General features: G+C 33.6%; 3 protein-coding genes and 1 pseudogene across 3 annotated transcripts; 3 read left to right on the top strand and 1 right to left on the bottom strand.

The window, feature by feature from the left end:
- The first annotated feature begins 2706 nt into the window (after window positions 1-2706).
- Window positions 2707-5993, top strand: LOC134705754 (uncharacterized). The gene is made up of 3 exons (XM_063564471.1): window positions 2707-2807; window positions 3239-4463; window positions 4617-5993. The coding sequence occupies exons 1-3, from the start codon at window positions 2707-2709 to the stop codon at window positions 5991-5993; spliced, it is 2703 nt and encodes a 900-aa protein (XP_063420541.1).
- A 6497-nt stretch (window positions 5994-12490) lies between these two features.
- LOC134705753 (uncharacterized) lies at window positions 12491-13209 on the top strand (annotated as a pseudogene).
- A 10781-nt stretch (window positions 13210-23990) lies between these two features.
- LOC134707128 (uncharacterized) lies at window positions 23991-43057 on the bottom strand. The gene is made up of 7 exons (XM_063566661.1): window positions 42874-43057; window positions 29729-29971; window positions 28412-28771; window positions 27678-27833; window positions 27043-27123; window positions 25098-25170; window positions 23991-24625 (listed from the first exon to the last, which is right to left on the bottom strand). Exons 1-7 carry the CDS (start codon window positions 42932-42934, stop codon window positions 24028-24030), a joined length of 1572 nt encoding a protein of 523 aa, XP_063422731.1. The 5' UTR covers window positions 42935-43057; the 3' UTR covers window positions 23991-24027.
- Window positions 43058-49177: 6120 nt separating this feature from the next.
- LOC134705751 (uncharacterized) lies at window positions 49178-50370 on the top strand. The gene has a single exon (XM_063564470.1). It carries the CDS (start codon window positions 49531-49533, stop codon window positions 50368-50370), a length of 840 nt encoding a protein of 279 aa, XP_063420540.1. The 5' UTR covers window positions 49178-49530.
- The last annotated feature ends 10578 nt before the right edge of the window (window positions 50371-60948 follow it).

Genomic DNA, 60948 nt, shown 5'->3' with positions numbered 1-60948 from the left:
AAAAAGGTTCCCATTCCCTCAGGCAATTCTAATCTTAAATATCGCTTCATCAATTCAAAATATTTATACATTTCCCTTGCTTTCAAATATGTAGTTTTGACTGATCGTGATAGAGGTAAATCCATAAAAGCGTTTCTGACGCTTATAATTAATCAAGTAATATATTCTTTATGAAATTTGGGTATCAAGTAAAGTGAAGGAAAACCAGGTCCTTCAGCTAAGACAATAAAGGTTAAAATCAAAAGCGCGTTTCGAATTAGTAAATATTTTTATTAAGGGGCCAGCTAAAGCCCGCCTTCAAATTGTTAGAACCGATCACTAAATTCCAGTTTTGCTATGTGATTATGGACTTTCCAATTATATTTTCGTCTGCGTTCAGTATTTTTGTGATTTGACTTTTTTTGTATACAGATCTACTTATTTGTTAGTCCGAGATTACTCTGACGTCCGACGGCTGTTTAGCCAGACAAGCTGGGGCCGTGGGACGTCAGAGCTCGTTCCATATCAAAAAGTGGGTATTTGCCCACCCAAAATAGATGCGCTGCTTCCTCGCTTCTGGAGCCGACTAAGGGCCTTGGAATTATATAAATCGAGCACCAATCTCTTCAGTGTTCATTTATCTCTTCATTTATGTAAGTTTTACCTACCTGCCAAATCTTTATTTTTCTATATTTTAACATTTTTCACAAAGACCCATGATTTCTCCATGTTGACTTTCATTTTCAAAGATTATCACGTGACCGCGAGAAAACAGTGCAAATGACCATATTGTAACACCTCGTTTATTTACGCTGCAAGTTACCTAAATGTCCGAGAGCTGCCGATTGTAATCGTGGTCGGAACTAAATGATAGTTACCGATCTCCTGTAAAGGAGGTGAAAAACGTGGTTGTTTCTAAATGTTAAACATCGATCTCCTATAAAGGAGGTAACAAAATATAAATATTTGCATATTTGAGTCTCGAGTCCACGAAATCTCTCGTAACTTGACGTCCATTTGAAAGTGGAAGTCAAAAATGCAGAAATCATGGGTCTCTGTTAAAAATGTTAAAATATAGAAAAATAAAGGTTTGGCAGGTAGGTAAAACTTACATAAATGAAGAGATAAATGAAAACTGAAGAGATTGATGCCCGATTTATATAATTCCAAGGCCCTCAGTCGACTCCAGAAGCGAGGAAGCAGCGCATCTATTTTGGGTGGGCAAATACCCACTTTTTGATATGGAACGAGCTCTGACGTTCCACGGCCCAGCTTGTCTGGCTAAACAGCCGTCGGACGTCAGAGTAATCTCGGACTACTTATTTGTAAGTGTAGTTGGTTTAGTTCCAAGTTAGTTGTTAACCAATTAATATAATGAGATTTACAAACAAAAAACTGTTGTTTAGATTTTGTCCTAGGGGAACAATAACATTTTTATCTACGACCTCACACAATACCGTATGACAAAGTACAAAACTGGAAACACAACTGAAACTAACTTAAAAGAGCGGCTAAAGATACAAAAGGGGACATTCAAAGCAATAATGTGAAAACACCCACAATGACCTTGAAAAAAACAAAAATCCACTAAAACGGAACATTAAAAAACTAAAAACTGTCCAATAAAAAACCGTGGTTGATTCATTGCTCTTTAAGAGTAAGCAGATCCCCTGATCTGAGGTTTCATTCGAGAATTCTGCTCGACAATGCTGTTAACCGTATAAATTAAGTTCATTAAGGAAGTGAGGTCGTTGAGCCGAAAACAGTCCAAGTTCACCAATGGGTCTTCAACATATCGAAAATGTCCCCCATCTGTACACACGAAAAAACGATAAGGAAGAGTCTGGTATCAGAATATGTATATCAGAAGAAACTAAGCTAAATAACAATGATACGTATATTAACAAAGGACGTATTGTTTGACTTTTTATCGACATTAGTATCGTTGACACTAGGTTGATGCTGGGCAATTTAAATGTATGAGCTATTGGTCATTTCAGCTTTATCTGAGTCAACATAATACATTCATTGTAAATATATTGCAAGAGAAAACAAAAACTTATGTAATCTGCAAACAAGAACCGGAATATACAAAGGGTAAAATGAAAAGTCGTAATAAACTACCCAAATCATGTCAAAACAAGAAAAAAAGACAAACTACAGTCTACGAATGAGGGACTAAAGATACACAAGGACCGAAAGTCAAACTCATAGATCCAAAATAAACTGACGTCGCCATGGCTAAAAAAAAAGACAAATAATATTACACAAGACACAAAATAGAAAAAACATTGAAAGTGATATTTTTGAATAACCCGATAGAAAATATAATCTTCCCAATACTATAGGTTCAATGGTTATTATTCAAACAAGATCTGGCGAGTGCAACAAAGATGTCATGTGGTCTAGTGTGTTGGTGATGGCAGTGCATCACAGGGTAATGTTATGCGTCTAGTGTATGGGACTGTCCTTTGGATGTCTTATGCCGCTGGCTAGCAATATTTTTTGCGAAAAGAGAGCCGAGTGAGTAAGTCTTTCCTGCCAGTACATAGCCTCTACATTATCAAGACTTCAGCAGTAGCCTCCCCGCGGTAGCACACGGTAACTGATTGCAATAAATCAGGCGAATCTGTTGGGGATCTCGGAGCAGCAAGGGCCCCAGAAATGCAGTGTGTAGGCCCACTGGTATGTGGACACGCCCTAGCACTCATTAACCTTGCCCCAAATATGGGTAAAATAGTCGGCCAGGAGAGGGTCGCAGCCTGGTTAAGGCAACTTTCCTTAGAGAAGAAAACTCTAACATCAAAATCAACGGGTAGATCAGACTCGTAAGCCAAGGAAGGCATCTATCTTTTGGAAGGAAAACCATAAACAAATAACCCTGGTCCACCAGGTTGGAGGTTGAGCTAGGGGGTAATCTCCCCTACTCATAAAACAGCATCTGATTACGAAAACAAGGATTAGAAAAAAATTAACTCGTCTCGTAACATCAGAATACCAGCAGAATTCTGCACATATGAATGGGACTAGTGAAAGCCAACAGGAAGCTAGTCACATGAAAAGTATCCTGAATGCGAGAACCAAACTTAAATTGGGTTTTTGGAATGTCCGTACCATATATGAGGCAGGAAAACAAGCCCAAGTGTTAAGAGAAATGAAGGAAAACAAGCTGCACATATTAGGTATAAGTGAATGTAGATGGACAGGGTTTGGCAAAAAACTTGACAAATACAGGAGACACGATCATATATTCTGGTAGAAACGATGACAAACACCAGGGGGGAGTTGCCATCATCCTCAACAAATCATCTTCTAAATCACTCATTGAGTATAATCCAGTCAGTGAAAGAATAATAACAGCAAGACTAAATACAAAACCTATAAAGACATCAATCATCCAAGTCTATTCTCCAACAAATGAAGCTGATAAAGAAATTAAGATAGAATTTTATGAAATGCTTCAAGCTGAGATAGAGAAAATCCCCAAAAAAGACCTAACAATCATCATGGGAGATTTTAATGCTAAAGTAGGGCAAGACAACAGTGGTTTTGAGAGAATAATGGGAAAACATGGCTGTGGGATCATGAACGAAAATGGAGAACATCTAGTAGACTTCTGTGGACTGAACAATCTTGTAATAGGTGGAACATTGTTCCGACACAAGGATGTCCATAAGCTGACCTGGGTATCACCTGGAGGCAGAGATAAAAACCAAATCGACCACATAGCAATTAATTGGAAATGGAGGAGATCCTTACAGGATGTGAGAGTAAGGCGAGGCGCTGATGTTGGAAGTGACCATCATCTTGTCACAGCAAACATCAAACTCAAACTAATGAGAGCATCAGAACCTTGCAGGGTACAGAGATTCGACACAGGGAAACTCAGACACATGAAAACCAACCATGACTTCAAATTAGAACTGAAGAATCGCTTTCAACTCTTAGAACAACTAAAAAGTAACAACACTGAAGAAAGTGAAACAGTAGATGAACAATGGCAAGAAGTGGAAAATCTGTTTAAAAAGACCAGTGAAAAAATATTGGGTTTCAAACGCCAAAAGCACAAAGAATGGATCAAACAAGAGACATGGTCGCTGATTGACAACAGGAAAGAGCTAAAGAAAAAGATCTGCAACACTCACTCTGATAGACTAAAAGACAGACTAAGGGACCAATACTCTAACTGTAACAAGGACGTTAAGAAAGCCACCAGAAAAGATAAGAAAGATTTCACCGAGGGATTGGCTCTAGAGGCTGAAAAAGCTGCGTCTGAGCAAAGAATGGGCGACCTTTACCAAATTACGAAGAAACTTTGTGGTCAAAAAAGAAACACCAACATGCCAGTAAAAGACAAACAGGGTAATCTAATAACATCTGAAAGAGAACAAGAGAATAGATGGAATGAGCACTTCAAAGAAGTATTAAATAGGCCAGAACCAGAAACAACAGCAAACATACCCATAGCAGAGCACGACCTTGAAGTAAATATAGAAATTCCATAAAGATCGGAAATTATCAAAGCAGTAAAGAGTCTTAAAAACAATAAAGCTCCAGGAAACGATAAACTATCAGCAGAACTATTTAAATCAGATCCAACCTTAACAGCAAACATTCTTCATACATCATTCAAAAAGATTTGGCAAAATATCAAGATACCGAAAAACTGGTCAGAAGGTAACATCATAAGACTGGCTAAGAAAGGTGATCTCACAAACTGCAACAACTGGAGAGGAATCACCTTATTACCAATTCCAAGCAAAACTTTCACCAAAATCTTAATAGACAGAATTAAAACAGCAATTGATAACAAACTCAGAAAAGAACAGGCAGGCTTTAGAAAAGGAAGGAGTTGTTGTGACCACATATTTGTGCTACGAAACATCATTGAACAGTGCACAGAATGGCAGAGACAATTAATAATCAACTTTATAGACTTTGAAAAAGCCTTTGACAGCATACACAGAGAAAGCTTATGGAAGATTTTACGATGCTATGGAATACCAGCAAAAATAGTACAACTTATCAAAATGTTCTATACAGAATTCAGATGCACTGTGGGAACTTCATCAGACATCAGCTTTCTAGTAAAATCTGGAGTTAGACAAGGCTGTGTTATGTCTTCCCTTCTATTCATTATAGTTGTCGATTGGGTAATGAATTCCACCATCAGTAACAGCAACAACACAGGCATTAGGTGGACTCTTTTTAACTACCTAGAAGATCTGGACTATGCAGATGATCTGGCCTTATTGTCGCATCTAGAAACACACATGCAAGACAAAACCACTAAGTTACAAAAGAATGCAAGTTTGATTGGATTAAACATCAACATCAAGAAATCAGAAGTCATGCCTCTTAATACCACAGAGCCTCCTTTAATAGATTTAAATGGAACACCCCTAGACTGCACTTCATCTTTCACCTACTTGGGCAGCATAGTAACATCTGAAGGAGGAGCAGACAAAGACATCAGAGCCAGAATAGGAAAAGCAAGAACTGCATTTTTAAAACTAAGACACATCTGGAAGACAGGCAACATCAGTAAGAACACCAAAATAAGATTATACAACAGTTGTGTACTAGCAGTGCTACTATATGGGGCGGAATGCTGGAGAATGACAGAAAAAGACATCAACAAGCTCTCCAGTGTTCACAACGGTTGCCTTAGAAAGATCTTAAGGATATTCTGGCCGCGTAAGATCTCCAACAAAGACCTCCATGAAACAACAGGATCCAACAACATGGAGACTTTATTGAAGCAGAAAAGATGGAGATGGATTGGCCATGTTCTAAGAAGACCAGCAGAGGACTTGACAAGAGTAGCCTTAAGATGGACACATGAGGGGAAAAGGAAGAAAGGACGCCCCAAAACAACTTGGAGAAGAACAGTTGAAGCTGAAATGAAAGAACATGGAATCAGCTGGGGTGTAATAGAAAAGAAAACACAGAACAGAGATGAGTGGAAAGAACTAGTCCTTGTCCTATGTGCCCCCGGGCATAATAAGGACTAGGTAGGTAGGTAGGTCTATGTCACAAATACTAAATATATTTTTGTACAACTTTAACTGTTTAAAAGGACTATCTCAATAGATAAAAACCATTCTACTTGATAAGAATGAGTGGAGATTAGGCGAAGTCTCAAAAAGTCAACAATGTCGGCCGAATCGTTTGTTAATAACTATATTATTAAAAACTCCATCAGGCAAAGGTGACCTAAAAATTATTAGCCTTTTATTTAGATCCCTATTGATCATAAAGCTCTCCATATGTTTTTTTCTTCAAAATATTTAGGTTTGAGTGTTCCTGGTAATGATATATGCAGAATAGCGCTTGGAACACATACACTTAATGTTGAGAGGTCGATCCTTTTCTTATTTTAAAAGTACTTTCAAATATATTCAAGATGGATTGAAAAGCTTTAGAAAACATAACACTGTAACGACATTTCACATTTTGAACGTGGCCTAGACATTTGACAAGATCCTTGGTCCTCAATGTCATTGAAAACAATCAAAAATTCTGTCCTTTTGAGTTAACTGTTATAAAACTTAATGGCGCCTCAAATATTTACCGTATTATTGTATGCTCCTTCGGGAAAAGAAATGGAAATGGGGAATGTGTCAAAGCAACAACAACCCGACAATAGAGCAAACACCAGCCGAAGGTCACCGATAGGTCTTCAGTGTAGCGAGAAACTCTCGCACATGAAGGCATCCTTCAGCTGGCCCTTAAACAAATGTGTATACTAGTTCAGTGATAATGGACGTCATACTAAACTCCGAATTATACACAAAATTGTTTTTAATGAGAAGTCCGAGTCCGATGTCAGAATATTGAACAAAAGAAAATAAACAAAATGACAAGAATGCATAAATAACAACAGACTACTAGCAATTACTGACATGCCAGCTTCAGACCTCAATTAATATCAAAGCCAAAATATGCAACCTTAATGACCTCTCCCTTTCCCCAATTTCGTATTTTATACATTTTGCTGCCTGTTCTGTTCTAGGATGAATCCTTTTCAGTGGTAATCATTTGGTGTGTCTTCTAGCATGTTGTAGTCTTTTAATTGAAGTCTGCTGAATAACATGTGCAGTTATGACTTTGAATAAATTTTGCGATTTAGCGAAGTGAATCGATTAAGAATCTGATTTTTTTTCGTTAGCATCATTATAATAGTCTGCAGCCATTCTTTCATTTTGCCATTTGGGGTCTATGTTTTTTGTCATGACGATATTCACCTTTCCACTTTTGTATCTCCAGATGTTTAAACCGTCAATATGGTTATGTGTATCTGGTTAGGGATATGAAGTCATTCTGAAATGTCTGATTATATAACTTGTAAAACAGTAAATTGTGTACCTTTTTCTATTGTGTTTTCCAGATAGGCTTGCATATGTTTAGTTATACAATGTTGATACAGGACAACTGATTCCAGAAAATAAGTAACAATGACACTGAATATATATTTACTAAATTTCAACATAAAAGAGAGGCAAAAGATACCAACAGGACAGTCAAATTCATGGATCGAAAATAAACTCACAGCGCCGTGGCCAAAAAAGGAAAAGACAAACAGACAACGAATAGTACACAGGACTACAAATAGAAAACTAAAGACTAGGCAACACGAAACACACCATAAACTGGTGGTGATCTCAAGGTGCTCCGGAAGTGAAGCAGAAAACCGCTAACACTTAGGGATATATTCTACAAATATGTTGCAGAAATAAAAGGGAAACATGTTTAATGCCCTATTGTATATAAAAAAAAGAACACAAGTTTACAAATATCGAACACAGTGGGTCCTACTTTTAAAACAATGACACCACTAATATTTTAACTATTATCGTTAAAAAGGTAAACACGAACTCGGTGAATATCAAACCTACTTCACAATTTGTTTATTTACAAAGACTCGTCCTTTTCATTTTTCTTATATCTTATTGTAATAGGCAACATAATACATGCATTATTTTTAGAAAATGATATCAATTTAAATTCGATTATTTATAGTTTAAAAAACGAAACAAATATATCTTGTAGTGTCCTCATTATTGTTTAAAGTTTATTTAATACAATTTTTCTTTTTTACTTTGAACAAGAACTTTGAGCAAGATTGTGTTTTGTTCATGAAGTTGATGTATATATTGTCACAGAAAATCAGTAGCTGAAATACACTTTTTTACTAGCACAACTTTACTAGATTTAATTCTACACTAGAGGAATTCATAGCATGGCATGGTATTCACACATGTCTATAGTTAAAAACTAGAACCGTTTACCTCAGGATTTCGTTGGGTGTTGTGCTGTTATCTTATTGACACATACATCACATTTTTGCATTAAACGCTTGATTAACATGTAAAATACATATATTCTGAAAAATGTCTTTTAAATTGTCTATTTTCGATTCAATAAAACTTCGATAGACAACTTTGTTTTTTAATTTAAAAAACCGACTACTGGAAAATAATCAGTATGCCTATGACATATTGATAGAAATGTCACAGTTTACATTAAAAGATAATCAAGATATACACTAAGAATTATGACAAGAGTCATGTGTAGTACAGTGAAAAACATTGCCAATCGAGTTAAGATTGGAAAACAATAATTAAAGCATATTTAATTTAGCAATGTATTATACAGAAAAGTGAATTACACATCGGTAAAGATTATACACAATAAGAACTACCATTTGCACGTTATACAGGCTATCTGTAACGTTTTATTTTCACAATAACAATCATAAAATATTGTAAAAAGAATGATAACTCGAATTATTTTTACTCTTGTATTGTGACTAACGTCAGTCTTCAGTAACAAAACATATATTATGATGAGTTTTGAAGCGACGAGATGTTCTGTGTTTTTAGCAAAACAAAATGAATGTTTGCAATTATAACAATTGCACATATAATTTCCTGGATTTAAAATAAAATAATATGCATACTTTTGTAAACCCATTAAATATTATTGAAGAGAAGTGAAAGGTGGAAAACAGTAGACTGATGTCTACAATTGAAGACAATATACTTTTTTATTCAATATTATTTTACAGATATTTTTACAACTTGATGCCTTTTGTAAAAGATATCAAATTTTTGTCATTAACACGATAATATACCATTAGTGTTATAAAACCATTTTTTTCAAAAGAGGGACGAAAGATACCAAAGGGACAGTCAAACTCGTAAATCTAAAACAAACTGACAACGCCATGGCTAAAAATGAAAAAGACAAACAGAAAAACAATAGTACACATGACACAACATAGAAAACTAAAGAATAAACAACACGAACCCCACCAAAAACTAGGGGTGATCTCAGGTGCTCCGGAAGGGTAAGCAGATCCTGCTCCACATGCGGCACCCGTCGTGTTGCTTATGTGATTACAAATCCGGTAAATAGTCTAATTCGGTAGGTCAAATTCATGATAGGGAAGGGGATTGTAGTTACGACGTAAGGAACATATCCGATATCATTTGTGAAACGGTTATTCCATAACGGTCAACCAACTCGTGATGGCGTCCGTTAAATTTACGAAGGGATGATTTCAACTTCACCATTTGGAACTCTTGGTTTAATAGCTTCCTTGTGAGCAGTAACCCTCTATCAAGAAAATCATGATAGGAAATGCAAGCACGGGAATATCGTATCAATTGGGAGATATATACCCCGTATGCAGGTGCTTCTGGAATGTTGCTACTTAGAAATGAAAAGTTCACAATTGGAAAGCTGAAATCATCTCTTTTGTCGTAAAGTTTTGTCTTCAACCGACCCTCTTTGTCAATTTCTAGATGTAAGTCAAGATATGAAGCCGACTTGACTGTATCTGTAGTATCCTTTATCTCCAATTCGATGGGATAGATGCGATCCACATAGTCACCAAATTTTGAATTGTTCTGTGAAAGAACGTCATCTATATAGCGGAAAGTAGAGTTAAAGGATATTGCTAACTTCTTATCTTTCTTCCTAAGAAGTTCCTGCATGAAGTCAGCCTCATAATAATAAAGAAACAAGTCAGCAAGTAGAGGGGCACATTTTGTTCCCATTGGGATGCCGACAGTCTGTTGAAAAACACGTCCTCCGAACGTAACAAATATGTTGTCAATCAAGAAATCAAGCATCTTGATAATATCGGTTTCAGAGAATTTTTTGTTTGAATCAGAATGATTCTTTACAAAGTATGATTTATCCCTCCCTAAGACAAGATACTTGTATCTACGTTGGCCATTCTTTTTTATGAAGCAAAGTAATACCAACTCTTTTAATTTGTCTTTTAGTTTGGAATGTGGAATACTTGTGTAAAGAGTAGAGAAGTCAAATGTTTTAATACTGTTACAAGATGAAAGAGAGTTAGATTGTATGTACTCTAAAAGATCTTTGGAATTTTTAAGTATCCACATCTGATTCACGCCACCTCTACAATAGGCAGTTTCAAAATAACTTTAAAGCCCGTCTTTGATTGCTGATAAAATGGATGTTAATAATTTAGAAAGGGGTTTCGTGGAGCACTTGGAAGACCCAGCAATAAACCGTTGTTTGTAAGGACACTTATGTAGTTTAGGTATCCAATACAGTGATGGAAGATCCAGTTCTTCATCTTTGGTTGAAATACCAAAGGAACAAAGAACAGACCTATGATCATTATCCAGGATTTCCTCTTTGGTAAGTGTTGTGAGGGTATATGTTGGGTTTCCAAGTGAATTGTCTATACCTAATTCGTTTATCAAGCAATTAATGTAATGACTTTTACAGATAAAAACGATGTTATTTGGGGCTTTGTCTGCGGGGACAACAACATATTCATCATGGAGGTCAGATAGGTGTTTAGCAACATTTGGATCTTTGAAGATTGACGTAGCATGGGCATTGATGGACCCATTCAGTTTCTTAATTCTGATTTGTATTAACGACATCACTGCCTTTATCCATTCGGATAGAGTGTCTACGTCTTCCTTCTCGCGCTTAGCCCATTGCCTGGCATAATCCTCGACTGAATCCATCAAAATTTTAAAGTTGTGTTTCCAATTGATGGATTTAGGCTCACGATATTTCGGATATTTCGATTACACGTTTCGTAGAGAAGTGTTATTAACAATGTTAAGGTCACCGGTAATAACGTGGCCAGCAGAATATATGTGAATTGGGAACTAGCACAAGTGCAATCAGGAGGTTTAGACTTGAAGTCGTCAATATCGAGATCCTGCAAAACGCGTTTGTAATTGAAAAGTTTAGTTGCAATAGGTTTGGTATAGGTATAAGAAATTATTGGTACAGACTGGTCTTTAAAATAAGGAGGTATTTTCGATTGAACTAATTTATGATGAAGGATATTGCCTAGGTTGACGCCATCGAGACCTTTGTTGGCCAAGGAAAGATTTAGAAAAGATCTTTTCTCTTTTTCATCTTTTCCAATGCGAACTGGCTTGAAAAGTCTGTGACTAGCAATATCCGAAATTATAGCTTGTAGTTTGTATTGGTTTGAATGAGGGTTTGTAACAGTGGATTCCAAACATAAATTGAACAGAGAATGAAGTTTTGAAAGGGGTAATGAATAAAGTTTCGTGCGAATGTGATGAATAACGGTTTTTGTATGCATGGCAGCAAGTCATTAATAGAGACATCATGCAGAGAGGGTGATGTATAATGACGATGGCCATGACTACGTCTTCGTCGAGGAGTCGAGTTGAAAATATTGATTACATTCACCGAGTTACACGAAGGACTAGATAGAATACCTATACCATCAATTTTGTCATTGCAGCCATACGGTGTTGCAGTTCCCAATTGTCTAATCCAGTAGTCTTCTTTTTGTCTCCGGAGAGTCGTTGAAAGATTAGGATTGTTCGAGCTATGGTATATTTTTTCAATAATTCGAACTGTCATAGAAACGATGGAATGATCGGCCTGATTGAAATGTTGGTATAGAATGTCGTTAGCATTGAGGTTAATGTCTGATCTATGACCGCACATACGTTTGTTTAGCCTTCCTTTCGTTTCACCGACGTATACCAAGCCGCAAAGGTTGCACTCTAATCCGTAGACGACATTTATCGATTTACAATTCATATCATCGTAACTTCTGGTAAAATATGACTTCTTGGTCAAATTGCTAGTGAATTCAGTATCTGTAATTAAAATAGCACAAGTTTTGCAGCCTTTGGTCTCACATTTTGAAATGCGACAGTGTTGTACTGTGTCATCAAAAACCAAAATGTCTTTAAGGAGAACTGAACAAGGCTGTATATGTGTAATATTGAAGTTGTCACTAGGACGATGATCTGAATGAGTCGTGTTTGGGTTATTTGTCAAGTTTGGTGATGAGGGTATACCTGCCGTATCAGACGACACCGTGTCCATGGTGACGTCTGTTTCGTACCTTTTTATACTGGGCGACGTCCGAGCCAGTTTCCTGTTAGTTCTTCGTAAGTTCATGCAATAGTAGTTTTGCAACTGTTTTTCAACCTTCACACCGATGTTTTATTCGGACTTACTTGAAATGTTGACTTCTATAATACTTGTCCTTGTTGTTATTACTGGCTATGTATCTGCTAAAAGTTCTTGTGAAACAACAGACGGTAAGCACACTATAATAATCTATCACGGGAAGAGTCTTATCTAACCATTCATTTATATTTTAGTTAAAATAGAAACAACTTTGAAAGCAGTTATCAGTATGCTGAAAAGAACTTTGATGTGTTAGTAATCAGAATTTCAAATTAATTCATTTCGTTTTATTATTGAATATTTTACGATTTTGTAGGCCGATATGAAGTCAACGTAATTGGTAAGAGTAACCACAGTGAAACAATCCCTCCATTTATTGCATTTCATGCTTTCATGTCAAAAGACGTTCATCCAGGTGCTGTTCGCAGACTTGTGTTTGATGTGACAAAGTCAAACCAAAGAAAAGGCTACAACAGTCATACTGGAGTATTCACATGCCCTAAGACAGGGATGTACGTATTTGTCTGGATCATCCGAATCTATGCAGGTGAGCATTCCACTGAATTGATGATAAACGATTCTGTTTTCGGGTCGACATTACTACGTGTCAAAAACCGTGATGATGGATCAGTCAGTGTTACAGTTGTTGCACATGTCTCGAAAGGTCACACGGTTTATGTTCAGAATCGTTCAGCATATCCCGGAGATGGTAAAATTAGCAGTAACTTAAATGGTAAACCAACCTTTTAGGGATGGCTACTACAGTAGATAACATGTTCTTATATCAATCAAAATACATGTATTTTGAAATAGACTTTTTTTACTATGTGTGAATTTTTCAACTTCCTCATGTATATATTTTAACAGAGATTTTATTATTTTTTCAAATAAATAAAAAAAAAAATTAAAAAAAAAATTGATGATTACAGTTTAACAACAGGCTCAATGCTTAAAAGCCACAGAAGGCAATACTGGTTTAAAGCTGTAAGGTCTTTGATAAAAATTGGAATAGAATAACTGAATTGGTCTATGAACAATCGAGCTACGTCCAAATGTTGGCAGTCCCTGTCCAGTGTCCATGACAAATATGTTGCTGTCCTCGCACGTCCATATCAAATGTTATTTTTATTAGTCGATTCCACTGCTGGTGACCTGCAAGTCTCCTAGGATATAATTTTCATTGAAGTTCGGCATTTTTGTGAATTTACTTTTTACTGATAAAGTCTATAACAATCTTTTTTTTGTAAAAATTCTTTGATAGATTATGAAAATATAATAAAAATCAGGTTCCCACTCCCTCTGTTTATGTACCTTTCTAAACTATCACTCCTGTCGTTTTAAAGTATTTATACATCTCTCTGGCTTTTTAAATGTTGATATTTAATTGTTCTTGATGAAGGTGGTGTCTCGTTGGCCGAATGGTCTAAGTAGTTCTGTGTAATCACTAGCCAGTCAACACCGAGGTTGTGAGTTAAAACAACGATCGTGCAGATTCACTACACTACAGTCTTAACTGACTAGGATTGCCAGTTTTCCTATCAAAAGTCAATAAGCGTTATCTTCCTCCACCAATAAATACTGACCGTCACACAATAGCCCAAAAGCTTTCTTTAAAAGTGGAGATAAAACACTGAAATCAAAAATAAAATCTTTCAAAAAATAAAATACTAAAATTTAACAGGCTTTGTAACTGTGACCGTTTTATCTACAGATGTACTGTTTTGTAAGTGTCTTTGGTTAGGTTTCCAAGTAATTTGCCAGGAAAATAATATATTGAAATTTAAAAAAAAAACAGTAATTGAGATTTTGTATTTAGGGAACAATAACATACTCTTCGTGGAGGCATAACAAGTGCAGAACAAAATATGGGTCTTTTGATGCAAACTGATTGGTCATATATAGAAATAAGTAGATGTGGTATGAGTGTCAATGAAACAACTCTGCATCCATAGATTATAATGTGTAAAAAGTATTAAAACATTATAGGTCAAAGTGCGGTGTTCAACACAGAGCCTTGGCTCACTCAGAAAACCAACAAAGAGCCCAAAATGACTTGTGTAAAAACAATTCAAACAGGAAAGCCAACGGTCTAATCTATATAAAACACCAGAAACAAGAAATACTAATAAACCACATCAACAAATGACAAGTCAACCCTTGATGAACATGCTTCTGACTTTATAGCATAAACCTATTAAATAAAGGCAACAGTCGTATACCGCTGTTCAAAACTCATAAATCCATGGACAAACAACAAAATCGGAGTAACAAACTAAAACCGAGGGAAACGCATTAAATATAAGAGGAGAACAACGACACAACACTAAAATTTATCGAACATTTTATTGCTCCGTCTTTAGTTTTCTATTGTTGTGTTTTGTTTACTGTTATATGTGACTTGTTGATTTTTCGTATTTTCCAATACCACTTTCAGTTTGTTTTCGACTTCTTAGCTAAAATGTTCTTTTAACACCTTTTGCCCCTCTTCGCATAGTGTTTACACATCCCAATTGATACGTTATGCTAGAGAATATTCTCACTATACCGACTTCATATACAGAGGTGTGCTCCTCACTCAGTAACTGCTAGAACAGAGTTATGAGGAGGTAAGATAAAACATAACACTCTGTAAATTTTATGGACACCATCACGAATTGGTTGATCTAAACGATGTGTCCGTGTTTAAACTAACTAACGACATTTTAACTACGTCTTAGATTATGGTTTAAAAACTACGTCGTCTGTCGAGTTTTCATGGTTTTTTTTTATTATTTAAATTGTTCACAGAATGGATGTTCCATAGATCACTTGGTAAATCATTCCACAGAACGTCTGCTGCTTTGTCGAATCTTCTTTCCCCATATATTTTAGTTCTTACACGTGGGGTTGTGTAAATCAGGGCATTTTCAGATCTAAGTACTCGCATTAGTTTGTATATTTGAATGAGTTCTTGTGGGTAGCTGTTTGCCTCCTCGTGCTAAGCCTTGAACACATACACAAGAATTGTATACTGTAATCGATATGTCACGGGCAGTCAATGGAGAGACTTGAGGATTAGTGTTTTGTGGTCGTACTTCCTCTTCCTTGTAATGACCCTGGCTGTTGGGGTTTGGACTCGTTGTAATCTTTGACAAAATGTTGTTGGGAGTCCATACAGTAATGTATTCCCATAATTTAAAAAGGTTACAAAACAGCATACTAGCGTTTTGCATGCTTTTTCGGTAATAAATGGTCAAATTCGTCCAATGTTTCTGATCTAATTAATGATTTTCTTACGCACTCAGCATCACTAACAAAGTTTCCACCAAAGGAGTAGGTTCAGTAAGACCCCTTTTTGGCCCCAAAATAAAGCAGTTTTACAAAGTTGTGAAAATGTAATCTTTTGGCTATTTACTGGAAAGTAGAACGCTTCTGCTACATAAATATGGGCTGTTTTTGCCAATTATCCCGGGCATAAAAACAATGCCGTATTTGGCGAAACCTTTTCAACTTTTGATCTTCAGTGCTGTACAACTTTGTACTTTTTTCACTTTCGATCTTTTATATCTGGGCGTCACTGGTGAGTCTTGTGTGGACAAGGCGCGTTTTTGGCGTATTGAATTTTAAACCTGATGCTTTTTGTTATCTATTAATCATGTTTTCTTTGTCTAATATGTTCTCCTATTTATTTGTATTGTAGTCCTGTAATATTATGTTGTCATTTCAATGTTATATTTAACTTTGCCATTAAAGTGCGAGGTTTGGCATGCCATAACACCAGGTTCAACCCACCACTTTTATTCCCCTTTAAAAGTGTCCTGTACCAAGTCAGGAAGATGGTCATTGTTATATTATTGTTCGTTTCTCTGTGTGTTGCATTTTAACGTTGAGTCGTTTGTGTTTCCTCTTATTTTTGAGATATTGAGATAAGACGTGGCACGGTACTTGTTTATCCCAAATTCATGTATTTGGTTTTCATGTTATATTGGTTAGTCTCGTGGTGTTTTGTCTGATGCTTGGTCCGTTTCTGTGTGTGTTGCGTTTCGGTGTTGTGTCGTTGTTCTCCTCTTATATTTAATGCGTTTCGCTCGGTTTTGGTTTGTTACCCCGATTTTAATTTTTGTCCATGGATTTATGAGTTTTGAATAGCGGTATACTACTGTTGCCTTTATATATCGGGTACTAGCATCATAAAGTCATGCTAAATTACTAAAATCTTCAAAATGCTATCATTTTAGTTAAGTTTAAGATGGTTTTCGTCTTAAATGAAAGTGGCCGCATCCGGCTTCATTCATAATATTAAAATGCAAGTTGTATTTGATGCTTATACATAACATATATAAAGGTTGAGGATGAACGCGGATGCGGCCACTTTCATGTTTGACAAAAATCATCTGAAAGGTTACGTTTTTTGGCAGATTTGATGGGTTTTTCATATTTAAGCTTGAATTGGAGCGTTTTTTATGACTAAATCAGTTAAAATCTTCCCCATAAACTAGTTGATCAATTAAAATAGACACTTAAGTGTTTGAAAAGTGGCCTAAATCTTTCGTTAGATGAACCTGACATTTGAGGCTAAAATCGGCCCTTACCGAATCTACTCCTTTGAGATTCAAGTTTAAAAGGCCTTGCACTCGGTGTTTTGTAGCAAATGCTGTCAGTTCCGTTTCGTTCTCGTTTGATTTTAATATGTTCGAGCACATACAGTTGCAGATGTCAACAACGCAAGCCTTATGTCGCTTTGATATGTTCGTCCAATTATCAAGTGGTTTGAACACGGGATAAACTTGTTTGCATCTGCATGACAGTGATAACTCATATGATGGCGTTTGTATATTTCGCCAATTGCTCTAGGGAAAATTCAAAATAAAGTTTTTGTCCCAGGACCGATCTTGGAGGAACATCAAAAGAGAGTCGAATCTCATCTGAAAGAACAGAACCAAGAACGATTCGTTGAATCCGCGTCTAAATATACGACTTCAGCCAACTAAGTGCGGTACCGGTTATCCCACAAGAGTATTCCTTCCGCTTAATCAGAATAGAATGATAACATCGATAACATCGAAAGCAGCCAATAGGTCTGGAATTAGTAAAACGGCACAACAATCTTTATCAAGTGCAACAGTGATGTCATGATGCACACGAATCAATGTTGTATCGGTAGAATGATACGCACGGTAGGCTGATTGTACATTTTCGTGAAAAGAGTTTGCCGTATGATAAAAAAAATACATTTATCGCTGATTGTTTTCGTTTGAAATAGGCAAACATTTGTATAGAAAGCACATACGATCGGCAGAAAACCCCCAAATAAATGTAGTGCTAAATAGGCTTCTTTATCCCGAGTTTGTCTTTTACATCTGATTGCTCAATATATGGTACCAATCGGTGTCACATTTTTAATGACAATTTAAACTTGTATACCTTATGTGTAAAACAAAATAAATTGTTATCATTATGCATTTTATAAAAAGTCTTCTGATTCTAGTTTCAAACTATGCACACGTTCATGTACCTAATGCCATATAAGGTGTTTCAAAGGTTTTTTTTAAAAGTTATACAAACGTTAATTCCGTCTTTTGACACCATGTTTACAATAGAAAGCACTCTAGTTTGCAGTCAATTTATTTTAGAGTCGAAACATTTAATAAATGCTCATACTGGACGATTCGAATGAAAATTCTTCAATATCTATCAAATTCAATGCAATTGCCTATTTACGAGGACATGCTTATAAATAGTCAGAGCTTTATACTTTTCGAAGGAAAATGTATAATTTGTTCGTTTTGCTTATAGCGTATTGTCCATTGGAATATCTACACTATGTAAACATAAGTAACAATACTACTGAACATATATTTACTAACTTTAAGCACAAACTTTCGCGTGTATTCTACTAATATGATGCAGTTAATAAACCGGAAACATGTTTAATACCACTATTGAAAACAAAGCACACAAGTTTACAAATAACGAACAGTAGGTCCTACGTTCTCAACTATGACACCGCTACTAGTTAAAACAATTACCGTTTAAATGGTAAAACGAATTCTGTAAATATCAAACATACTGCACAGTTTGTACTTTTTTCTACAAAGACTCGTTCTTCTAATTTTCTACTGGATTTTATAGTCATAGGTAACATAATTCGTGCAGTATATTGGGAACTCGATATCAATTCAAATTCGCTTATTTACAGTTTAGAGAATGAATACAATATATTTTGAAGTGTCATCATCATTTTTTGAATGTTTTTACACGATTTTTCTTTTTTTATTTAATCCAGCAAGATCGTGAGCACAAGTTTTATATATTTTAATCCACACTCGAGGAACTGGTAGCATGGTATGGTATACGCACATTTTCAATTGCTCATTTACCTCACGATGTTGTAGGGTATGGTGTTGTTTACCTATTGACTCATACAGCTAATTTCTGAAAAAATATCTTATTAAAGGATATTTTTACAATTATTTTTTTTAAATTTTATCCGTATTCCATCATGTTCAATAGGTTACACCCCGGACCATGTTCTGACGAATATTTTATGCATAAATAGGACTCTGACCATTATGGATATATGCATTTGAAAGAAGAATAACACATTGTTTATATGGTAAATGCAGTTTTTCTTGTGTGTTATGGATTTTTATTTCTTATTAATATCGTAGATACTAATGCAGACAATGCTCTACTAAGACTGTGTTTGAAAAAAGTACTAAGATTGAGAAAGTGAAAGCATTTAGTGTGGAATTATATGTCACGTGATATTGGTTTTGTTGAACGGAGTAGTGAAGTGTATTGAATTATAAGGTGTCTTCGTCGAGGTTCGAGTTCAGCAGTCTGTTTGATTTTTTTGTTTTCAGATGATGTTACTCAGGGCTTTGAAGAAACTATATTAACTAAAAGACATGAAGCTTATACAACATTTTTTGTTTTGTTTTATATAAGAAATATTATGTTGATTAATTGTTTATACTAATATATACTAAAATGAAATGTATGATTGAAGTTTTGTTGTTAAAATTCCTTTGTCTATATTTCAAGGGAAACTGATTCCCTTGTGGTTTTACCACCTGAATTGTAGTCGAAAAGATTTTGTCTTTTCAAAGTGAGACTCTCCCACCCACTGGTACCAATATGTAGGTTCTTCCAATTTTTTTAATTTTATAATTGGTATTATATGAATGAATTTTTAAGGAGCATGAGATAACATTAGAAAGAACCCACAAGAACTGTAATTCAATCAAATGTCTGAAGGAAAAAACCTTTACATGAGCGTCTGATCATGGGATAATTTAATAAGGGCTAGTTGATTCGTATACTTTTGTTCGTTATTTCATTCGAATGGTAAAGTAGATCATAAATTTCAAATGACAATATTGTTAATAATTATGCTTCATTTTCGATTTCCAGGGTAGTTGTTGTAACCAATTCAAGGCTATATCCAGTGTGGTCTTACACATTATATATTGTGCAAAGCATTCCATATTTTGGTTCCCTGATGAATAGGATATTATCTTATAATGAGTTATTTCCTATAGAGTTGTATATCCCCATAACTTGAATTGGATGCAATATGATATAAATCACTGAGGATATGGGTACAAAAAATAGATATTTAGCAATGTAATATACAAAATAAATAATTACAAATCGGTAAATTTTGTACACAATAAGAACTACCATTAGCACGTTATACAGGGGTAAATTCAGTAAAAAATCTCCCATTGACTTTAATGCTAATATATGTATGGAATTAAATTTATACCTGATTTACCTTTAGAAATTGGAAACTTTCATACAACATTCATGAAAGTACAAATGCAGCCCTATCTTTTGCACTAATAAAAACATAGGATCATGCGGCATTTTTGGGCATTCACATGGCCTTGTTTACAAACAATGTAGATTGGCACTGAATTCCTATACTGACCCCCATAACTTTTCAACCCTGTAGTAAAAACAATTAGTACATTCAGCATTTTTTTTTTAAACTCTAGTTTCGATCCATCTGCCAAAAGATATTTTTACAAACATTATATAACAATCAGAAGAGCATATGACTTCAGTGTTATACAGAAAGCTCTCCCCTAAATGGACGGTCCCTGATGACGTATATTTATTTACTGAATTTATCCCTACAGGCTACCTGTAACTTTAGATTTTCACGATAACAAGCATGAAACATTGTATTTTAAAGAATGATAACTCGAATTATTTTTACTCTGGTGTTATGCTAACATCAGTCTTCAGTAACGAAACAAATAATATGATAAGTTTTGAAGCGAAAAGAGCTGGTCGTAGAATTGTGATTGATGTGACAAAGACTACAACAGTCATACTGAAGTATTTAAATGTCCTTAGACAGAGATGTGCGTATTTTTAAGGGTCACCAGAGTCTATTCAGGCCAGCATTCGACTAAACTGATGATAAACAATTCCATTTACGGGTCTACATTCTTACGCGCCAAAAATGGGGATGATGGATCAGTCAGTGGTACGGTTGTTGCACATGTATCGAAAGGTGAAACGGTTTATGTTCGGAACCATTCAGGACTTGCCGGAGATGGTATGATTGCTAGTAACGTACATGGTAGACCAACATTTTCAGGATGGCTACTCCAGTAGATTATGTATATCAACCTTAATAAATGTAGTTTGAAAACGGCTGGTTTATCATTAGTTTTTATTTAACCCCTGACTGCTCAGTTTATGGTATAAATTAATGTTCTTGTTTCAAAGAATACACACATTTTGTAAAGACTGCCGATTCTTTTTTAACAATATATGTATATGCTCATAATCTCCGATAAAGTATTTCAATATGTTGCAATAAACACAATTATAAACACAGTAGATATGCTAAGAATTGGTCAGGACCTGTACTTTTCCTTTAATAATTGTTCATGTTCGTTTTGATTATATTTTTTTGTGTTACAATTAATCCGATAGGGAGAAGTTGCACACCGCGAATAAATCATTATTTTTTTTTCAAACTTGCAAAAAAAACAGCTAGACAGATTCATTTACATCTTAAATATTATTGATTTACAATGGGATGACCCATACCCCAGTTTTTCCAGTTTCGTATTGGAAATCGCTGAACAAATCTTAATCTTTGTAAATCATGTTCATTTTGGCAAATTTGATCCTACATGGATCTGACAACTTTTTGTATGTTCTTTACGTTCTCAAATATTTATCCATCCTTCGATTTCAAATATTTGACATTAAATGTTTATGATGTAGGTTAATTCAGAAATCTTTTCAGACACATAGCTAAGATGGATTTTATTGTATTCTTAGTGTGTTTTAATGAACGTTGCTCTTTTGTGTCTTTCCTTTTGGTAAAACTTATTATACGACATGGAATTTTCTCATTGTTGAAGGTCGTCAAGTGACCTATAGTTGTTAATATCATCGTCATTGGTCTCCTGCAGATAGTTGTCAAGACGATGGCTATGCCAGGTTACAGGCTTAAATGCTAAAATGCATTATGGATACGAATGGGTAAAGGTGGTGAGGTTGTTGATACAATTAATATGAAGTAACTGAATTGGTTGATGAACAATCATTCGACGTCTATTTTCAAATATTAGTAGCACCTATATCTGGGCGTCACTAGTAGGTCTTGTGTGGACAATATGCACTTCTGGCGTATTAAAATTTTGAACTTATTGCCTTTTGTTGGCTGTCGTTCGTGTGATTCTTTGACAATTGTGTTCTCCAATTTATTTATATTGTAGTCCTGTGGTGGTGTGTTGTCATTTTAATGTTATATTTCACATGGCCATAAAAAAGGGAGGTTTGGCATGCCACAAAACTAGGTTCAACCCACCATTTTTTCCTTTAAACATTTCCTGTACCAAGTCAGGAATATGGCCATGTTATATTAAAGTTCGTTTCTGTGTGTGTTACATTTTAACGTTGCGTCGTTTGTTTTCTCTAATTTTTTAGTTGAAATTCACATTGCGATAAGACGTGTCACGGTACTTGTCTATCCCAAATTCATGTATTTGGTTTTGATGTTATATTTGTTATTCTCGTGGAATTTTGTCTGATGCTTGGTCCGTCTCTGTGTGTGTGTTACATTTTAGTGTTGTGTCGTTTTTCTCCTCTTATATTTAACGCGTTTCCCTCGGTTTTAGTTTGTTACCCCGATTTTGTTTTTGTCCATGGATTTATGAGTTTTGAACAGCGGTATAATACTGTTGCCTTTATCTACCTCAATTACACATAGTTGTTGTACCTCCAAGTCCCTATCAAGTGTTATTTTCATCAGTCGATACCACCTGATAGTAAACTGTTAGACTTCGGGGTATCATTAGCTCAATATTCAATATTTCAGTAATAAAATGATTTTCAAAAAACTTAACGTTGATAAGTTAATAAAAAAGGTTTAAATTTCCTCTGGCAAAGTTCAACCTTATGATTTTGTTTAGCTATCCCGATTGAGTCCTTTTTGGAAATATTGCTTCTTTGGTTTTAACGTATTTGTACAGTTCTGGTTCTATAACTTATAATGTTTGAGTGTTCCTAAGGAAGATAAAAACGTTTCGTATGCACGAACTTTATCGAGTGTTATTTTCATATTGAAATTTGGGTATCCAGTAGAGCGAAAGAGTCTTAAATTGGAATTCCAAAAGAATCACAGATACCAAGTTTGTAAACTTGTACGCCAGACAAGCGTTTTTGGTTCATAAGACACACAAGTATACCCGAATCAAAACAGTGTATCACCTTCAATGTTCTTTAAAATCATAGATGTGGCAGTTTACATTCCCTGTTTTCTAATTCAGTATTCTTCCTATTTACTTCGGATTGTGATTATTTTGGAATAGTTTTTGATCGATGTTGCGAACTCGTATGCAGAAGTTAATGGATCTTTTGATAAACGATGTATGTCATTATCTTTCGGTACTTATGTTTTTGCCGTAGCGTCCCCATTTCTCTTCGACTGAGTTTTGAATGCCCCCTTGATATAAGTTGCCGTAGATATCATTTACTATTGACTACAAATCAGATCATCGTAGCCCTGGTAAAGTAATATTTTTAACTTGCTGGTAAGTTGATCAACTGTTATCAAAACATTTGCATTGTCATTTTCATTTGGAAAAGACTCAGGTTCGATCATAAGTTTTGGAAGGATAAAATGAAGGGTATTGGAATTGTACATGGTAGTATAGTGATATAAGATTACACAAAACACAAAATACTGAGCATCACAAACACTACTAAACATCGAGAAAACATACTTCGTTTACTTTTTTGTAATAAATATTGCATGAAAAATTAACTCGTCTACATATACTTTAAGTATTCTTATTGAGGTTAAGCATGCAGTTGTTATTGTTTTTATTATATCTATTTAATCCCGAGTGCGGGAATTTCTCGCTACATTGAAGACCTGTTGGTGACCTTCTGCTTTTGTTTTTTATTTGGTCGGGTTGTTGTCTCTTTGACACATTCCCCATTTCCATTCTCAATTTTATTATGAAGGTTGAAGTTGCTTTTGAGAACCGATAATGATAGAATTGTATAAAATGAAAAATATAAACTCCACCATATAACTTTTCGGAGATATCACAAGTTTTATTAATAGTATCACACATGTACTGATTGAATATAATCATATTGTTCGTTACCAAACAAACTGTCCTCGGAATCGGATTGTTCACTGCATGTTATGTGAGATTTTCTATGTTCATCAAAATGTGAGAAAGGTCCATCACAGGAAGATTTCCTTGATTTGCCGCTGTAATTTGAACACTGACTTCGGCGTACTTTAGTATCAGGCTTGATTAATTTTGCTTGATCATTTCGAGGTAATGGTCCATTATGCCATACAGTGTCAGCTATTTCACAATAACCACCTCGTTCATTGTCTTTTAGTTCAGAATAAACATTCTCCACTGTATCATGAAGTTTAGGTTTATCCATACTATATTCATTTATATTTGACCTATAAGGTAGAGTGTCGTCCACTTCTGCATAAGCAGACGACCCAAAACTCTGTTCATAACAACTTTCATCAATCTCGTCTGCAACAATACCGTATCCGTCCATTAAAGATGGAGAATTTGAAAGTTGGTGATGCTGTGGCTGAACTGGTGGTAGCGGACGATTGAAGGGTGACGGGAATGTTGATGGTATGGAAGAATGGTCGATAATTGGTCCATTAGCTTTGAGGTGTCTTTGCCTTCTGAAAAACATAACATTAAATTTTATCTTTAGTTAAGAGAAATTATCATTGTATTTGCAGCTTTGAAGACATCAATTTTTATATGCCCTAAACACAATTGTGTACACTTGGTAAACTTAAAAGTAAAATCACAGAAATAGCAAGGTCTTATGAATATTCAAAACGGAAAATCTGACAACAAATGTCAATATCAAACGCTCACACACATCAATCGAATGGAAAACAATTGTCTTATTCCTGATTTGTTTAGACATTTTCTCATGTGGAAAATTGTTCATTAAACCTTGTTTTATATATATCTAACCTCCCATTTAAAAGACGGTCAGTATGTGAATTATATTAATGACACATAGTAATAGTTTAATTTTTTTGGAAAATTTGGCTGGTGACTCTCAATGACGTGTTGTTTGTTTTGCAACCATATCCCATCTCATAATGCTGACTTGTCAATTGTCTTGTTAAAAGTGCTTACCTTATACAAACAACGACCACAATTATAAGTGCTTGGACACTCAGGAATGCAATGGCTATGGCAACGTAGAATACTGAAAAACAAATACATTGTATGATCGTTATTGACTTGTTTGCTGATGTTACATAAAAATAAAATACATGCAATTAACAATGATAAAGATGTCAATACATTTATCAAGGCTTTGTTCTTACAAATACACATTTGCAGTGACGGGTTCAAAGGGGATGTAATGACCGTACCTTGGTTTGAAAATAGAATCATATTCGAAACAGTGTGGTCCTGGCCATTGATTGACGACCTAAATTATCCCATTGACTGGGACAGATTAGGTGAACGTTTGTCGTAAACAATCACTGCTCACTATGTACTTGTTTAAAGACACTGAATATGTGGGGTCAACAAAGGTTCTCAACACCTAAAAAAAGCAATTCGAAAAACGAATCCGGAATAATACGATGTGTTGATTTATATCAATAATATAAATCAAAACATAAAGGTTATTCCTGATTAATTTTTCGAATCATTTTATTATTAAAGGCGTTAAGAACCTTTGGTGACCCCACAGTTTAAATTCTATAATAAGTAAGAAGTGAGCAATGGTCGTTACAGACAAACGTTCACCTAATCTGTCCCAGTCAATGGGATAATTTAGGTCGTCAATCAATGGCCAGGACCACACTGTTTTGAATATGATTCTATACCATTCTATACAATTTTCCATTTTTTCAACTTTGCTAATGAGGCTTTCTTTTTAATATGGTTGCTATTTTTGAATTTATTTTTAAAAAAGTCGGAAAAGTTTTTGGTCTATTTTGTTTACCTCATGTTGTCGATATATTGGACCAACAAATGGAAGTATTTAACGACCTTGACTGGCTATACGGCCCTTGCACGGTCGGTATATTGGAACAATAAACATGTAACTATCATACAAGTAGATAGCCTAGCTAGGTTTAAATTAAAGGTAGTCTTAGATGCATGGTTTCTTATATTAGTTGTCATTGGCTTTGAAATGGCTGTCAGTAAAAATTAGTACTCTCAGATCTGTACTTTTTGTCTTTTTGTTGTTGGGATATACAAATAAATGGCCACATTCACTCCAGGTTTTTGTTAGATGTATCTATATTTATCCATCTGACGATGAAGGCCTTTTCATCTGTTCTTTCTTATGTTGTACAGTTACACCGATGTTCCAAGTTAGGGGAAGGTTTTGATCCCGGTAACATGTTTAACACAGCCTCATTCTGTATGTATGTGAATGTACCAAGTCAGGAGCCTGTTATTCAATGGTTGTCATTTGTTGTTGTGTTATACTTTTGTTTTCGTTCCTTTTTTGTACATTAAAAATGAGGCCGTTAGTTTTCTCGTAAGAATTGTTTTATATATGTGATTTCGGGACCTTGTTTCGTTTTGATTGTTTTCCACTCGTTCCGTTGATTGAATACGTTTTATATTGTCAGTTTTTACGGACTTATTTATTTTGAATTTGTTATATTTTCTTCAAAAGTGTCGAAAACTACTGTCTCCACACAACAATAAACACAGGGTACCAACATCTCATTTGGTAACATGCATAATCAAATATAAAGAAACAAATTCACTATATATATGAATTAGGATCAGTTTGTTTTGAGATGCAATGCAATATTAGGGAAACATTAACTTTGAATTCGTTTACAATTACAATACCGGTTTATTCCTGTTTGTTATGTCATCTAGCTATTCCATTTTGTTATGGCATTTAAACTTAGATAGACAATTGTAATGCTCGAAATAAGAGAAGCTCCTAATCGGTTAGGAATGCTGGATCAATGGTACTTGGTGAAAGTGTTTATTTCTATTGTCCATGTTATCAAATTTTAGAGTACAAAATTGCATATTAGTTGTACAAATGTATTCTTTATATCATTGGCTCTTGATTTAGGTAAACATATATACTTACTCATTCTCTCTGCTGTGTTAAATTGTTCTGAGTCTTTTCTTTCAATGGTTTCAACAGCTGTTTCATTATCAGTTCGTACAGCTGAATTAAAATAATATCGTTTGCAAGTAGTAAAGTATAAAAACAAACTGGACTTTTTGTGCATACATGTTGTGTTGTCACTCATAGATTATTTTTGTTTTTGTCCACGCATATTTTGTGGTTTGTTGAATGTAAATAGTGGGAGTTGAACATCTGCTAGCTATATAGTTGTCTTTTACGTGGTACCATTGGTTTTAAAATGCTGTCTATAACACTATGCATGTATCTGAATAATATATGAGTCTCGGAAAATATAAAATAGAAGATAGACTGTATTCAATGTCTAGATGAAAATCCACAGGACTCCTCAGTTGTTGAAAAATTACTGAAAATATTATATAAAATGAAAAAGGTCACGATTACCGGCTTCTTTCACCGATCTTTTTAATGTGTTCATATGTTTACCGTCCATTACTCTATTGTAAATTTTCCTCATTAACTTATATTCAACCAAATTTTGAATGACTACTTAAATGTGTGTGTAATTTGTTTTTTTTTCAGTTTTTGATTTTGAATCCTAAACAGGTAAATGAAAATCTAATGTCTTAACTCACTTGAATTGATGAAGCTAATCTTTCTTGTGATAAGGATCGGAGGTATATCAGGTTGCATCACTAGTGCATGTTGTGATTCCTGCTCCAGTCTCGTGCCGTCAGGACATGAATACATTGCTTTATATTCTACATTGATGTTTCGTGCCAAAGGTATTACTGAAAGGAATAATCTAAAGGGTTGACGATTTACATAATCTTCGAACAATTACTTATACTCTTATTTGTTTCATCTATATAATAAACATCTTTATATAAGCATTTATATGAACATACTGCACTTTAGTTTTCGTGTAATTCCGTTCTGTATGAAGAAAAAAATCTGTTTCTATGAAAAAATATGTTATTGCCGTTCGGAGTATGCGTCATGTCAAAAGTATTTAGGTATTATATTTAAAACTCTATAGACTCCCAGCTATGACAAATATTTACTTGAGAGATAATCTAATTAAAATATGTACTGTACGTGACTGAGAGATAAAAATGATATAGAATGCTGAACCCGACCCAAAGCTGACTCCTTCGTCAAAAGGCAAATTATAATAATTTTGTACGGAAAGAAGTCGGGTATATAAACTTGGGAAATTCAATCTTACTGAAGTGATTTATTGCAATTATGATTGAACTCTAGATCTCATCTTTAATACACGACCTACACAATATAGTATGTGGCGAAATATACTTTTTGCTTTTTCTAATTGATACTTTTTTCTTTTTCTAATTGATTTAAGTATTACCTTCATATGATATCCAGAATCTCAAGCCTGAAATACCATTGGTAACAAGATCGATGTCGACGTCACCACATGCCTGGTAAACATTGGTGTGACCTTTCATTTCATATACCAGTCCTGGTGGGATGTCATTGTTGGGGCAGTTACGGGTTGTTCTGATTTGTAATCCACTGTCTCTGTCCACACTAGGTCTCATCAAATCATGAAGTCTGAGGATAGCGAAATGTTTGTCTGGAACAACAACCATCCAGGAACATGACAGGATTACTATATTTGGGTATCTAGGACTGAAGATGAAGCCTTTACTTTGGGTCAATACTTTGATGCCACTGGTACACGTTTTTGCTGGTTCTGAATTTGGCACTGTCAATATATTATATTAAAATAAAATTGAGAATGGGAATGGGGAATGTGTCAAAGATACAATAACCCGAACAAAGAGCGGAAAACTAAAAATAAAAAAAAATGTTATTTTATACTTTCTTTATTTGCAAAACATACATAAACCAATTTTGGTGGTGGCAAATACATTGACAAACAAACATAATGGAACATAATGAAAACTCGACAATAGTATAAGAAATATGATAAAAACAGTTACTGTTCTCCTTTCCTCAGTTCTAATGACTTTTTCATAAAAGAAACAACTGCTTTTACATCATTTGGTGTTGATGGATTAAGTATTATCACGAGTTTATCAGTAAAATTAAGTGTATTAAAATTTCATATTTTTATTAAAAGACCTTTTCAGTCAAAGACTATCAAAAATGGTCGGTAGCAAAAATAAGGAGAAACAAACGAGACTTTGATAAAAATAGCTGTTTTTATGCTAATAGTTTAAATCAAACTAAATCATATTTTCCGATCATTGAAACGTCTTTCCCAAGTCAGGAGCCTGTAATTCAGTGGTTCTCCTTTGTTAATGTGTTACTAATTTGTTTTGGTTAATTTTTTAACATAAAGTTAGACCGTTAGTTTTCTCGTTTGAATTGTTTTACATTTGTCATTTCGGGGTCTTTTATAGGTGACTATGCGGTATTGGCTTTGCTCAATGTTGACGACCGTAATATGATCTATAGTTGTGAATTGCTGTGTCATTTTGTCTCTTATGGAGAGTTGTCTCATTGGCAATCATACCACATCTTCTTTTTTTATATTTGGCGAAATTAATTATGAATCCATCCAATTATTTGTAATAAACAACGTAAAGTTTAGTCTGCAATAAGTAGAAAGATATTTTTACATATTTTGTAGATTTGTCATAAAGCATACTGCTGTCATCACAGTATCTCTAATGTATATAATTATTATGACACTTACGATCGTTACACGTGTATGTAACACGCAGGTTTTGAATCCTTGGATCTTGACATATTTGATGTACATCACATTTAGTAGTTTTGCCAGTACAAATTCGTCTTAGACTTTTGAGCGCCCATTCATCCTCTGTTGTGTCTATCTGTGTAACATTTTCTATCAATATTCGTCCTGTGTTACATTCTATATAATCACTGTCTCTGTATTGTCTTCTACATATCTTTACACCACACAATGTACAACTCACTGAAATAAAACATAAAGCATCGTTTAACCTTTTAATATAAATTAATAAGATGCCATTGAAATTGCTAGGCGAAAATGCATCATCCATGAAGTAAAAGATATTAATAACTTGAACAGAAAAATGAAATTATAATGTATTACATCAAATTCTTAAGTCTGGTTATACTTCATTTCGAAGAGCACTATCTATGGAGCACAGGGTGGGTAATACGTTTTGAAGTTGAGATTTAAATAAAGATAAAGATTTGCCTTTTTATATTTTTTTTTTTAATTTGAATATCGTTTTCAGAATGAATTAATAACTGATTTGTGTATTTTCAAATGAAAATTGACTTCAAAATGTCAACCGGACAACTATCTAAACTGCCATTTACGAATTGTTACATATTATCTGCGTGTGTTGTGGGAGACAAGTTAACTTTTGTAAATATTTCAAATTATCCATATTGAATAAAATCTAAAACGAAATACATGTATCTGTATTTTTTAGCTAGTCCAGAATTTCTTGTTTTAATTACTCTCTGAACATTTTGTACTTCCATGTATTACTGTAGTATAAAGTATTTGAAAATAAACTTGGATGCTTCTATTCACATATGCTACATGCATGTAAAAGTCGACTAAAGAAGGAAATATCAAGCGATGTACTTGGTGTATTGAGTTAGCTCTCTTTGATTACAACGCCGTTACGGATGTATTGATACATTGTTCGTAATCATTTGTTATGTTATAGAACATTGTTTAAATTTTGACTATCTTCAGTCACTAGATAGTATTTTAGAAAGTGAATGAAAGGGAAACTTGTGTGTATGCATGTCAAAGGTAATCAGAAAGTACTTGTCTATGATGTTGTGAGAGACTTCACATCAAAGTCAGATTATAAATACTAACCATTAGTTATGCTCTATCATGCATACAGTTACCAGAGATAAGATAAAGATCCAGATGTCCACACATGCAGGCATAAAACATAGACATCACAACGATGACAAGTACTTTTTTTCCAAAGCAAATAATCATGATAATTGAGACATTTAGTAGCCTGTTATCATGCATCAGTCCCCCCCCCAATTAATCTTGCTTTGCTTTAAGACATATCTATTATAAAACATTTTTCTGAAGCTTTAAAGCTATAATTTCCAAATGTACGCAAGAAATTTAAATTCATGTCTCGGTTTATTTTAGTTAGTCAAACATTTTTACCGACTTCGTTTTTAGTTCTCCTTGGAATCTTAGGCCAAGTGATTTTGTCACGAAATGAATGACTTGTGTTCGGACACAGTATCTTTCACTGTTGCTAAATCATTGCGTCTTTATGTACATGTATATACCAGCAGATCATTAAAATACTTGATACTTGATATTTTCAGTAGGTGTGAGCTTTCTTTGAATCGATTTTTAGTACTGTTGTACTTGTACATGTTCTTGTGGTTTTGTTGCTTTATGATAAATACTGGCATGAAAAAAAATATTGTTTATATTTTCTGTAAATGAATAAGTGGAAAGACGGGGTGTACCAAATGATATCAAAATCTGTCGAATGGTTGTTCATCAGGGGAAAAAACGGGAATGTGAATTTTAATGGCAAAGTAACAAATTAATTAGTATTTAGATAACTACGTAGAAAACTTCTTCTAGAAGATGTTTCTGTAAAACCAATTAAATGTTATTTTCAGATGTTTATACTTTGATTTCACTCCTTATCTGCCAAATAACTGATAAGAAGGAATCGTGAGATAAAAAAATAAGTACGAACTCAGCTTTGTATCCTTGGTATCTCAGATATTTATATTGTATAATATCTTGTAAATACAGATTTCTTAGGCATCTACGCACTATTTTGCGTCCAGATTTACTCCCTAAGTTTACAAAATGACAACTTACACTAAGCATAGTACAATAAGAATAAAATGTCATGTTCTTTTATACGCGGCGATGTAGTCATACACGAACAAATTTCCATTTATGTTTTTCTTTTTTTCTTTTTAAATATTCTGATCCCCAATTTGATGACAAAAATATTATGGTCAAGCAGATGACCAAAAAATATTTTGAATGCAGATTTCCCCCAAAACCTTATAGTGTTAAATTTTGAAAAAAATAATTTGATTGCAAGCGTCGAAAACAAAAAATTAATTGGGTAGCGCGTTGGGCGAAAATAAAAAACTGACTAAAAAAAAAGAATGCCCTCCGCCCAGGGCTCCTACCTGGGCCTCGAGTCGGATTCACAAAATACCTTACGACTAAGATTTATCGTAACCCAAGAGCAATTCAGTATACTTACGACCAATCTTAGTCGTAAGTTATTTTGTGAAACCGACCCCTGTTTTTTTAAGTTAAATGTTTGCTCTCACTAAATGATATACGTAAGCTTCGGATTTATAAAAATGAACCCGGTATAAATTTAATTCCAGTAATGGGATTGCATTTTAGTGAACGGGAGAATTGTTTACTATAATCTATGATTACACAACTTTTACATCATTTGGCCACTGGTGGAGAGTGGCTTATTTGCAATCATACCCAACAGGACAAAACATTGATATGCATATGTCTTCTTATTCAAGTTGGTTGACTGTTCTGTAATACTAACAGCTTGTTCTAGTAATTTATAATAACTTATCTTAATATCATAATCAATAGAGACATAGAAACAGGAAGCTCTTGTTAAAAGTAATAAAAAATATTCCCCGAATAATATTCGTAATATAATTGTTTTCTTGTTTTATTAGTCTGAGGACGGGGAATATTTTCTTTTGTTGAAGTGTTTTATGCTTTTTATATTTTTTGTTAATTTTTATTACATATACCGTGTAATATTTTTATCACCAATATTGTAAGAAGTGTCTCAGTAATTTTATTAATAAAGTGTTGACTTTGGTTTAGTAGAAGGGATTTACGTTAGTGTATTTTAAAAAGCGTATTCTCCTTCACTATTAACACAGAGGGGTGTGTGGTATGATTGCCAACAGAGCCCAAAGACAAGGATGTAAACAGCCGTAGGTTACTTTATGGCCCTCAACGATGAGCAAAACCCACACCGTAAAGTAAGCAATTTAACATGTTTATCAGCACTCAGATCTCCTTGCCTAAACCGCTGTGTAATGGCAGGTAGCAAGTACTTAGACTACCAAATAAAAACTTGATTCATTAGATCTACGCAAAACACAAAAAAAATATAATAATTTAAAAAAAAGTATGAGTACTCGCAGTTACTAAAAGTTGTATGAGTCAATCTCGAATTATAAATACACAGTGGGTTTTTTTTTCAGACAAATATATTAATTAGTACACATCCAACACATTTAGTTACAGACATCCATATAAAATATATGAACATTTTGGTATGGTTCCGTATCTTTGTTGTCTATTTTTGCTACGCTTGTAACATTGTTTCTCTCATGACATAGGACGCTTTACAAAAAGACAGAAAGATGTGTAATTATTGTAACATCAGATTACTAGAATTTCAAATTACTTTTTATTTTAAGTGTTATAATGGATTTTAGTTACAAGTTGGACAGTTTTAAACGGGTTGTTTTTATTTAAAATGCAAAAAAAACCCAACGAAAGCTTTTAAATCTTATTGCGGTTAACTTTGAGCGTTAAACAGAGAGAATCACCTCCAAAACATCATAATATTAACAAATTAGTTTTCAAATCGATCAACAGTAACTGTTCAGGTCTTTTTTATATTTCCGTTTAACACATTGATAAAGAAAAAAACAACATAAAAACGAAACAAAAATATCTATTGCTTACATTTTAATGAGTTAATAACAGCATGGCATCATGGAAGGTTTTCAAATGCAATAATTCACAATAATTCAAGCACGTGCTTTACAAAAAAAAAATTGCACATCAGCTGTGTTAAGCTTGTATATCGAAGTCAGAGAAGAGGATGGCTTTATAACAATACTTATTCGCATGATTTGTACTCTTTGGCAACTATATTATCATGTTATATGTGTGCGATTCCTGTGTGGTTTAAACTTATGAATAAATGAATTTAGTGAACATAAAAATTGTAGTGACAACTTTAAGAAAGTTGGACATCTTTTTAAAATTCTTGGACATGACTGTCTTCTCTAGAAATATGCACCTGAAATGTTATTTGTAGCTTTTTACTTTTCAACAAAGTCTCTTTACTCAGGTTTAACAAAAGATTCCGTTTTTTTTTTGTAAGTTGAACCTCTAGTTCTAATGATTTAACATTATCTAAATTAATACTTGAGCCTTGTAGAATAATAAGATGTGGTATGACTTCCAATGAGACAATTATACAACATGTCACAAGGAACCCTGTCGCCTCCACCCCCACGATGTCTGAAGAGGTTTGATCTTTGGATTCGTATCGTTTAAAGTATAGTATTACGTTTTAGTTTAATATATTGTCGTCTTTGCATTGTTTCGATCATTCTTAAGTTAGCATCCTTGTTGGTCACATGACATGTATATGTGTTTATGTTTTAATTGGATGAATGAAATTTCCCACGGATTTTGTCTAAATTGGTGAAGGACGTAAATCTTATACTCTTCGCTAGAAAGGGAAATACGATTGTCATTAAAACACTACAATGGCAGACAGTCATCTTAGAATTGATTGAAATATGATCTAAGATTGTTGACATACTTGCCGCCGCTCGGTAAGTGTTTTGACTACTGTTTTACTGGTAACAGCAGGGACATCTATTTAGTTAAAGTGGCTTAAGATTGCACTCTTAAGTGAAAGGGATGTGAACATAGTTACATAAACAATCTTAATTTGCTTATAAAAGAACATATAGGATATGGTTTAATCATAATTGTGCAAGTAAGGCTTGTAAAGTCTGCATATATCTGTTCAGACAATGTCTAAGGTTACAAAGTTTTTCCTTCGGTACAGTCTAGAAGATACATGTACTTCGATGGCTAGGCTATACAAGAGCCAACAAATCAGAAAGTAAGCAATTTGTTTTGACAAAAAAAAATGACAACTTTTTGGTCTTAGGTAATATACTTATTATTTAACGGTAAGCTTGCACATATAAACGGAGATTTAATATATACGTCAATAAGACAGCCACCTAGCGACAAACCAGGCACACGACATATAAAGGTTAATATACAGTTTTTAACAAAAGACAAGTCACCGGGAAAACAGTTTTGCCTTTAATTCTTGGGTTAAATTCAGAATAAACCTAAATTTTCAAAAAAAATCTGTTCGAATATCAAATAATATAACATTTTGTGTATTAATAATTACAATATGTCTATTACAGTCAGCAGAATATGTTTGGTTTGCTCTCTTTACGTCATCTATCGTCTGCAGAACTCATCACGTGCAGGGTTTTACCACTTGTTATCTACCTGTTGATTATGAAGGATTGGTTGCGTGAAAGAGAGATGATTCCTACATCACTGATTGCATTAAAATACATTTATTTATTTAAATAAGATACAAAACTTGCAGAGTTTCATCGCAGAAAATTTATTTTGATTTTTTCAGGTACAAACTTGTTATTTGTATATATAGCGTAACATAACAGAAAAGGTAAGTGCATCTTCGGAAGAAGTTTAGCTTACAAAAACTATCGAAGTTTGAAACACTTTGTAATCTATAATACTACCCCTATTCTCTTCCGATATGCTATTCTAATATTGTTCAATTACATTTTCTTCTAACCAAACTTGTCGTATGTAATTAAAATACACTGATTTCAAATGCCAAAAAAAAATGTCTTGGTACTATACAAATAAAATTCTGTCAGAAAAACCTAAACCATAACCACACCCATCAAAGGAACGATGGTTGCATTAAACAAATTAAAGATAATTGATAGTAAAAGAAGAGGGACGAAAGACACCAAAGGGACAGTCAAACTCGTAAATCTAAAACAAACTGACAACGCCATGGCTAAAAATGAAAAAGACAAACAGAAAAACAATAGTACAAATGACACAACATAGAAAACTAAAGAATAAACAACACGAACCCCACCAAAAACTAGGGGTGATCTCAGGTGCTCCGGAAGGGTAAGCAGATCCTGCTCCACATGCGGCACCCGTCGTGTTGCTTATGTGATTACAAATCCGGTAAATAGTCTAATTCGGTAGGTCAAATTTATGAAAGGGAAGGGGATTGTAGCTACGACGTAAAATTGGCAAAGCTGTTAATTAAATAATATATATCAGGGTTTTTTCAAGAGAAAACTGAATACAGGTGAGACGATACCTGGTGATGTTTCCACTTATTGCATTGCAATTATAATGCATAGTTTCTTTGAAGTTTATAAATATTATTATCCGTTATACCACCTGTTACGAGTTTTTAATAATTGAGATTTTCGTCATAGAATTCATCATTGAGAAACTGGCAATGAATGCAATTGCTTTTCTCTTCGAACTTTGAAAGACTTGGATACATGCCATTTGAGCCTATTATACGACGAAGGTTTCAGATTGGAATTATAACTATGCTTTGCTTTTAACATATACATTTACATAGTTATAACGAAGTCAAAAAGAGCATATTTAGTGCTTTAATGATATAGATTAAAAAGCTTAAGGGAGGTTGTTTTACAAAAACTGAAATGTCTTAAAGTGTAAGAGAGTGTCACTGATATGAATACCAAAGTAAGTGATTTGCATGTTACTGAAATGTCCCATACTGGATTATAAGCAAAACTTGTCAATGTTGATGTGATGCATACTCTTGAAATATTGCCTAGCGAAAACTAATTAATGTTATGCCCAACCTACGATAGTAGAGGGGCATTATGTTTTCTGGTTTATGTGTCCCTCCGTTCGTTCGTCCGTATGTCCTTCCGTGCGTCCGTCTGTCACGCTTCAGGTTAAAGTTTTTGGTCAAGGTAGTTTTTGATGAAGCTGAAGTCCATTCAACTTGAAATTTAGTACTCATGTTGCTTATGATATAATCTTTCTAATTTGAAAGCCAACTTCGACTTTTGACACCAATTTCACGGTTCGCTGATCATAGAAAATGAAAGTGAGAAGTACAGGTTAAAGTTTTTGGTCAAGGTAGTTTTTGATGAAGCTGAAGTTTAATCAACTTGAAACTTAGTACACATGTTCCCTCTGATATGATCTTTCTAATTTTAATATGAAATTAAGATTTTTTACCCAATTTCACAGTCCATTGAACATCGAAAATGATAGTGCAAGTTGGACATCCGTGTTTTTTTTTATATATACATAATACCAATATTTGTGTGCTTACTAGTTTAATTATTTTATTCTTCAAAGTGACAAATGGACCAGACACTTGTCCCTGGAACAAACTCCATCAAGAATACTGAAGGCCAAATGTAAAAACAGAAGTCTTTAGGAGCAGTCAATATGGTCTAAAGTTAATTTTAGTAGAGGGAGTTGGTTGGTACTATTACAATAGAAATATATATTAAATCGGAATTGACATTCTAAGCATGCCACCAGCAGTTTTGCAGATTTTTTCATCAAGGATAAGCAGCCTTGGTAAGAACTATAATAACGATTTCATTCGAACAACGTGTTTTATAAACACATCTCTCGTTAGGGATTTTTCTAAAGACCAACCGTTTAATTACACTAGACATACAGCGTTTTTTTCGAAATATTTGCCACTGGACGTTAAGCAACCAACAATCAATCAATCAATCAATCTAATGGTTTTATAAATATGTGAGATTTTAAATAGCATAACCTTGGCAATGTGTAAGAGGTCAATGTTTTAATGGATAATTTCCTACATTTTACCAGCATGATTTATCATTTGTTCTGTATACTAAGAATTATTAAACAATTTTCTTGCGAGATATTTTGTATGAATCATATACACCTTAATATTAACCGTTCACTTACATATTCATTTATAACACTGCTAAGGGCAAACATTAAGCCAAGATGCGTGTAAATTTGATTATGTCGACTCTAAAAAAGCATTTCATAAAAAGACATTCCAAACATACAACAAATAACTGCATAGCTGTAATTATTCCGTTAAATAAAAAAATTACCCAGGCCAACAAGTTAATTAAGTTTCTGTTTGATAAATCTGAAAAAAAGACTTTCATACGTGTATGATGTTGAAATCTTAGCACGATTAAAAATCATTTTCTTTGCATAGTTACATTAATGTAGTCGTCACCAGAGGATATTCCGGTATATACAACAGATATACCGGTGTCAGAATCATACTGAATTAAGAAAATGTAGCCCTAATGCCAATGGAAAAACTTGCCAGTAGTAGAGACTAAATGACGTAAAAGTTACGAACTATACATCACCGTACGACTAACAACATCGAGCAAAACCACGTAATAAGTTATAAATCATGACTCCGACATGTCAAATTTAAAACAACTGAAACCAGATAACTAACAGCATTATTCATTTCAAAACTGTGAACGAAAACAAATATGTAACACTGCAACAAACAACAACCAGTATTTTACAGGCTCCTGACTTGGGACAGTCATATACCAATTATTGATCTACAGACTGGAAAGCTAAATGCGAATCAGTGTTCATGAAATAAAAGATATTCAATTCATATGTTGACGGTCAAACCTTTATTCCTTATTATCTGTTGAACAGATCAGAATTGAAACTTAAATTGTTGAAGCCAAATGCCAACCATATTTTTCTAATATGATATCCAAAAATGCAAATATTCATCGAACTTCTACTTTCCATGACAACATGACCAGCTTCACTAGTTGAACAGGCCTGTGTATCTTTCTGCAGCGTCTGAGATCGTCACACTATTTGCGAGCAACCAATAATTATACCGTAAAGTCGGCTTCAAACCAAAAAAAAACACAACACGACAATAACACATACAACCAAAAACAAGATTGAAAACCTGTTTGTTTTCTAAAAACGAAAGCATTGTTACTTTATTCATTAGATACATTTTATTTTCCTTGTAAATCTTGAGGTAAATAAGGTTTAGTTATCAGTTTTTAGAGTATAAATCTAAAGAAAGATTATACTATGGCATTCATAGTTTTATAACTGCAATTTACACCTTCAAACAATGAAGCAACACGCGCTTTGGGTATAAATAATCTTACAGAGTATAGTTTCCTGTCATAAATTTTGTTTATACTAGTTACAACTTTATGGTTTACTCTCACTTGTACACGTGATAATGTTAAAAATATAACCTTACCACATTTAAGTGTAAATTTAAATCATTATATTTCTTATTTTTGAAATAAATGGTAATCACTCAGACTAGACCACCCTTTTGGGTTTTTTTCACATACTTTTTTTTCTGTTTTGGAGGGTGCGTCTGGTGATATTTTAATCGAAATTCAAGAATAAAAAGTCTGTTGCATTGTTTAATATTGGAATTCTAGCTGCTTCTTTTCTACAAGTGTTGGGATTCATTTTTGTACAAACCAAAATCTTACTTTATTCAAATGTCATATACAGAAATACATGCCTTCATGAAGGGTAACTATTATATGTTAAATTTTGGTTGTCCTTTGTAGTTACTTTTATACACAATGCTCATTGTCAACCAAATACTTTGCATAAACGTTGGTATGTTTGCATGCCGGAGAAGTTGACTGCTAAGATGTCTCTTTTGCTTAATGCTATTCCAGACTATAGTTGTTGGAATTGAATGACAATATGTTCATAGAATTTTACAATAACGAGGACCCAAAAGTGAAGTTGCATGTGCACATGCAAATGACTTTAGATCTTGCGAAATGACCATCGTTTCCATGGAAACTTCTAAACTAAAATTTAAAAAGAGCATCCTATAACATCTTTGTACTAGTTTATTGAACCTAGTTTCGGAAATGGATTGAAAAATTATGGCGCAACTTTGACGAAATGTGACCCATTATAATTTACCATATTTTTTTTTTAATAAGACCCAAATTAATGTAACTTGTTGTATTACCCGGAATGCCCGGAATGTGATGATGTGCAAACGGTCTTTGAAATATTCAAAATGGCGCCATAAAAACAGCAAGTTTGCGAAATATTTCAAAATGTTTCAAAATGATTGAAACTACAGAAATCATAATTGGCATGTTTGAATGAAAATTTGACTTCTGAATTTTCAAAATGGCTACCATTACCATGGAAACCATAAAAAGTGAAGACTTTTTGAATTCTACAAAATTTCAAAATATTACAGCAATAGTGTTTTTTTGTACAATTGTTGTTGTTGTTGTACAAAATGTATACATGTGCAATAATTGTTTAAAAATTACTATCTGGTTACGTTTCTAGCTAGTCCCAGGGGCGGATTTAGGCGGGGGCGTGGCGGGCGTGCGCCCCCCTAAAAAGTATGGGTTGTCTTCAAGTTGTTTCAGTATCAAAAGAAACCCTTCCTTCTTAACATTCAAAGTATATAAAACAGTCAGTTTAACCAGGGACTTTCTATACTAAGCAACTTAGTAACAGAATCAACGTGTTTACTAATCAACTGACCTACGATTTTATCAAGTTCTATAAATATTATATACTTCAAAGGAAGGTGTCTGATTGAAAAATAAAAAAAATATTTTAGCAGTTAAAGTACAAAAAATTGTTACATTGTATTTGCCGTTTTTATAATCAATTTCTTTGATAATCGAAGTGCCGAATTATGTATACCGTATTACATGCATGGCCGGGATCCCCACAAAATCAAAATAACTTCGTAAATGCATCTCATTCTGATTTTAGTGGTTTGTGGCGAACACAGTATATATAAAGTCTGGCACGACCTCGAAAAAATCCAAAAAGTAAAAACATATTATGAAAGGACAATTGAAAATCACGGCGAAAATTGGAAATTTTCGTGTGCAAAATCTAATTCTAGTATCTAGCATTGGTCATGTGAGCTGATGTGATCTGTCTTGTCTCACTTTGCTTCCGCCCGTCTATCTGTCAACTCTTTACATTTCCATCGTCCTAACCAAGTTTGTCGAGGATGGTGTTATGAAGTGTTTAAAGTAATTCTTAAGTGAACCAGTTTCATCTCACATAATTGAAACCATGTTGAATGGCTAAGACACATTGGTGATCTGCAAACAAGGGCTGATTTTTCTGTTTTTCTGTTTATCACAACTACCAGCACCAATGTCTTTCAAGGATTGGTTGACAGATATTTATGACCTGATATTGATATATAAATTATTTTAGAAATGCTGTTGTCTTGAGTGTAGATTGGTTTGGATAGGAACACAGAATCAAAATTAAATGTTTGCATGATCTTCAGCTTCTGTTTTGGGCTGCAGCTTTATAACTCAATCATAGATATGCAGAATGAATCTCTTACATGTAAGTGCGTAAGTTATTGGTGTTAGGAGATTGTTGAAGATTTTTCAAGTTTGTAGGAGACCTTGCCATCATATAACTGAGAGGTTTTTCGCGGAACAGGAACATATTGTTTTACATCTGTCCGTCCATGATACTAGTGATTGTAGATTGTTGTCAGGTTGGATTTAGGTGTTTTCTACTTGAAACTTTAATTTCTTGCTGACTGTACCTCACAATAGTTCGAAATACCTACATTGCATCCCTTTAGAAGAATATTTCTTAAAAAACAACCTCAAAATTTTTTCGGGCGTATATAAACATTGCGCCCCCCTAATCTGAAATCCTGGGTCGATATTTGCTTTCGCTTCCAACTGCGATTCTAGTTTAATTAGTGTATGCTGTAGGCTTTATAATCGTATTCGTGATTCATTAGAAAAACTATAGTATTAGTTACGAGAAGGAAGCACAAAAGTGTTTCCTTTGAAAAAGTATTCTTGTTCTCTTAAACTGGCCAATGAAATTCACCTGCTTGTATGAATAGCATTTCTCAATTATTTAAAAAAAATCAATTAAAAATGCTTACAATGTGAGTTCTACGACAGACTCGGTGACAAATGTCAATATAGTATGACTTGGATAAAGGGAGAGACAATATTTAGACAAAATATTGATGTAAAAATCATCAGACACTACTATCAATCTTAAAATAATATGCATATTTATAAACAGTACATGTTAAAGTCAGTCCTCCTAGCTAAGTCAAGTTTAATTTAGTATGCATGTTTATATATAATAGATATATGTAAATATAAATGTAAATACCAATTGTGTCTGTAACTATGACATGTACAGTAATTTTATGAGAATAAAGTTCATTCACACTTTAGATGAGAGCATAAGTAGACTCTGTCGCCGTAATAATATGGAGAATCATTTCTCATTATGAAAAATATAAATATAAGTAGTAGATTTCATTATTAAGTAGAATCTACACAAGAAGTGTATCAGAAAGCAAGGAAATGATATGAAATTAGATTTCATAAAACCAATACTATGTATCATTATCGCTTAAGTTATTGAAATAAATTATGAATAAAACATTGAAAAATGTGATTCAGATTTTTAGTACAACTTTATTGTGCAGATCGATTATCCATAAGTCTGCATCACATTCCATTGATTACATTGTTAAGATACGTTGATAACACATTTTATGACTAATCATTGGTCACCACTATTTATTTATATGTTTTGATCCGATATGTCTCTAAAATATCATTTTCCTTGAAACCATTTCCAATGATGTGCAGTATAAGTAGTCATGCATTATGATAACTCAAAGCAATTGAAAATTCGCTCTGTTAATACATAATGAAATTGAGAATGGAAATGGGGAATGTATCAAAGAGACAATCCGACCATAGAAAAAACAACAGCAGAAGGTCACCAACAGGTCTTCAATGAATGTTATGGTGATATTTCACAGATATCATGTCATTTTCTTCAATAAGTTGTAAATATTTATGTAGTAATTCATTCATTCATTTATTTATTGACTTTTCATATATTTTTACTATTGTATGTATACGATTTTGTAAATATAAACTTTCCCGAACTTTGGTAGTAGCCAAAGGAACAGAAATAAATATATTACTTACCAAAAGTGATAATTCCACTCATCAGAAATGAAAACAAAAACATTTTTATAAAATAAGCCATTTTCTTCAGTACATGTATCTTAGATATATTGTTATAGGCACTTTCAATCCTTCGAACGAAATAAATATTTACTGAGAATTTAGCAGACAACTAAACGGATCACGTGGGAAGTGAGTCACATGATCAATACATGAATAACTACCTTTAGACAATTAATTAATAGTTGTTGTGAATGGGGAATATTATGGTGTGGTCACTGTGCAGGAATTTGATTCCGTTTTGCATACTTGTGGTTCTAAGTGCTGAAGAGGCTAATTATTTGAGTTTCCTGGTTAATAATGCAGACAGAAAACGATAAAGATCTAAACATGATGCAGATGAAGTTCAACATAGTTTGCATGTTTGAAGTATTTGTGTAAGGAGACTTATAACTTGTTACATTTTATTTTTGGGTGTCTGAATTAGTTATTTCATTTTAAATACATTTCGACATTTTGTTAAATACAATGTTTACTTTGTCTTAAATTATAGTGAAATGGAGTACGTGCGACGAAAAATTTACTTTGATCAAGCAAAAGAAATTATCAAAACATGAATTTTCAATTGCATTCAAATATATCAAGACTACTAATACTTCGTCAAACAGTTAAAACTCAAAATACTATGATAAAATATTATATCTTAATTATACTTATACATTAATTTGATCTAAGTCTAGCCTTTAAAAACAACATCTGTTGGCAAAAAGGCAATATTCGGAGAAAAATTCTAACGGTAGTAAAACTTTATTACAATTTTAGTAGTGAACACATTCTTCCGCTCATGTCTTCATACAGACACAAAATACACATAAGTTAATAGCAAATACTAAAGACTTGTTAAGCACCATATCCATATACAAAATCCCATTAGTCCGACAACCATTATTCAGACAGCCCATTACTCCGACAGCCCACTATTCCGACAGCCCATTACTCCGACAGCCCATTATTCCGACAACCCATTACTCCGACAGCCCGTTATTCCGACAAATTGATGCGTTTTTCTTATGTGTATGGGTAAATTTTCTCTAAAAAGACCAACTCCGTTCTCTTTGATATTTGTGGTTGTCCGTTTTGATTACAATTATTCTTTCCATGCGGGATATTTGTCTCAGTATATTGGAGTTGATACTCATGCCTATAGCAACTGCTCAGTCCTTACCCTCGTCCCACTTTCGTTTTACGTGTCTATGTACTTTATTTATCTTTATATTTCGTTGTTTGTGTGTCCAATATCAGTCTGTGCTGTTCTAGGTCGCTTTTTTTTTGCATGTGTGTCTTGATCTACCTTCTTTCAGTAGATCTTCGGTTCCCCCTTTTCGCGTATTAGGGGAGTGAGGTTTCTCCACTGTTAACTACATAAATAAATATTTCGGAGTTGTATAACATTTCCCGCCCTTTTTGGTCGCAACACTTTCTAACCCTTGTGTCACTCATCTGAGTTTTATTTAAATTGAGTTTGTCACAGATATAAGGGACTAATGTGGCGTCAGTCAAAATGAGAAAATCAGAGACACATTATACATACCTAGATCCTAAAAAATAAGATGACACATAGGACGAAACATTTGCTCAGAAAATATGAGCAATTCCAATTATGAATACGGTATCATGTTCGGGAATATGAATCCACGAAATACGGAGACAGTACACAGCACTTCCAATAGCGATCGATCAGACATAGTCTGAGTGGTGAAACTTTATATATTTGTAGGGATACAGATTTTATGTCCTGAGCTTATTTTAAAATCTAGAAAAATATGTCTCTTTTATTATGGTTAGTGGAGAAGCAGAAATGATGATTTACAACACAACTTATTACGAAAAACAAATATGACGGACATGCATATTTCGGCAACTTCTACTTAAATATTCATAAGGAAAAGTGCATGTATCGGTTCAGTGACTGTATATGTTATAGAAATATACAGTCAACGCATTTTGACTGCTCAAATAGAACGAGTGCAGTATAAAGCCAATAACAAACTAGTAAATAATCTAAGACAATGTGTGACATTCTTGTCCCGCTTGTGTTTTTGTCAAATTGTCTTATTTTAAAAAACTTAGTACATTATGTGTTTTGTTGGAAACTTGACACTTATTTTTCATTTAAAGATTGTTTTCAAGAAGAAAAACATATTTAGATATCATTTATTTTAAGAAAGGTAGTTCTTATGTTAATTCAGAATCGGTGCTCTTCCATTACATTAAGAATTGAAATTGCTAGATAATCAAAAAATCTTATTGCTGATAAAGTTGAGGATAAGCGTCATTTTTCAATCAAATGCTCACTTCATAATAATTTGAGGGAGGAACTCTTTCACCATATTTCTAGCACGTAAGAATTTTAAAAAGTTAGATAAATATGATAAATTTTCGATGAAAAACACAGGAAAACTTTACTATTATGGGGTGAAAATAATGATTACATTGTTAGTTCTTTTGAATTATGTAGTACATGTCTTGATACTGACTGTTATTTGATATCAATATGTTAGTTGTTTTTTTCTATTTTACTTGGCTCCGATTGTGACTGAGGCTTATAGTGCTATAAAGATAATTATATCATATTAGTATTGTAATGTCTTAATGGTGACCCAATCAAGTTGACCACATTAGACCGCCGCTTCGAAAAAAGTGGGGTTATACTGTTTTACCATTGTCTGTCCATCCGTCCGTCCATCCGTCTGTTCGTTCGTCCTTCAGTTCGTCCGTCCGTCCCATAAATATATTCGTTGCATCTTTTTCATGAACTACATTACAAGGATTTCTGAAAGGTCTATTGAAGTCGTCTATATCGTGTGATGCGTTTTCAAATTCATTACTCATTACATGACAGCCAAGTTGAAAAATTTCGTCACATTTTTCTCCTGAACTACAATACAATGATATCTGAAATTTGGTTTCAATGTTTATATAAGTCAGTTATACTGAGTGATGGTTTTTCGGATTCACAACTCAAAATCTTCCTGTCTACCGAAATGTTTGGGCGGGATTTCATCAGTAGCTCGTACCATCAATGGTTGTTCTTGATTTATATGCTCTTTAAAGATCCTTTAATTTGGAAAATGAAACATTCTTTTCTTTTATATTCTATATACATATTTCGAATTGAGTATATAGACAGTATTCGAACTACCTTAGCCTTATGTTATATATACGCCATAATACGGAGTTATTTCTTAAAATATGCTATACATATCTAAACGTAATAATACAGACAGACAAATTTAATTTTACCCTGATACCCTGATACTTGACTTGATACATTGTAAGTGTCGGACTTATGGGTTGTCGGAGTTTTGGGCTGTCGAAGCAATGGGTTGTCGGTCTATTGGGTTGTCGGACCAATGGGCTGTCGGACTAATGGGCTGTCGTAATAATGGCGTGTAACCAATGGTGCTTGCACAGAGTTTCGTTTAATATTTTAAAGTGTGTAAAGTAAAAAAATTGCTAAGGTTTCTTAACAAACAGATATCGTTGGGCAGATACCACTATTGTCAAAGGTATCAACGACGAATTGACCAACCACTGTTCTCAAAACATTACACTGAAGCTAATAATTAAACAGTACGAACCCTATTAAAAAAGCGAACTTAAAGTTAGATGATTTTGAACTCAATGGTGAACATTTTCTTCTCCTTCAGTGACACATTCCCTGTTGGTCATTCTACCTGTAAATCTCTCAAAAGAAATTTTTGATATGTCAAAATGGAAGATAGAGCTTGGAATTAATGGTACCTAATAGGACAAATATAACATTTATGTATACATGGTCATACGTAACATAGACGATCAACAAGTATGATGACGTCAGTAGAACATTGAAAGGGACTACGTCAACTTTACGATGAAGCCTTAGTATTACCGTCCTACTAAACTAAAAACTTTATATGAAGAATCTTTATTGAAGTAGTAGCTCAGAAATATGGTATCAAATGGGGATATTCAGGTGCTACTGCTTCATATATAATTGGGATGTCGTACAATGTAAAAGGGAAATTGAAGTAATGTCTGTTGTCGTTAAGATTATAAGTTTATACTTCTCATCTGATGCTGACTGTCGATTTGAAGGTGTAATTTAAGATATGAAGCATCTGTGGTATCCTTTACTTTGAGTTCAGGTGTAGAGATAAGATAACTATAGTCACCAAAATTTGCATAACCCCGTGAAATGATATCATATGTATAGCACATGTACGTGATGATAATATAAAGGATAATTATGTAAGTATCTTTTCCTTCAGTGGCAGTCTCCTGAAAATCAGTCTACTTAACCGAAAAAAATGTATTGCTAATAGGATTTTGTGTATCTTGTTTACAAAAGTATGAAATATTCGAAATTCTAAGTGTTTTTTTTTTATCTATCCCAGACATAAAATACCGTAGCCGTATTTGACACATCTTTTTTTTTAAATATTGGGTCCTCAATGCAAACTTTATACTTTTTTTGCTTTCTAACTATTTTGATCTGAGCGTCACTGATGAGTCTTATGTATGGCGTTTCAAATTATAAGCCTGATACCTTTAATAAATATTGACGTTGTCAGTTAATTTATTTTTTACTTTTATTATTAAATTACCAACAGAGTAGTTTATTTTCACATAATAAACGTAACTCTGTTTTATAGAAGATGTGTCTAAACAAAGGGCATAAAATACCTTGAAATATGTTCTGAGTAGCAATATGTACCAACTTCGCCTGCATATTGGATATACATTTACCAACATGTTCGTTATTCAAGAGCATGCAGCTGCTACTCACCACTGAGTAGAAATTTGATGAAACAGGGGTATGTCAAAGAACGTCTTGTTATTTTTCTGAAAAAGTTCATCGAAAGATACATAGACCTTGCTTATAGATACTAGTGTTCCGTATCATTTTCACAAAATAATACACGATGGTAATGAATTGAAGATTCTAGGTACTAACGTTGTTTATCATCTTAAAAACGTTTTATATTATTCTTTTCTTTGTCAATATTACTTTAACTGTTAAGTTTTTCCTTTTAAACTCACCTGGCCAAAAGGCCATAGTTATTAAGATTATAACAAAATGTTGACTGCTGTAGCCCTATTTTTGAGATTTTTACCTATAATGTCTGTAGGTTTTGTTCACACAACGTGTCAATATAATAGAATTTGATGCGACTGTCTTAAAAGTGAGAGGTTTTGATAGCTGTAAAACCTATAATGTCTGTAGGTTTTGTTAACACAGCGTGTCAATATAATAGAATTTGATGCGACTGTCTTAAAAGTGAAAGGTTTTGATAGCTGTAAAACCAGATTTAATCCGCCATTTTCTAAATCACAAAATGTCTGTATCAAGTCAGGAATGTGATAGTTGTTATCCATTCCTTTGATGTGTTTGAGTTCCTGAATTTTGCAGTTTGATAAGGAACTTTCCGTTTTCCTCGGAGTTCGGTATTTTTGTCATTTTACTTTGTTGAAGACCGTATATTAACACGTATATATCTATTGTGTTATATTATTTTGGTAATTCTGTAAAATATAAAGTCAGTTTGTTTAAGTACCGAAACACAAGAATAGCTTAATGAGAACCGTGAATAATAGCCAAGTCAAAATAAGATCGATTTTGCCTTAGGGATTTCATTTTGACCATACGTTTGGAAATCTTGTTAAATTCTTTTGTACGAAGAATAGAACATCGACAGCATGAGTAGGTGGTTTTGAAATGTTTAAAATTCAAGTTTTACCTACAGGTAGCATAGTTGTTTAGTATTTGGGACCTTATTACTATTTCTCCTACTAAACAGACATGTCAGTTTCTCAGGGAATTTAGTTTTACCTATTTTGTGCAGTAGTGCATTTTTTTCTGACATTGTTTAACATAGTCTTAGGGTTTTAAACAGAGAATGCATATGTGATGAAGACTGATTTGACTAATTGCAGACATTTATCCATTTCTATAATTGATATAATTAATAGAAACTTATCAATACAATATATTTGAAACCATAACAACTTAATATATACTAGTAATTAAAACATTAAATAATATAAATTGATAGATTGTATTGTCCATTTGACTTCTATATATTTGCAGAAAAAAAATCTTAAAAATTCATGTTTATGAATTAATATTTTTTTCCTTGATGTATATTATTATATGGTATATACGAACTCTGACTATCAATTTCATAATTTTTGGTCAATAATTAAAAAAGTTTCCCATTACGTTTCTATGTTAATTTTATTTTTTGAAGTGTTGATTACCTGATGGAGTAAGTATAATTATAATTTTCCGCGTTTCGAAGTATAGAGGAAAATTATTGTACTAACGGTTCTTTCAATATATGTATGGACACGTGATATTAATTGTAGTATCACGTGAATGGTCATTTTGGCGGGTTTATTTCCCTATCAGACCATTCTCTCGCCAACTTCGAACTGGTCAAGATGGACACCGATTTAGACGATTCAATTAAGGCAGTTATTCTACGCGAGGTGAAAAATGCAGTTTCTTCTTCACAGCAAGATCTTCTAAACAGCATAACTACAGTGATGGATAGTAGGCTTTCATCTTTCTAATCAAATCTACAACATTCACAGCAGGAGATTTCCCAAACTCAGATAGCCAAGCTTGAAGAAACCATGACTGACAATTATAGTTTCCAGCGTAAAGGAAACGAAAACCAGTATCGTCATGAAGTGAAAGTGCTAACCAAGCTGAAAGAAGCTAAAGCCAGCCTGGAAGCTCCAGAGTTAGGAATTGAGTCAGTGCAGACAGCGAAGATGAAGATTGTTGAAGGTATTGACTTAGTGCGTGAAAGGCAAAAACTCATAAAACTTGCCGACTCTTCCCAGCTTGGATGGAAAGTCGTCAGCGAGTACGTAGCTAATCCCATCGCTGACGACTCGGAAGACGAAAAGAAAATGATGAGGGCTCAATCTAGAGTAGAAAGAAAGAGTAAGGCGGAAAAAGTTAAGAAAGGAAAACCAAGACCAACACCTTATAGCAGGAATTCAGAGAAAGAAACCAAATCTGTTAAGCCTGGAAGATGTTTCAAGTGTGGAAATAAGGGTCATTGGGTAGACGAATGTCCAGACATGAAAAATAAGATAAGTAATTCTTATTCACAAATTTTAGTTTTTGATAATATTAATGATATTAATGTAATACAAGGCCGCTTTGCGCCTTTAGTCAGTGATTCAAGCAATAAGTCTGTAACTACAAAAGTAAATACTGTTAAAAATACTCACTCGGTGATGTGTATTGATACGAATACAACCGTTCAGCATGAATGCGTCTCGCCAGTTGGTAGACTCAAGGTCAATTTAGGTCAATGGAAATTGATTACAGAAAACAAACACATTATTGATGTTATTGAAAACGGTTATAAAATACCATTCAAAACTGAGCCTCAACACGCTGTAATTAAAAACAACAGATCGTCATTAAACAATAAGAAAGGAGTAGGGGCTATGCTATAATGGCCTTAAATGGCCCCAGATTTACAAGATAATAAAAATTCGAAGAGAGCAGATTTTTCTCCATAAATTATTAGAATATGAGTCAATGATTTAAAAAAAATGTTTTTATCTAACAAAAAAATGTTTAATGACGTCACAATGGCAGGTGCAAATGACGTCATAATTAGGAAAATAAGCAAAAATACAGAAATTTGGATGGTATTTCTAAATTTTTACCACCGCACCATGCTTGCACCAATTAGAAATTTTAACATTTTGACAAGTTCATACAGATCAAACTTTGGACAAAATATTTTTTTGGTGCAAGGTTGGTGCGATAGTTTATTTTATATTTTTCATAGCCAATTGGAGCAATAAAAAGCTGAAATATGCCGTTCAAATTGGACATGTTCATCTGACAAAGTTTAGTTTATACATTCTTATGCCTATAGGAACTTTATGTTTTGTCTTATGAATGTAACATGTATTCCTAATATTATTTCCATAAGTATATCTCGGTAAATGTCTTTAAAAATTCCGATGTGTAAGGGAGTCAATAACAACTTTGAGAACATTTTTTTTTAATTGTGGAATTTCAGATAGACCAATATATAACAACATCTGTACATTTCTTATGTTTCTGCTTATGATCAAATCAAAATCTGGTGTTTGAAGGGGCAATCTTCTCTCTCTCTGGTATTAGGGTCGGATCCATGATCTATGTTAGGAAAAGGGGGGGGGGGGGGGGCAATTTTAAAAGATTATTTTGCTTAAATTCACATAATTGGCAAGAAACACGAAATTTATTTTGAAAATGAAACTACCTATATTCCAATTGCATGTGTCTTTGATGTTAATGAGAATAGAGAACAAGTTCTAGAAAATTTGATGGTAAGAGAACAGAAACGGCATATATGGTAGACTATCCATATATCCGTACATACATGCATAATATATATATGGCTATTTGACCTTCCCATGCATAGAAACAAGTGCCTGAGGTCTGTAAGCAACTGACATGTCTGTAACCTTTTAAAGGTTATGTTTTGAATAGTTTTATAACCATGTGTAATTTTAAAAATGGACCCATTTTTGTTGTTACGCCCCATTTGTGGGCATTATGTTTTCTGGTCTGTGGTCCATTTGTCTGTTCATCCGATCGTCCTTGTGTCCCACTTCAGGTTTAAGTTTTCGGTCAAGGTTGTTTAATCTGACATCAGACTCAGACTTATTTTGAACTAAGTATTACTGTGTGTATTGCTGTGTGGTTTTTTTTCTTCTTTGGCTACAAGTTTAGTTTAAACATATTTTATTTGTTAAAGTACAAATTGGATAAGACACAAGTCAAACAGACTTATGAAGTCTTCTCCATTTAACATTTATAGCAATATAATACAAAAATATATGTGTGAGCATGCATGTATAAAATGGTATATCTATTTAGTAAATCTATAAATAAATATGGATCAAAAGACAGGTAAAGGGAGAGGGGGTTTAAGATCTTAAAATAGCATGTGTACACCGCCTATTTTTGCGCCTGTCCCAATTCAGGATTATCTGGTCTTTGTTAGTCTTGTGATTTGGGCATCCATGTACTAAAGACACATTCTTGTTTTCAACTATTTTGATGTATATAAAATAAATATTGTCATGATTTTAATCACAAACCAAGTCATACTACACTAAGATAAGTGAATGCGAAAGATAAACTGGTAAACTTGACAAGAACTACAATAAAACAAATATAATGAATATAGAAATTTTTTAAGAATACAGATTTATTTGAGATATAGTAGCATGTACCAGTTTTTTAATGCTATAGAATGATATGGTTATACATCTGGACGTCTGAAATAGATAATAAAAATAAGATGAATTTCGAAAAGTCAACCCTAACGATCCTCTACATATGTCTAGAGGGGTGGGGTTGGGGTTTACTTCAATACTTTATTGATAGGGGTGCTGCTGTTTTGTTACCTCACCCTGTTTTACATTTACAAAATATATACCTTTTCATATTCTGCGTAGGAAAAAAAAAATCCTTTTCCCATAACAATTTGGTTTCATGTGGTTTTATGTAAAAGCGGAATACCTCAGTGTCAAAAGAAAAATATTAGTTGATAAAGTATAAAAAAGAAGATGTGGTATGATTGCCAATGAGACAACTATCCACAAAAGACCAAAATGACACAAACATTAACAACTATAGGTCACTGTATGGCCTTCAACAATGAGCAAAGCCCATACCGCATAGTCAGCTATAAAAGGCTCCGATAAGACAATGTAAAACAATTCAAACGAGAAAACTAACGGCCTTATTTATGTAAAAAAAATAACGAAAAACAAATATGTAACACATAATCAAACGACAACCACTGAATTACAGGCTCCTGACTTGGGACAGGCACATACATCAATAATGTGGACACAGCGGGAACACCAAACAAGTTGACAGTCAAAGTTATGGGAACTTTAGTGTCCTAATCATATATAGCTGATAGTTTTCTTAACTTTTTACTTATTTCAAGCTTAAAAAGGTCAACTATTTCAGAAGCACGTTCTATCACCTTGTAAATAAAAGTCCCCCCCCCCTTTTCAACCCCAACCCCTACCTAAAACATAACTACTGTAATTGAAATACACAGGCATTTAAAAACACCCTTTAATGCATGTGTCTGTATCTATTTATTTTAGATAATTAATATTAAGATTTTTTAGCGCTATATATGTGTTCTTGTCTTTATATTATTCTTCTTGTCGCTAATAAGTGAGACTCCACCCAGCACTAGATGCACATTATGTATATATCAGCAATACTTGGTGTTTTGTTTTGTTTTTTGATGTTTCAATATTGCTTTTCCCCTTAACATTTACTTTGGAGTTTTACAATTTGCATCTTAAATTGCATGTCTGTTGCAAAATATTTGAAATTAAATCTTGTAAAATAGAAAACAAATTGCAGTCGCCATGGGCACAGATGTGTTGCTAGGGAGAAACAACAGTGAATTTGGCAAAAATATGCATTAAATTATGTAATATGTACAAGTGTAAAGTTCACAACATGCTTAAAACAGGTTTAATTTCAAATATAGATATATAAAAGCTGTATAATAATCATATTTGATGAGTTTAACTCCGCCATTATATTGGTTGCTAGGCAACAGAATAAACGAGCTAGACCCAAAATTTAATTATTTTCAGAAGGTCTATGGTATAGACTTACAACATGACAAGTTAAATGAAATTTGGGGGTGGGGCCAAAAATGGCCCTTATAGCCCCTACTCCTGTTCAAGATGAGATCACCAATCTTTTACAGAAAAAATGTATTTCTGAGGTACAAAATGTTCCGCAGGTAGTTAATCCTTTAACGGTTGCATACAACAAATCGAGCAAACACAGACTTGTACTAGATTGTAGACACATAAACATACATTTGTTCAAATTCAGATTTAAGTATGAAGATACAAAAGTAGCCCGAGATATGTTTCAGAAGGATGATTTTCTGTTTTCCTTTGATCTTAAATCGGCTTATCACCATATTGAGATTTGTCAATTACATAGAAGTTTTTTAGGATTTTCATGGGATTTTGAAGGCAAAGTTAGATACTTTGTTTTTAATGTACTGCCATTTGGTTTAGCTACTGCTGGGTACATTTTTTCAAAAGTACTACGAGAATTAGTCAAACATTTGAGATCTGAAGGCAAAAGAATCATCATGTTTCTAGATGATGGTTTAGGTGGTGATCGAGATTTGAGCTCGTGTCTTAAAACCAGTCAAGAGGTAAAACAAAAATTGGAAGTTCTTGGATTTTTGATTGCACATGAAAAATGTAGTTGGTTTCCTTCACAGTACGTGAAATGGTTAGGTTATATTTGGGACACAAAAATAGGAAAAATTTGTGTTAGTGATGAGAGAATTGACAAAGCAGAAAAATCTGCGAGTCGTATTTTAAGCGAGATTGGAAAAGGAGTACTTTTGTTCAGTGCTCGAACCTTGGCTAGTATTATCGGTCAGCTGATTTCTATGCAAATCGTTTTGGGTGATATAGTTAGACGGAACACAAGATTTTTATATGATTGTGTTCAAGCGCGTGCTAGTTGGAACGCACCTGTTAGAATAACAGTAGAAGCTATTGATGAGCTTGGTTTTTGGAAAAACTCTTGTAGAACACTTAATCTTGTAGGTGTTGATATTTGTTCAGTTAATTTAACTGACATGTATGATATTGAGTTATTTTGTGATGCCTCAGATGTAGGCTTTGGTGGATATTTTTCCACAGTTTTGGATTTTCAGAGTGAAAATCATGAGATTTATGGAAATTGGTTCGCAGGTGAACAATTTGAAAGTTCTACCTGGCGAGAATTAGAGACGGTTAGGAGAATTTTGAACTCATATGATTCATTTCTTGAAAATAAGACAGTTAAAGTAAATTCTGATAATAAGAATGTGACACATATATTGAATGTTGGTAGCAAAAAATTCAAATTACAGAAGGTTGTAACAGATATTCTCAATTCTTGCTCAAAGAAGAATATAGGTTTACAAACAAATTGGGTACCGAGAACTGAGAATAAACATGCTGATTTTTTAAGTAGACATACGGATCCTGATGATTGGAGCATCGAAAAGAACGTTTTCAATGATCTGAGTTGTACATTTGGTCCTTTTACTGTTGACAGATTTTCTACCCATTACAACGCACAAAGCTCTCGTTTTAATTCGAGAATTTGGTGCCCAGGAACTGAGGCAATAAACGCATTTGGTCAGTTCTGGGGAGGTGATACTAATTGGTTAGTGCCACCTCCATCTTTAGTTGCCATGACTATAAACAAGATTATTAAGGACAAGGCTAAATGCATGTTGGTTATTCCTGAATGGAAATCTGCTCCTTATTGGCCACTTTTATATAAAGACGGCGGATTTAGAGATTTTATAAAGGAGGTTATTTATTTGCCTAGATACAACCTTATAGTAAAGGGTACCGGTAGAAACGGGATTTTTGGTGAAAATCCTCTAAGATTTAGTATGATTGCTTTATTTATCAGATTTTAATGAGGATTTTTGCGTTTTTTAGGTTTAAAACTGAGACAGAACGTTGAGAATGTCGTTGAGAGCAGTGGTGTAGGAGAAAACAATGTGTTGAGATCTTTGGCAGGAAAGATGGCTTTGTACATAGTGGACTCGAAAAGCGAAAATACATCAAAGAAGTACTTCGCCGGTTTTAATCGTTGGAAGTCATTCATTAATGAACATGGTTTTTCTGATTTACCAGCCGAACCAGTACATGTAGCGTTATACTTAACATTTCTTATTGACAAACATTCTTCACCAAGTGTATTGCAGTCCGCGGTCTATTCTATAAAATGGGCTCACGAATTGAATGGTTACATAGACCCTACAAGTAATTCATTCATAACATTTCTATTAGAATCGTGCAAAAGGCGGAACGGTAAACCAGTCGTGAAAAAAGACCCAGTTGATAACATTATGCTTAGAGAACTATGTTCTATATATCAGGATTCTAATGATTTATTAGTGATTAGGGATTTAACTATGATACTTATAGCTTATGCAGGTTTTTTACGTTTTGATGAATTAAGTTCATTAACTTGTAGTGATATCAAGATATATGAGGAATACATGTCTATCTTTTTGTCGCATAGCAAAACTGATCAATATAGACAGGGCAACGAAATTTTGATTTCCAAAGGGAGTTCTCAAGCATGTCCCCTTTTGATGTATAAGCGTTATTTGGGTTTATCTAGTTTGGACGTTGATTCTGATCATTTTGTTTTCAGGCCCATATTTAGATCGGGTGGTACAGCTAAGTTAATTTATAAAAATAAGAAACTTAGTTATACAGCAGCAAGGCAAAATATTGTTAAAAGGTTGAAGATGGTTGCTCCTCAACTTAACTTAGGTTTACACTCATTACGTTCAGGTGGCGCTACGGCAGCAGCCAAGTCAGATGTTAATGAGAGATGTATTAAGAGGCATGGACGTTGGAAATCTGATTTAAGTAAAGACGGGTACATTGCAGATTCGTTTGATAATAGAATTTCAGTTTCTAAGAATTTAGGTTTATAGATTATATTTTTCTACCGTTTCAGCCCTTTCTTTGAGTTCTCTAGTCTTGTGGGCGATCGGCAATTATAAATTGTGTTTGATATATTTATTGTTATATATAAGTATAGTGTGTACTTATAATTTTCCGCGTTTCGAAGTATAGAGGAAAATTATTGTACTAACGGTTCTTTCAATATATGTATGGACACGTGATATTAATTGTAGTATCACGTGAATGGTCATTTTGGCGGGTTTATTTCCCTATCAGACCATTCTCTCGCCAACTTCGAACTGGTCAAGTTCAGATTTAATGTTGGTTCATTAATGTTTGATTTTTTCTTGTTTTTTGTACTATATATTATTGGTATTTTTGTTTGCTATTACACATTTTGATGGTATTTTGTTTATGTAAACTTAAGCTAACTTTCAGTATTGTCCAAGTACAGCTCTCGAGACGATCTTCCGAGCATTAGGGTTTGGACACAGGTTTCCATATCGACTAAGGTAACTTGGTTGTTGGTTTTTCCTGGCCGGCGGGTTCGTTTATGACGGAGTCAATGTTTTCATTTCGTATTGAAAGCATTGTTTATATATATGTATATAGATATTATTTGCATAAATATTATGTTTGTTATGACAGATTATAATAAAATTCGGTGTCCTTCTAGTCTTGTGGGCGATCGGCAATTATAAATTGTGTTTGATATATTTATTGTTATATATAAGTATAGTGTGTACGTAGTGTAACGGCCTTCTTAACAAAACACAAACAACATACATGTGCTTTTAGTGTTTGTTTATTTGTATCATGTGACTATACCAATTTGAATAATAAAGGACATCAATGAAAATGATCATCACTTTGTGGTTTTGATTATTGATTTTATATCATTATATAAGTTAACTTACTATACACAAGTTTTTTATGCTTTTAGCATGGAGAGTTGTATAACAATAAAAAGAGGCTATGAATAGTTAAAAAACAGATTTCAGTTAATAAGCATTCAGTTAGTTATTAATGTGCAAAATGCACATCTTGGAAGCAAACAATTTAGGAAAATAAAAAAAAAATGTTTTTATTGTTGGTAAATTCTGTCATTACTAAATGTCCACTAACATAACATATGAAGGTAAATTTAAAAAACAATATTCATTTTCATATCCTTTCCCTATAAAGTACTATTTTACTAGTTTATACTATATCTAATGGTGTTTTTTTTTTAAAGAAAATGGAAATTGCAGTTTCTTATCATATCGTATCATTTGACACAGTACCTCCTGATGGATTACGTATTAAACTCTTTGAATATGGTGCGACCGGAAAATTATGGCTACTATTAGATAACATGTACACAGATTTATCAAGTGCTATTCTGTCTGGTGGAAAACTTTCGAAATGGTTTAAACTAAACCGTGGTGTGCGCCAAGGTAGTGCGTTGTCTGCAAAGTTATATCTGATCTTTATTAACGATTTGATTAATGAACTTGAATCTAGCAACAAAGGAGCATTCTTATATGACATTAATAGTAGTTCTCCCGTCCAGGCAGATGACATTTCTCTCATTGCCACAAATCACGAATCCGTTCAGAAAATGGTATCAATTTGTGAACAATACAGCGAATCATGGAGCTTCTCCTTTTCACCCACGAAAAGCAAACTGCTTCAATTCGGCAAAAAACTAACAGGTCCAGATATATTCTTATACAACGAACCTATTCTATCAGTTAAAAGTGCAACACATGTTGGCATTTCACTAGACACTTCCATGAAAACAATGGATCGTACACTGAAAGCGTGTCGAACATTAAGAGCAACCACTGCGTCTGTGATTCGCTCTGGTATTCACCCTGCTGTTCTCAACCCTATAGTATGTGCAAAGATTATTCGCCAAGTATGCTACCCAAAGGCTCTTTACGGATGCGAGATCTGGGGCAAGCTGTCTAAAACAGAAACACTTATGTTAGAACGGACGCATCACTATGTTTGCAAGTTCATTCAAGGATTACCTAGACGGACAAGAACTGATATGTGCCTTTCTCTCATTGGTTGGTTAAACCTAGACAGTTTTATTAATGAACGAAAGTTACTGTTCTTCGGACGAATTTGTAATTTACCACAAAGAGCGATTTCATTTCGTATTCTCGTACGTAAACTTTTTGAACTCAAGTACTTCAATCAAGAGTACACTAACTGTGCATCGGATTTTTCAAAGGACTGTGTGGATATACTCTACAAATACCATTTATCAGACTATTTAACAAAGTTTATGGATAGCGGAAATTTTCCGTCCCAGCGTATATGGAAGCGAATAGTTCACAGATCTATTTTTGAATATGAACTTAACGAATGGCAACAACGTATAAATATAGATAGTGACTTTAACATTTTCAAGAAGATACATAAAGTATTTCAGCCTCATCCTGCATGGACAGTTGCATTAGACTTTCCGTATTTGCGTAAACAGGCAAATTACATAGTATCCCTGTGTTGTTTGGTCCACAATACAAACAGTGATAGTATTTTATGCGATAAATGTGGTAAACTTTTCACCGACCCGTGTATTCACGCAATTTCGTCATGTGACTATTTATCCGACATTCGGGATGAATTCTGGTGCGAGCTTCTATGCTTAAATCCAATAACTTTCAGTGCCTTTCTTGGATCCTTAAATGACGAAGATTTCTGTTACATTTTGCTCTCATGCGAAACCGAATTTGAACTAGACTGTGAGCAGAAAAAACGTTTTCAATTTTTATGTGTCAAATATGTTTACAGATTTTGCAAAACATTTTCTCATTCCTAATTGACAATATGAATTAAGTTCAAAGTTTTGTGTGTGTTTTTTTTTTTGTTGTTGTTTTTTTTTTTTTTTTTTCCCTTCTCAATCCGAATTTACAATGTGAATTAAGTTGAAAGTAGTTTCAATTATTATTATTACTATTTTTTATTTTTCATTTATGTATTTTTTTTTTTTTTTTTTTTTTTTTTTTTTTTTTTCGATTCAAATTTGTATATATTATGTTATGCTATAATATTGTATTGATATCACTATCTCTCCTTAGGGAGGCTAATAAAGATATATTTAAATATCCAAAGTCACATGGTACAAATAAACAAACATTAAAAGCACATGTAGGTTGTTTTTGTTTTGTTTAGAAGGCCGTTACACTACTTATACTTACTCCATCAGGTAATCAACACTTCAAAAAATAAAATTAACATAGAGACCTAATGGGAAACTTTTTTAAATATTGACCAAAATTATAAAATTAATAGTCAAAGTTCGTATATACCATATATTAACATACATCAAGGAAAAAATTATTAATTCATAAAAATGAATTTTTAAGAATTTTTTTCTGCAAATATATAGAAGTCAAATGGACAATAATAAGAAATATTTAAATGGTTAAACTAATTTAATTTAAATACTTTTACATTTTTAAAATTCAAACGACAAAACTAACATAACAACATCTAGCGAGCAACATACAGTCTTTATCAATAGACCGGGGTTTCACAATATTACAAGCTCTAAACTCTGAAAGGCTAAACTCAAAGGAAATTTCAAAACGAAAAGTCCCTTTTCGAATAGAAATTAAAAGCTTAAACACATTTAACCAACGGAAAACTACTTTTCGCCTCATCTTACCGTCGTCTACTTTTCTATTATTTTCATATAAATTGAATTTAAAAAAGCTAGACCAACATATATATTGATGATTATCTTTTCATTAAAAAGTAAACTCACAAAAATACTGAACTCAAATGAAAATCAAATCGGAAAATCCATAATCACATGGCAAAATCAAAAGACAAAACACATCAAGAACGATAATGTTCAGTTTCTTTTGATCGTTTGGCACGTGACTCGGTATATGAACATCCTTCTGAATTAGAGATTTAAAAAAATGACAACTTCAACTGCTCATTTTAAGACATTCATCTCGAATTTGACCACAGCGGTAATCTCAGGACCAGAATCAATAAGAAAAAGCCTAAACGATTTCAGCAATGAAATTATCAATTTTCCTCACGTTATATGTAAAAGAGAGACAAAAGATACCATAGGGACAGTCAAATTCATAGATTGACAATGAACTGATAACGTCATGGCTAAAATAAAAAAGACAAACAGACAAATAATAGTACAGAAGACAAAACATAGAAAACTAAAAACTTATCTACATGAACCCCACCAAAAACTGAAGTGATCTCAGAGAGTCCGGAAGGATAGGCAGATCCTGCTCCACATGTGGCACCCGTCAAGATGCTTATGTTATTACAAATCCGGTAAAAAGTATATTTCGGTAGGTCACAATTTGAAAAAGGAATGGTATTGTAGTTTCAACATAGGAAACATATCCAATATCATCTGTGAAACGGTTATTCCATAACGGTCAACCAACTCGTGGTGGCGTCCGTACCATTCAAACTTCACCCAAGTAAACACTATTTACATCTGCTACACAGACTTTGACAAAAAAGTCATCAGTTACTTAACATGAAGTAATGGGCTTGAATTATCTT

This window comes from Mytilus trossulus, chromosome 2 (genome assembly GCF_036588685.1).
Source record: "Mytilus trossulus isolate FHL-02 chromosome 2, PNRI_Mtr1.1.1.hap1, whole genome shotgun sequence".
NCBI classification, from domain to species: domain Eukaryota; kingdom Metazoa; phylum Mollusca; class Bivalvia; order Mytilida; family Mytilidae; genus Mytilus; species Mytilus trossulus.
Note: the sequence above shows the minus strand (reverse complement) of the source record. Positions and strands in the feature narration are given on the sequence as shown.

What these genes read in the sequence shown, in the direction of transcription:
- LOC134705754 (XM_063564471.1), top strand. Translation starts at nt 2,707, where the DNA reads ATGGGTAAAATAGTCGGCCAGGAGAGGGTCGCAGCCTGGTTAAGGCAA. An exon ending in TCAACGGGTAGATCAGACTC is followed by an intron (nt 2,808 to 3,238) that starts GTAAGCCAAGGA and finishes ATATTCTGGTAG; the next exon opens with AAACGATGACAAACACCAGG. An exon ending in TAGCAGAGCACGACCTTGAA is followed by an intron (nt 4,464 to 4,616) that starts GTAAATATAGAA and finishes TCATTCAAAAAG; the next exon opens with ATTTGGCAAAATATCAAGAT.
- LOC134707128 (XM_063566661.1), bottom strand. Translation starts at nt 42,934, where the DNA reads ATGGCTTATTTTATAAAAATGTTTTTGTTTTCATTTCTGATGAGTGGA. An exon ending in TACATACACGTGTAACGATC is followed by an intron (nt 28,772 to 29,728) that starts GTAAGTGTCATA and finishes ATATATTGACAG; the next exon opens with TGCCAAATTCAGAACCAGCA. An exon ending in TAACACAGCAGAGAGAATGA is followed by an intron (nt 25,171 to 27,042) that starts GTAAGTATATAT and finishes TTTGTTTTTCAG; the next exon opens with TATTCTACGTTGCCATAGCC.
- LOC134705751 (XM_063564470.1), top strand. Translation starts at nt 49,531, where the DNA reads ATGACTGACAATTATAGTTTCCAGCGTAAAGGAAACGAAAACCAGTAT.